Source organism: Cricetulus griseus, chromosome 3 (assembly GCF_003668045.3).
Source record: "Cricetulus griseus strain 17A/GY chromosome 3, alternate assembly CriGri-PICRH-1.0, whole genome shotgun sequence".
In the NCBI taxonomy this organism is placed as follows: Eukaryota; Metazoa; Chordata; class Mammalia; order Rodentia; family Cricetidae; genus Cricetulus; species Cricetulus griseus.
The window spans coordinates 126,330,134-126,402,222 of NC_048596.1; the positions used below are offsets into that span (position 1 = coordinate 126,330,134).

At 40.5% G+C, this 72,089-nt stretch overlaps 1 long non-coding RNA gene across 1 annotated transcript; it reads right to left on the reverse strand.

The window, feature by feature from the left end:
* Positions 1-13,928: 13,928 nt before the first annotated feature.
* Positions 13,929-38,099, reverse strand: LOC107978895. The gene is made up of 4 exons (XR_004768877.1): positions 37,911-38,099; positions 18,005-18,231; positions 16,141-16,330; positions 13,929-14,095 (listed from the first exon to the last, which is right to left on the reverse strand). It is a non-coding gene; the product is annotated as an uncharacterized LOC107978895 (long non-coding RNA).
* Between the last annotated feature and the right edge of the window lie 33,990 nt (positions 38,100-72,089).

Sequence of the window (72,089 nt, forward strand, 5' to 3'; positions counted from 1 at the left end):
GATGGAAGTTTCCACAACCTGCTCATTCCTATATCCTCTATGCATCCAAAAACAACACTGTATTGTACAATTGAAGCCTAGGGCTGTCTCCAGCTCAAGTTATACCAGGTCTTCTTAGACTGGCTGCAGTAGCCTCTAAGTTATGTAGATGAGAGAACCTAGTAAAATGTTTCCTTTGCCAGCCCTTGGTATGTAATCTATGCTAAAGCTCTTTTCTCAAAAACCAAGTCTTGATTAACCAAAACCTGTATATTCTGCATGTGTTTCAGATTTTTCTGTCTGCATTTTGCTCCAGATATTCAGTGTAAACCTTAGTCCAACCAGCTACCAACACCTATACTATTGCCTGCATGCTAGGTTGCCTTGAAATTTCCTCCAACACATTGACTAGTCTGTTTCTTTAAAATTCATCCTCATAAAACAATTTCTTTGCCAAAATATAGCACACATGGTCCTTTACCCAGTTCCTAATAGAACCCTACCTAAGACTCCATGAGCAAAGTCTCTACTGTCCATATTGTTTTTTACCATCATCATCATCTCTGATCTTGTCAGCTCACAGACAGTGCTTATGGCTGTCTAGGCTTCCATCATAGTCTGCGTCTTCCAGCTTATCTGGATTTCTTCCAGAAACCAGTTCCTACAGGCTTAAAAACAAGTGTTCAGATTCAGTTGCAGCAACAAATTTCCCTTTCTTTTCCTGACATTCTAGCTTAGTCAAACCTTTCAGAGTCATGACAAAACATCTCACATTAACCACTCTGTGGAGGAAGGATCGGGGCTCAGAGGTTTCTGTCTGTCACAGTGGGGGACTCGGGGCAAAATGGCTGTCTTCTGGGTATCCTGGAAGCTGAGAGAATTGCACCTGGAAGCAGGTGACTCCTTCAAAGCATACTACCAGTGACTGATTGAAGCCTCCAATTAGGCTCCATGTCCTAGTTTACTGAACCCCAGAAAGCAGCACCAACTACTAGGGACCAAATGCTTAAGACATTAGCCTATGGGAACATTTCACATTCAGCCCACACAGTAGAGTGACAGTATTTTCTCTGCTGGAAGTCACCATATGCAGTCTGAGATATATAGCCACAGGGAAATACAGCATCAATGAGTTGATTTCTGGACTACCTGGCAAATTCCAACATTTATAGCAATTTTAAAGGGCATAATCACTCCATAAGATACTGGGTAAATGCCTGTCTTGTATGAAGATACAGGCCAATGTTGCTGTAAAGTAAGGCCCGATATCCTTAAACAGATATAATGGAAATATAATTAACTGAGGCCAGAATTTGAAGTGCTTATCCAAACTCAAATTCAAACCTTGAAGTTTGTCTCCCTGCCATTGTTAATGGATATTTAACACCCTGCTAAGCCGGTCTCCCACCCTGCTGCTTTCTTAAAGTTGGTTGAGTAACTGGTATTCTTCCTGTTCATCTTGTTCACAATGTCTTTGTTAACGGGCACATTGCACAATCGCCTTAAGTCAACAGTGTGTGTCACCTGTACTGAAGGAAAGCAATGTTGGGATTAGTGCACAATAGCATGGGTTAGGCAGAAAAGTGAGTCACCGAAGTAGCTGGTTCAGAGGAATAAATAACTAAATCATTACCTTGATGCCTGGCTTAGAAAGCTTTACTTCTCAAAGGCCTAATGTCTGAAAAGTAAAGGCTTTTGTACAAAGGCCAAGCCCTAGTATAGGCTGCAGTTGGGTGCCTCTCAATGAAAGACTGTTTGCCCATATTTAGCAAAACATGGACCCAGACAAAAACAAGATGCTATTAGAAATGATGGGAACAGCATTTTTTGTTCTAAATAGATTGTACAGTGTCAATCATTGTAAGAAAAGAGAAATAGTAGTCAAGAATAAATTGTTTCTCTTATTTTCCATAGAGAAGTATGAACATATTTCCTTGTAAGTTTTTTTAAACTACTTAATTGTATCAATCCAGTGTATCTGATACATCTGTGTATTGGTCAGGAACAGATGTGCAAATAGACTTCATGTATGTGGCCATGCAGGTACCATTGGTACAGGATTGAGAGGTATGCTGACTCCCAAGAGAGTGTTTGACCAGGCTTGGCAGGGATAATGATGGATGGAATTATATCAAATTATGATGTGTTCAGCAATAAGAACATGGGCAAATATGCAAACACTTGTCTGCAAGGAAAAGCTAACATAGAAATGTACCTGGAGTGTTGTGAGGGCACAAAAGACTGGAGGATTTTCAGGGGAAGAGGACATCCGATTTGGGTGTCACCGGGTGATCATGTATACACCAGTTAGGCAATGATGTAAGAGCCTGTCCTGAGGAACCCAGGATCCCAGAAACATGATGTATGTGTGGGTGGGAAGGCTGAAGTACTCACAAATAGTGTGGCACACTTAGGCCTAGTTTCTCCCCTCTAGAAATGCAGAGTACCAGATTCTCACAGTTGCTCTCAACTGTGTCAATGAGGTCAAAGGAGACCTCGTCCCTACTTGCCTCTCTATGTCACTTAGGTATCTTGTAGCTCCTCCTTCTCTCTAGTCCAGCTAAAGGGCTCCCTTTCCATTCTTTAAACACAAGCCACTCCCACAGAAGAAGCTTTCAGATGCTGTGCCCCAGATTTCCTCCTCCTCATGGTTTGAATTTCTCTAAAGGCTCCTGTATTGGAATAGTTCATTGCCTGTTGATGATCCTGTTTGATAAGGTCATGGCATCTTTGAGACATAGTGCCTACCTGTGAACATGGGCCACTAGTACAAGCCTTGAGACCTATAGTCTGGCTTCATTTCTGACCTGATATCTCAGCCTCTTCATCCACCAAGATATTAACACCTCAAGAAGCAAGCCCCCCACCACCATAGTTGGAGCTGTCTCAACCACCATGCCTTCCTTCTCCAGCATGGTGGATTAGACCCTTTAAACTGAGTTCTCAGTCAGGTACTCTGTCATGAGTGTGAGCACCCACACACACACACACACACACACACACACACACACACACACACACACACACACACACCAAACAACAAAGAAACAAACAACACCTACCACCCTTACAACTTCTTTATGCATCCTTCAGATCTGATTGTTTTCTAATGTAAACCTTCTCAACTTCAGGAATAGGTCAAGTCTCTCATATTTTCATATTTTTTATCTTGAGTGAAAATTGTTCTTCCATTTATTTAATATCTGATTCCATCAACAGAATCTGGTCTTTTTAGAGGGAAAAAAACAATGTAAGTTTTATAGAGGAAAGACATAAAAAAGTTAGAAGCAGAAAGGTTTGCTAAGGAGACAGGCAAGGATGGAAGTCTACATTTCCTAGTCTGAGTGACTGTATAGAAACTCCAAAATAAAGAAACACTGAAATAATAATTATTGTACAGTTGAATTTGTGGCATTGGCTTTCATAAAGAATCTGGATTGTGTACAAAATGTCTGGGTCCATGATCCAGAAATTCATAGTCACCTAGAGAAAGTGTTGGACAACAAGCCCAGTCACAGACAAGAATAAACTGTTTTACATATTACCCACAGATAAATATGAACATATCTTCCCATAAAAAGTAAAAACACTGCCAAGCAATGCAGGGAGTCAAAGCAAAGGGGGATCTCAGTCAGACAGCAATCAATCCCCATCTTAGAGCTGCTCCTGGAAATAGGGACAAGTGAGATCCAGGGTCTGCAGAGGAAGAAAAGACATGGGTCAATAAGATTTTATCGATCAAATTGCTGGAGGTAGTGGCACAGGATGCTTTTGGAGTAATTTTCTGAGGATCAGTAAATGGTTGACTTTGGGCATGCCTAGATTGTGCTCAGATCATTGAGAATTAAAACAGGAGGGGGAAAAATGAAAAAGCAAGACTTAACTCTGCCCAAGTTTCTTCTGTCTTTCTCTCTTCCTTCCCCATCTGTTTTGACATCAAGTCTGGCTTGTTTTGTCAACTGTGCAGGAGACAGATAAGGATGGCAGGTATGCAGCTTAGTATTCATTAAGTCTCAGGCTGGCTTGACATCTGCCAATAGCTAAAACACTTTAATTTCAAAGTCTGAATTATCTGCGATTCACTTTTCCTTCTAGTCAGGTTTAGTGACACAGTCCCACATCACCACCACCAAGAGCTGCACGATGGGAAACAGCAAGCACGTTCCTTTACAAAAAACCAGGTGGCTTTTTGCTTTGTTCTTGTTTTCACATTTAAAAATGAGTTTTATTTTTTAATGGCCCTTACAAAAATGCTCATTAGGCTGAGTTTATTGTATTTGCATTTATTGCTATTCTTTTCTAAACTATGTCTCAGGAATTAAACCCTTACAAGCAAGGAGGTAAGAGTAAGTTTAGGGTGTATCCATGAGTATCGTAATAACCCAGTTCGGTTGATAATACTTTGATTTGGGAAAATATTTTTTTAATTTAAATTTAAAAGCTACTTCAACATAATGGGAACTGCTAGTTTACTTCATAGATGTACCACAAAAATCTCACAGGTAATATCTACTTATTTTCAGAGTGATAGAATAATTAAGTTGATAATGACATACAACATAAATTAGACAATTATTTTGAAATATCAATTTTTCAAATAAAAATATCTTCTTGTAACATGAATTCAAAGAACTGAATTTTGAAGCAAATAGTTTTGAAGAGTGTTTTTGAGGCAGAACTTAAAATTTCAGGTAACCATAAAATTGGAATTAGGTATCTTTCAACTAGAAAAGGAAATTCAAACTTATATATTTTTTAAAGTGGGGTGAATAGAACCAGGCAAAAGGATGTCTATATGTTTAGTCAAAGACCCAGCAATGATGAGAGAAGAGGTGTACTGGGGTAAAGAGTGTGTGTGCTGGAGCCAGACTACTTGTGTTAGAATCAGAGAGAGCATTCAAGACAACACCAATAGACATGCTGTCTGGAAGGGGGAATCCCATGGGACCTCACCCCTAGAAAAGGAACTACAGGCAGCTAAGGACTTCTGGTGAAAAGGAAAACTAGTTGTCCCCAGGCATAAATTCATAATTAGTTATCCAATTCCAAGTTGTCTGCAATGAAATCATATACATGCAAGCAACACTAGATGGATTCAGCAGGTTGTACTTATATGTGTATGCATTTATTCATATATGTAACAATAACAAAGAAATAGAGGCCATGAATTTGAAAGGGAGAAAAGGGGATAGGGGAAAGTGGGTTACATTCCTTCAAGTAAATACATAGGGGTGGTATAGATGTGCCGTATGGCGGTTCTCATTTTAGTTTGCTGAGAGGATCCCATACTCATTTCCATGGAGGCCTTACTAATTTACATTTGTTGTTTTAAAATAAACATATATCGTGATGAATAATTTACACAAGTCAAAATTATATGTCTCTATGCATTTCTTTTCTATATATATACATATATGTCTATTTGACTATGTGGATATACGTATGTTAGGTAGATAGATATATAAGTGATAGATAGATGGAGATAGGTGTGATCCATAGATAGTAGATGATAGATATGATTGATAGATAGATAGATAGATAGATAGATAGATAGATAGATAGATAGATAGATAAGATAGATGATATTCACTCACATTTTGTAACAATGGCATACAATTAGACCAGACTCTCTTCTGCAACTCATAACTTCCACTAAATAAGTACCATTGCAGCTACTGATGTCAACTGATTGAGATGGTCTTCATCTTCACTTTTACTATTTGAGTTATTTGAGCTAGCAGGGCTTTAAATGACTTCCATAGTATCTTTACTATGCTTGTTGGTCTTCGTTAGACAAATATTCACTCCCAGCTCTTTCCAATTCTCTTCTCTCATCCATGCTCTCACTCCAAAAATCACAAGCTATTCCATTGGTTTGAAAGCTTAGAAGAAAATGTAAATTGTTGCATCTACATGCATATTGAGGTGCAAGCTATCCAAGCCTTTCTTTAGCACTGTCTCATAACTGGGATTTTATATGTTATTTCTTCTGATTGCCTCATTGCCCTATTGCACTCCATAGTGACCACATTTTACCCACTTGCTGTGGAACTGGAGGCACAAACAGATACTTTCTCCAACTTTGCACAGCACAAGTAACTCAGAATGAGACACACATGGGCATATTTCTGAATGGACCTGAATGATATTTTTGATACTTAAACATAATAGCAGAATCACCTGTTTACTTGAGATAGATATATTCAAGTTATCCAAATAACCAGACAGTTTTCCAAAATGGCCACCATAGGCTGTATTTCTAACTGCTATGCTGCAGGGTGTCCCCACTCTTTGATGTCATTCATTCCTTAACTTGTAAAGACGTAGAGTTCCCCTTACATAAAATGTCCACTTTTATCTTCCTCTTGCTGCCTTGCAGGAGCTTGTGGAGAGAACAAGTGAAGTCCTGATTGGGTGTATGCTGTTGACACCAGCACAGTCATACAAAGAGCTAATGCCTCAACCCTGTGGAAGTATCAAACTCCTCCCTGTAAGGCACAGAAGGACAGAAAACCCTTCTTTGCCTCCAAATGTGCAAGTTGACACTGTTCGCAGAAAATGTCCACTATAGCTTTTCCCCTGACCTCTCCTCCTGGATGTCTATGGCCTGAAGGTTGTTCTCCTACAGAGTTGCTCCCATTGAGATGACTTAAACTGAGCCCCCACCCATTCAGCTGTATGCTGTAACCTGGCATCCTTATTTAACTGTATATAATAAGCATGCTGAGTTTCTGAATTGCATACAATAAACACACTGGGCTTCCAGGTTGCTATAGCTTTTCCATCAGAATTCCTAGCCCTCTAGACCCAGCTCCTCTGCACATTTGTCCATGTATATGTCCATTCTCCATTCCTATTGCCCCTGTTAGGTCAGTCCCTGCAGCCATGCCTAGTCCTTGTTTACTCAAAGCGCTCTTTTCCTGAAGATACCTTTTCTTATGCCTGCTGTTAACCATTCCTAGACTCGATCCAAATATATTAGCCTTTGGTGGCTATTCTCATTAAAACCCCAACAGACCAGGTATATTTTTTGATATCTTATTTAATATCATACATGTATAAAATGTGTGGACCAAACCCACCTCTCTCCGCTAGTTCTTTCCCTATATGTGTCACCAGATTCTTCTCTCATTTTCATATCTTCTCTGTTTTTGTCATTTTTTAAAATACCCACTGAGTCCACATAGTGCCAGTATGCAGATGGGTGTGGGACCACATACAGGAGCATGGGTATCATCGCAGGGCCTCTATCCCTGAAAAGAATGTGACTCTTCCTCCCTCAAAGGCCAAGCAGTTGCCCATGGCCCATCAGCCCCTTCTTCACCCATCCAGGGAATTTTTCTGGCTTGATCTTGTCCATGTTTTGTGCTTGCAGCCACAACTCCTTTGAGTTCATTTGCAACTGTGGTGTCATGTCAGGCAGATCCTGTTTTGCTAGCTAATATGACATTTTGACCAATCCAAATATTCAATTACAATATCCCACCACCTATGCTGATTGGATCTTTTAACTTGATATCTATACATTTTCTTAGTATTTCTTGAAACTCATTTTATAATGTTTTATATCGCTTTTCTCAAAATGATAATCCAAACTTATTAATTTTAAGCATCTTCAACTTTTTAAATTTAACACAGTTATTTTTTGTTTAACATGTGAAATTGTATCGCTATAACATATATGTGTTGCGGTTTTACCTTGCTCATATTCAACCCTGTTATTACCTTATCAAGTAGAATGATAATTATTACCAAATATTTTGAAGTCACTTGGCATCATTTTTGGCCCAAAACAAAATATTTCCTTAGTCCAGAAAGCATTTAGCAGTTTGTTTTATTCTGAAGGACAGATTTTTAACTATTTTATGGGGAAGAATACACTTGGCATATAAATATATCACTAACTCATTTTTAAACAAAATTAAACATTTTATTTCAGGAAAAGAAAATGTCTCCTGAGTGAATGAAATACTTAGTGGTTGAAGTAACAGAAGGCTGCTGGTATAATTCTATGTTAACAGAATGTTGGCTAGAAAATGAGGAGATAGCCCCTGTCATTCAGTGCTCTAGAGTCTATAAAATAACATGCCCACTCTCTGGAAAATAATTTGTCAATATAGCCAATACATTAATGGTATAGTGTTGGTTGAAAATCTACAAGGCACTAGCTCCAGCAACACATATATTAATAATTGGAATGATCAAATCAAATGATTATCATGGGTCCTGAACAAGTATGGCACTGATTGATTAAGTGTTCCAATGGCTGTTGGTGGGTGGGGAACTGGAGAGATTGTTCAGTGTGTTAAGTGTCCCTATGAAGACAGGAAGACCTGAATTCAAATCCATGGCACCTGCATTAAAAGGGCAGATGTAGTGGCGCATACTGCTGGAGACATGAAAACAGGTGGATCCCTGAGCATGCTGGCCATTCAGTCTAGCCATCACTAGTTCTGGATTCAATGAAAGACCCTAACTCAAAAACATCTGTGACAAGGGATAAAGTGCAGGGACACCCTTGTCACAGATGTTTTTGAGTATGTTTCACATACACAGAAAATGGCTGGGGGGTAAACAGGGTAGTGTATGCTACTACCAAAAAGAATATTTATACATATAGAAAAAAAATCATTACATAGCTAAAGAGAGTTCAGCCACTAAGAACATTTGTTGACCAATCATGGGGCCGGAGTTCAGATGCCAGTACCCACATAACATCCCTGGAAGTCTGCAAATACCTGTAATTCTGCCTCCACAAGAAAAGATACCTCGGGGGCTGGAGAGATGTCTCAGAGGTTAAAAGCACTGACTGGTCTTGCAGGGGTCCTGAGTTCAATTCCCAGCAACCACATGGTGGCTCACAAGCATCTGTAATGAGACCTGGTGCCCTCTTCCAGCCTGCAGGGATACATGCAGACAAAACATTGTATACATAATAAATAAAAATAGAAAAAAAACTTTAAAAAAATAAGAAAAGAAAAGATACCTCTTCTGCTATCTGTGCACATGCAAGCACGATGCACGCATCCCCCCACATGTGCTAACCCACAGACAATGCAGAAATGAATGATATAACTGTTTTTAAAAGGAAAACCATCACAACTGTTAACAGAAAAAGACTAGTTTTGTTTGTAGAACTTTTGCTCCCTTTTGTGCCCCATCATCACAAGGAGATTTTGTGTCTTCTGAATTTCCTTTCATCATCAGTCATTGTCATTAATTCTAAGTTGATTATTCCCTCTTCCTTTTATTTTTCTTCTTCCTCCTCTGTACTTTCAGTAAAGTCAGATCTGAAACCTACATTCATGATGATTTCTTTGTTGATGAATCTACCCTTACAAGAATTACTTTTGACATGCCAATTATATTCTTTAACTGTATTTAGCTATGCATGTTTGAAAAACCCTCCAATGCTACAGTTCCTGAGGATTACACATCTTTCTCTTCTTTTCCCTTTTATATTTATAGTATCTTCTCTTAGTTATTGAGCCTATTGTCTTGATTCATTTCACTTTTAATTGCAATAAGTCTTGAAATAATCCTTTCTCAGGAAGGTTTCAGAACAGTGTACATTCTGAGAACATCTCTTCACCTTCCACATTTGAGTGAGTTGTAGTTTCTCTTCATTGGGAAAGGTTGATTAACAGCTCTCCATCCACAGTATAGGCAAATGTGGTTTCCCTGTTGAAAAGGGAACATTTACGAGAGAGGGAAGTCTGCATCAAATCCATGTCTCCTTTTCTTTGTATTCTTCATTCTGTAAGTGATGATGTTAAAAATATTTTATTTTTCTTCACATCCAAAATTATTTTCAGAATAGCATTAAGCATAACACTTTTTCTCCTGTAGCTTGCATTACAAATGCCCTTCATATGTTTATGTGTTGGAGGCTTGGCCCTCAGCTCTTAGTGCTATTGGGAAGCAGGACAATGATATTGCAGAGGGCCTAGTGAAAGCTAGTTGGGCTTTTGAAAACCTGTGTTTTCGGGGGAAATTGGAGCAGGACATAGGCCCCTTGCCTCTGTCTCTCCACTTTCAGCCACCACAACTTCAACAGTCCTTCTCCACATGCTCACACCATGATCTCCACTGCCCCACATTCAGGCCGACAACCATAAAGCAAAACCTCTGAAACTGTAGATGACAAGAAACCTCTCCTATTAAGTTTCTTGGACAATTGGTCACAGTGAAAGACATCTCTCTAAAACATTTTCCTTCAGTAGTTTTCCTCCAAGTACTTGTTGAGTTTGGGTTTCTAGAGATATTTTCTTATTTTATTTTCTGTGTATGAGTGTGTTGGCTACATTTGTGTATATGCACCATATTGCCTGTCTTGTGTACATGTGTGGCATGCACTGCTAAGATAGCTCTCTAGCCTGAACTTGTTAGGGTTTCTTTTATTTAATAACAGAAAGATTGTCCTTGGCAGTCATGAGGGAAGGTACAGGAGCCTCCTGTGGAGGCCTCTGTTATACTGCAGAAATGAGAGGGCTTCAGTATCCCTGGCACAGTGGGACTTTGAGGGAGTGTAACAGGGAGAGAAGTAGCTCTGTTCAGCTACTGAGCACTTGGCAGGCATCCACACTGTCAGTGAGCAGGAGGCTTCCTGGCAGTCTGGGAAACATAAAAAGGAAAGGGCAGACTCGTCCAGGAAGAGCCTTCCGCTGCAGAGCAGTTCTCACCAAGGGCAACTGAGGCAACAGGAATGTCCAACAAGAAGAGTGGGCATTGGAGGGGTCCAAATCTAGTGTCTGTACCTTCCCCAGGCTTTGACTAGTTTAGAAACTTCATGTTGATTGCCGAGATGGCTCAGGTGGTAAAAGCCTTCAACACTCAATCTGGTGCTCTGAATTCAACCCCTAGAATCCAACAGTAGGAAGTGATTTTGGACAATTCAGTGTTGCTGTATTTAACAAATAAAAATGCAGGGTGTCCAGTTAAAATTCAATTCCATATTAGCAATAAACAACTTTTTTGGGGGGGTGAGATAGGGTTTCTCTGTAACAGTCCTGGCTATCCTGGAACTGACTTTGTAGACCAGGTTAACCTCAAACTCAATGAGATCCACTTGCCTCTGCCTCCCAAGTGTTGTAATTTAAAAAACAAAACAAAACAAAACGACACTGCAAAGAGAAGTCACCATACAACAGGACTCACAAAGGAGGTTTACTGAAAGAGGAGAGAGAAGGGGCAGAAAAAGGGGCAGAGACCAGTCCCTGGGGACAAGAGTGGTGGAAGAGAAAGAGAGAAAGTTTGAGGGAAAGAGGAAGAGAAAGAGAAGAGAGAGGGTAGGAGGTGGGCAGGGAAAAGAGTGAGGTGGCAATAGAATATATATATTCTATTATATATAAATATAATCAGGAAAGTGGGAGGGGCCATAGAGGTGGAAGGGGCCACTGAAGTGGGGAAAGTGGAAAGTGTAGGGATGGTGGGGAGGAAAAGCTAAAACTAAATTTATAGAAAACATGCCATATTCATCTTTCTATTTTGTAAGCTAACTCAAAAAAAAAATACAAAACTAAAAACCCTAAACAAATTCTCTACACTGTGCCTTGCTGGTAGCCAGTCAGGGTATCTTAGGTTATGGATAGTGACCAAGTGCAGACTCAGAATCATGGAGTTGCAAATGGCATGTTTTTATAACTGGAAAAGTCCAGAACAGGAAACATCAAAAATTTCATATGGAGAAATGTTCTAAGAAAATTTTGCTCCTGGTTTAGAACATGCGTGTGAATGTCTGAGTATGTGTTTGTGTGTGTATACACATATAAACATGTGTGTATTTGTGTGCTGAATACTACAAAGCTAGGTTCATTTAGAGCAAAATAATATTCTGAAATCTGTCACAGAAGTGCTGGTGATTTCACTTGGAAAAAAAAGAACTGTGTCAAGGGCAAGCACCATAAGAACCAGGCAGGCACTGTCTTCACACAGCATTCTGAGTATCTACAGTGGAGAAGAACAGGGCTTTATTTAAAGCTCAAAGATTTATGAGTATGTAAGTATAGATGGCTAAGGTCCTTAGACAGTGAGCCACGCATCCAGGAGCTTCAGGTAAGAACTTTGGACCACAGTGGTAAGAAAAATTCAGAACTGAGCTTGGTGATGGCATAACTAGGTCACATGTGGACCCAACCCTCCACATAAACCAACAAGTGTCTTTTTCTAATGTAAACATCTGATCAGTTCTTCTGAGCTACTTTGACCTGTAGTCTTTGGAATAGCTCCATTCAAAGTCCTGTGTTTTAAAATTGTTTCTCAGTTGAAACTTCCATCTGAAGTCTTGGTTCTCTTCCACCAACTAGCAAAACATGATATCTGGCTAATGCTATTTTAAAGGAGTGCTGATTATAAATGCTGATTTCCTCTTTCTTGCTAAAGTAAAATGGAAAAGAACAGTATTATCAATACAACATGGAAAATACCTGAGGGTCCCATACTGACCAGCGTGAACTGGGTGGCTCCATACCTGCCAGTGTGTGAGCTAACTCATAAGCACAACACTGCCCAGCCCTTGACAAGTGGAGGAGACATCTCTTTCTAGCTCAGTCAACATCTGGAATCCTGGTCAACATCTGGGACCTGAAAGGACTTCACACTTAATAGTCTGTAGCTTTTGTCTCTCAAATATATTCAAATTTTTAAAAAATAAAAATGGTTAGGCAACATGTTCCTCCCCAAATCTACACAACAAAATAATTCTATATAACAAACTAATTCTAAATTGCATGTATATGGGAACAGTGTCTCCTCTTTTCTTGTAGCTTTTCTTGTTGATACTAAGTTCTGCTTTTTTTTTCATCTCAGCATTGATGCCACAGAAAAGGAAAACATTTATCCTCCAAGTGTGCATGCACAACAAGCAATTGAAAAAAAAACAAGTTTTTAAAAATCTGTGCATTTGATATTATATTGAACAATTCATGAAACTGGATCATGCATACATTTTAATCAATTGACTTATACTGAAATCTCACAAAGGAGTAAAATTACATTATGAAAGGACAAAGGTGAGGTTACACTGCTGTCTGCACTTTAGAGTTGAAGAGTCAAAAAAAGGTGCTGTGAAAATGTGACTATGTGACTCTGCAGCAGTGATAACCTGGGGTGCTCCTACCCTCTTAGAATCATTTCTTTTAGGGGTAACTGCAGCTCAGCCAGCTACAGTGAGAAAAGAAAAAATGGCCTCCACATTCCTACATACATCTCCAGAGTGAAGCATTCGTAGAGGGCACTTCATACATGCTGAGGAAATAAAGTACCAAAAAATGAATGAGAAATAAATATCCTCTGATTAATGCTCTATAAATACATTTGCTATAGGTTTCATCCAATATTCATGGTATATACATGTCCGGGTCAAATTACCTTTAAATATTAAATTTCCTTCTCATCGTGGAGAATTTCAGTTATTTCCAGAATTTGTGAGGAGTAGAGAAGAAATCCCTGTGTTAGCTCCTGGGAGATGCTGCTTCTAGTTTAATACTTCTCCGAGGTGAGAGGGGGCGTCACTCTCGGAAATGTGAGGTAGCCCCACCCTTCTTCCCTGTGTCCCCTGGGTCACACTGGATCTTAAGGACATAAGCAGTGCCCCTGTGCTTCAAAGAAGAAATGGATGGTGTGGCAGCCCCTCGTTAGCAAGCCTGAGGCTCGAGGCACCCATCTCATTTATACACAGCTCAAAAGATAAAAGAAAGCTGCACAGAAATGCGGCCATGCACACCTGCTCCCAGGTAACAGCAGGTGCTAGGTGAAAGCCTGCTTTGACAGGGGCCTAAAATACAGGTTTGTCACTGGTCATGCAGGATAACTGTCACAGAGAACACTAAGAACTAGCGCTTTTGAAGCATTGACCAAATGAATGATGGGGCATTGGCCAACATTCCCTCGTGCATGACAGTGGGAAACTACTTTGAGTTCAAGTCTGGGTTTGCATCTGTTCTGCCTCTTACCATTGGGGTCAGGTTGAGAATCTGGCTTTTCTTAGATCTTTCTTCATCAAAGGTAAAGCTGGAACAATAGTAGATAGGTGCTTAGTGCTCACCTCACGGTAGTGTCAGAACTCCAGTTGAGATTCTTCAAGGTGAGGCTGAGAACACGGCTCAGTCAGTAAAGCCTGGCCATAAGATACAAGGAAGGAGTTTGTTTTGTTTGTTTGTTTGTTTTGTTTTTTGGTTTTTTGGTTTTTTCAGAAGCAACATGAAAATCAGGACACTTGTAAATCCAGAGGTATGGAGATGGAGGGAAAGACAGGAGGATTCCCGAACTCTAGCATAGCCTACTTGGTGAATAAATTTAGAGACCATTAAGAAAAGCTGTCTCACACAGAAAATGACAGGAGCTTAAGAGATGACATTCTAGGTTTTACTTTGCCCTCTTATGGACCTACACATCTCCACACATCCTTGATCAAGATTCTATATGGGGCTTCAGTACATAAAACACTAAGTTAAAAATACATAAGGTTGACAGTGCCATCCCTAAGAGAACCCAGGAACAGCTCTTCAGCCACACACAGCTTCAGGGCTGCTGTCTATGTTACCCACTACAATTCCCAAAACTCATTTCTTCAAACTGCCTGAGACTTTGATGCTTGGTTTTTATTTTGTTTTTTGTTTTGGGGGTTTTTATTTTGGTTTTTTTTTTGTTGTTGTTGTTGTTGCTCTTTTGAGTTTGCAGAGTTAAAGAGCCTATGGGTAAAGTTCCAGGCCATTGAGAGACCCAGTCACTAAAAGAGGAAGATGCCTGAGAAGTGACATTATGGTTTGTCCTCTGACCTCTTGCCTATTGCACAGCTAAGAAGTCAGCGAGCAGATTAGAGCTCTAATTGGGACAAACAGTTTAATACTGGAACTGAAACATGTTTTGAGGGCTGCAATAGTTGTGATGGGACTATAGGGGCAATCCAGGACCGTCCCAGGTAGAGAAAGAGAAGTAATCACTTGTATATTCCCTGTGCAGAACCCCATAGCCTAGTCCACTAGGCATAAATATAATTTAGGAATCTATTATAATTTGCAATAAAATTCCAGCTAATTGTTTCATATACTAAAAGATGTACTTTGATAAATTCAAGACATGCCACAGTTTTTAAAATTAGATTTGATAAATTTACTATACTGCAGAGTTTATGAACTTAATTCATAATTCATATTTTTGATATGACAACCACATAAAAAATATCTTGGAAATTATCCTGAGACTGTTTCCCATCTCTAGGCTTGACCACATTTCAGATTCTGTTTGTAATTCCAACTGGACATTTTTCTCAGTGTCACCTCAAAGTCATCAAACACTCACTGTGCTGGGAATACTAGGTGACTGACTGCCTTCCTTTACACTGTTTTGGGTGTGACAATTGTCTTAGGTGTCACTTGAAGTTGAATAGAGATGTAAACAGGATTGAGGGCCAGAATCTCAGTGTGGTACACCTGGGAGGACCTCTATTCCCTGTGATTTCTCATAATCCCCAGGGCAGGGGGCATAAGCAGCAATGTCAAAGAGAACTCCAGACAGAAGGCAGACAGCCAGGCACCTGATCCTCTGCTGGCGGCAGGGAGAAGCTTGGGCAAGTGGCTTCTTGGGAAGAAGAGGTGACAAGGACCCATGCTGGTTCCCCATCTGACACTTACCTACAGCACCATCTGTACCTATTACATGGAGCCTAGAAGTCCCATGGCCTCAGGGGAAACGGAAGCCCTCTCAGAAACCCTGTAAACCCTGGGTTGATAGATGGCTGCTCACACTGGTTCAGAAAACCATGCCCAGGTTCTGCAACCCTGATCCTGACGCCAGCTTTAGAGGCTTGCAAGCAGAAGCTTCCTTCCACCTGATTGAATGAATTCATACACTCACATGCACTCACTCATACACACACAGTCACACACACACACTCTTACACACACCCATGTGTGTGCACAAACACATACACAGTCACACATATTCACATGCTCACATGTACTCATTCGTATGCAACACACACACACACACACACACACACACACACACACACACACACACACACACTCATGATCCATGTGATATTCCTACAGCTTCAAAACCTGATTTTTCACAGTATTGTAACAACTTCCTTCTTCATAGAATCCACCATCAGGGGGGGAAATGACACTAACAAAGAACCATGAAAATTGTCATTATCACCTCCAGGAACATCCACTTAGTGTTTCTAAAGGCAGCAGGCGAAACATGGAGGTGAGCTGTATTCTTGGAGCCACTGTGTTTGAAGGTCCTTGTTGCAGGCCTTCGTCTCATCAATATTCTTGTTCAATCCTTGTGCCTCTGCTTCATCTTTGAAATGTGGTATTTATGGCACATGCTATGTAGAGGGAAACTAAAATGCAAAGGTTGTGGCACTTTTAAATCACATTAATGTTATTAAATAAAATAGTCCAGATTTATGGCAAACCCACATTTGTATGTTTTGCTTAAAAATAAGTATTTGTTGTTAACAATAAAATAAACATCTTCCAAGTATTAAACTCTGGTTTTTTTTTTGTTGTTTTTTTTTTAATGCAGAGAAAATAGGCCTGGAAGCAATGACTAACAAATTTCTTAATATCCATAAAATTAAGATTTTTTTAACCAGTTTTTTAATTGTTTTTATTCTGTTGTGTGTGTGTCTCTTTGTGTATGTGTGTGCATGCACATGTGCCGTGTGCCTCCGTGCCCATGCATGTGGAGACCAGGGACAAACTTGCAGGAGTCAGTATTCTCTACCATAGAAGTCTCAGGAACTGAACCCATGTCACCAGGCTTGGCAGCAAACACCCACTGAGCTATCTTGCCAGTCAAAGTTAGGAATAGTGTTTACCAAGCAGAATATTGTTCAATAAAATAAAAGTTCTAATATATTTAGAAAGGTTTGTGGCATATCTTAAATTAACTGCAACATCAGTATGTGACTGGGGCATGAGGGCTGAAGGTCCCAGAGAAGCCCAATATGCCCTTGTCTGTAAATAAATTACTAACTGAAAGTTTTGGCAGAATTCTATGATAAAATTTTTATCTTTTCAAGACCAAATTATTTTTGCCTCCTAGACTTTAACCTTCTTGGGTACAGAATCTCTGTGAGATTAGTCACTTTATCTATGAAGTCACACAGTTCTGTGCACAGCAGGGATTTTAGAATATGACTATTCGCTTCAATTATACAATATTCCAGTGGTCATTTTACTTCTTAAAAGTAAAGTGCATTTTCATGGTCTTTATAGTTACAAGTCATTTTTATATGTGGCACTAATTATAATTACTATTGTCTTCATTACAACTTATAGAAGTGAGAGTTGAAAAAAGTGCATCTGGATGCCAAGATTCTTTAAGTAAGATGGCCAACACATAAGGTTTCATTCAGGATTCCTCTGTGTGTGTGTGTGTGTGTGTGTGTGTGTGTGTGTGTGTGTGTGTGTGTGTGTTTGCACTCAAGGAAGCAGTACTTGCTGATGTGATACCACAAGCGCTGAACAAGCCCTGTCCAAGTGGTTCCTTGCTGGCAGTGGCCTTTGTCATAAGACTGGATTTTACTTCAGAAGTATTGCATGCCATCTGGCCCCAAAGAGCAAATCTATTTTTATAATATATAATATCAAATTTGCAACAAGGGAAAGCCACACACATGCTCGTCGTTGGATGAACTTCCATTTTTCACACGACTGACTTTCACTCTTCTTCCTGGGATCCCCCAAGCTGGGTGGGCTCTTTTCCTCAGCTTCAGGCCTTATCTCTGCTGAGTAGTAGGATTAGGATCCCAAAGTCACTGAACAAACAGGGTCTGATTCTTCACAGCAGACCTTTTGTTCGTATACATTTCCCTGGCTCTTGTTCGAGGAGGTAGAGAATGCCTACCATGCCCACACTAATAATATCCTTCAGTAAATGATAAAGTCAAGTCCAATGTAAACCGAGAAGCTTTATCGGTGTGTCAGAGCTATCCCATTACTGCTCTGCACTGGCCAACTGTGCACCCTTTCTGTAGACAAAGACTCCATGCACATTAAAGGGCACTTACCAGAGTGGGTGTTTGTTTGTCAAAGGAGAGCTGGTTGGCCCCTGACTCAAGTCGCCCTGGTTGTCACTGTCATCGGAGGAAAAAAGGTGTACTTTACAGCAAGACTCCTTCCTTAATGATCTCCTGAATGGAATCAGGGGAGAGCTGGGGCTTCCTGTCAACCTGTTCTTTCTCTTTCCCGTGTTAATATTAGCTGATGGGTCCTCAGAGCCAAAGCATGTTTCTTACTGTGAACAGAGAGAACTCTGCGGTTAACCAGTTACTCGTCCACCCTGTTGTCAAAGACGATGAGTCAAAAGGGATTTATACACTTGGTTCATTCCACCAGATGGCCCTTCTTCCCCTGTATATTGAGAGAAGTTCAAAAGCAATCCATGTTCCTCTACCGTTCTAAATTAGGCAAATGGTCACGCTCGTCTTGATTGTTGATAGGCTGGTTTAATAAAGCAAGCCTGTGCAATAGTGGAAACAGTTCGAAAGAACCTTTCAGAATTCTGAGCCTTTTTCAACATCAAATGATACTTGCCTACAGAACACTAAAACACTTCTTCCTCTCCTTTTACTTCCTTTGTGCGTGTTATCAGTGCAGTCCCAGGAAAGGTTGTTAAATGTATGCATATATGTTTGTATGGTCTGTGCAAAAGATTATGTACACATATAGAATGTGTACACTGTGCATGAATCCTACAATTTACACAGACCCAAATAGCATGTGACCTTATGTAAATATTCATGGGAACAGTGAGAGATGGCCTACATTGGTTACCAACAATATGCTCAGGTTTTCTTGGATGTTGGTTGTTGTTAGGTATTTTTGTGTTTGTTTTTATTTTTGTTTGTGATACTCAGGGAATGTGTGGGGATATTCATCCTTTTGATATGAAATCCCCATCTAAAAATCCTGTCAAGACTGATAGAGATTGAAGTATACATAACACTGTTGCTGTGTTGGTTTCATTCCAAGCTTCTGGATGGTCTGTCATTACATTCAGACCTGAAGAAAAGCCAAGTGTTAGCGACAGACCTCACTCATTGGTACCTATAGGCTGTTGGGGGAAGGGCGAAGTGACAGCTGCAAGACTCTGGGTATCAATAGGAAGAGGTGTTATGAAGTTCTCAAGTTTTCATTCACATTTACACTATCTATTCAAGTCCTGTGTGTGTGCATACCTATGTGTGAGCATACATGTGTACATGTGTACACTCAGAGGCCCACGTTTTCTTGTGGTTGTGGAGGCCAGAGGACAACCTCACTTGTCATTTCCCAGGTGCCATCTACCTTCTTTTTCAAGACAGGGCCTCTTATTGATCCCAGAGCTTCCCAAGAAGGCTGTGGCCCACAAGCCCCAGGGATACTCCCCAGTGCTGAGATTACAAGCACACGCCACACCTACCTTTCTCTCAGATGAGTTCATCAGATGGAATTCAGGTGCTGGTGATTGGATTTTACTAACTGGGATATGAGGAACATGCGGTGACAAGATAAGTAACATAAAGAAGAAATTCCATCTTACAGAGCATATGTTTTTGAGGACTGGAAATACAGATGCTGGGAAACAGGCACTTGATAGCTCAGGATGGACAGGTCTGAGAGAGGTGATATTTGAACCTGCCTCAGTGTTCTAAATGGTCAGTAAGAGTTTTCCAAGGAGAGGGAAGAGACTGCATTGTAGTTCAAGAGGCAGGACATCAGCAAATGGCGACAGAGAATGTGGCAGGTGTTGCCTAAACTATGGGAAGATATCTGTGTGTATAGAAGTTCACCTCCATTACTTCTCCGGTAAATAGGGCAGGGGTAGAGAGCTACTGTATTGGGCATTATCTGGCAAGCAGACCTAGGAATGCTTTGGCATTTGAGTTGGTGCTATCATCAAGACTGTTACTCTTCTGAACCCATGATAAAAGTTAATCAAGAAGTTACTGATTGTCTACTTGGAGCCCTGCATGGGTTAATCAGAAACTTGACTAACAAGTAAGAAAAAAAAAAAAAAAAAAAAAAGCAGGTTGAGAGAAACAAAGGTAATAAGTGAACCTATGTAATCATGGTCCAATCTCCAGCACTTTGCTGTCAATTGTTAATTTCTGTTAATGCAACCCCAGTGAAACTCCCATTCAACCAGCATTGGGTTCTCTTAAATGGGAAAGGGCAATGAGAAGGTACATTATTCTATGTTGTAATTAAGATATTTTGCGATGTCTGTCCACCTCATGCTTCTTTCTTCATCAGGAACAGCCTCTATGGAAACTGCTAGTTATCTAAGTTCATTTGAATTTACAAGTTTGGTCAAGGTGTGCCAAGAAATGTCAGCCAGCCATAAATTAGAACCACATAAGTAAGTAGCCTGAGATGAAGAACTGTCTTAACCACCTTGAGCGATGTGAGAAGACATACAAATTAGGGACAGAACCTCATGGTAGCCGTCCAGATAAAATGGGTGTGTCAGGAGGGAAGTCATCTTGCCTTTTCATCACTTGGCTTTCCCTCTTGCTGTTGAGTTGATTTACTCTGTTGTTTCTGCTGCTGGTGGTGATGGTGGTGGTGGTGGTGATGATAATGATGGTGATCATAGCTCCTTCTCTGATTTCATAACCAGCATTTTCAAACTTTCATTGTAGACTAGGGACCAGTGGCTCTCCGGGAACTCTCTGGGCTTCCGGCACCGTATTAGGACTGCTGTAGCACACACCCTTGTAGCTGAGAAACTATCAGGTTCTTGGTTTTCATGTGGGATTCTGTTGTTCTAGATTTAAGCTGGCTTGATAAATTCTTTTGTGTGAATCTGTGTGTGTGTGCAAATGTGGTTTTTTTTTTTTTTTCCTCATCAGTTCTGTTCCTCTAGAAAATCCTGACTAATACAAGATGCAAAGATACATAAGCCCAGGACTGATCTCCAGAACATTTCAGACTAAGAATATGAGCCAGAGGTCAAGTAAGTATTAAGACTGACATGGGAGTTGGGAAGGGGAGGCTCAGGAAAGTTATGGATTATCTGACTGTAAAGGTCTCTAGGAAGCTGGATAGTGAGTGATGAGTTTAAGGGGATCATTCCAACCTCAGTTTCAGCAAATCATTGCTATGTAGGAACTTTGGGCAGCTACACCAGATACTCTGGGGTTTTAAGAAACTGTTAAATCAATCCCTTGTGAAAGATTATAAACTATTTCAGGCTGATTCAACTTGTTATCCATGTCTTCCTAGATATGCCCTGTCCCAGATGATCTATAGCTTGTCCATCACTTGAGTAAGATCCCATTTGATTACTTCTGACTGGAAGGAGGAAGCTTATCAAGTCAATAAAAATGCATTTATTCCTCATCAATAGTCACACAAAGAAGGCTATCCAGTGGCCATGTGTGACTTTTGCAGTGCATTCCCTTAGGCACGATTTTCAGGCCAGTCAGAGCCTTCTTGCCTGGACTTCTTCACTTTAGCAGAAAGTTCTGCTGTATCTCAAAAGGAAAAGCACAGAACCAAATGTTCTTTGAGGTCCCAGGACTCACATTTCCATACTCTCTGAAGCCATATGACTCAATCTCTCCAGCACAGTGTCAACATCTTTCCAGTGAATAGCTTTTTTTTTTTCTTTTTTGGCTAAACTAGCTCAAGTTATTTTCTACTGCCTGCAAATCAAAGAACCCACTAATATAGTTCATTTTATTTTTATATTTTATTATTCTGAATTACTATAAATCTTCTTGGTGATTTTTTCTCCCTGATAGATAATGACAGCTTCCCAAGGGAAATGTTCTATTTATTTTCAGAGTAATAGTACAAGAGACTAGCAACCATCAATTCAATATTTTGGTCTTAAGTTCTGAAAGGAAGAATTGCATCTTGTATGTATGTTTGGGAGTGTTGTACTTGTACAATCCTCAGAATAGTAACTAACGTGAAGAGATGCTTTTTGTCATTCAAGTGTGCGTGTGTGTATGTTTGTGTGTGTGTGTGTGTCTGTGTGTGTGTTTCTTCTCTCTTTATTGAGCTGGTCTCTGGTCTCTGGTGCTTTGTGTGAACCAACCTGAGCCATAGAAACACGAGAGAACTGGATCTTCTTCTTTTCTTTCTGCTTCTCCTATGGCAGAGACTTGTGACCCCAAAGAGGGGCCAAAGTAGACAGCTACTTGGATTCCATGCAGGGAGCACCAGCCTATTCCAAGGCTGGTCAGTTGGCATACTCAGGGAGTAGAGTGCCCTTGGAGACAAATACTGTCCCTATTTCAGGAGAGTTTGTTTCCCAGATTTTAGGATGACCTTACAATTGTCTTTTGCTAGGCTTCCATAATCCATAAGGACTTAATTAGTGATAATGAAAAGCAGCAGAAGGAGGAGGAAGTCTACAATGTCTCTAACTTCTTGTACTGTGCTCATACCAGTAGAACCCACCCCCATCTTTTGCATCAGAAGACCCTCTGCCACAGTCCCAAATCTGGGTGCGTTCCTATAGCTCTCACTGGCCCTTGGTTTGTTGTTTTGTTTTGTTTTGTTTTTCAGGTACTAAAAAGCCATCTGCCTCATATGTGGATCATAAACATCAGATGTGGTTGGAAACAAGATCCAAACATGTCACTGGTGCCACAGAGCGTCTAAATAACAGACACTAAGTAGGTTGGTGCCATCACCAATCAGTATGATATATCCAACCTCACACTTGGGTTGAGCCTTCCATTTGCATTGGTGACCACCACAGTGTCTACACAGAGACACCAGAAATCCTCACTGGGAATATCACCTTCCCCATTGGGTACCCTTCATACCTGTTGAACTTGCCTTGCATAGCTATACATGCACTGCCACCTAGGAACACAAATGCTAGTCAAGTGGCATGAGTTGACAGACAGTGATCTTCATAGGTGAATCTATTCTACATTGTCTCACCTGTCTCTCCACAGTGGCCCTGCCCTTCTGATCTGCTCAGCTGAATTGAGCAGTTTTTCTGGATCTGGTCCATATAATCCAAAGGCTAAGATGGGTTTTGTTTGCTTGCTTGCTTGCTTGCTTGTTTGCTTGTTAAGACTCTATCACTTAGTAACCTATTGTAAGAAAAATCCTAATAAGAACGCATTTTATAACTAGAGAATTGGGCTGAGAGATGGCTCAGAGGCTAAGAACATAAGAAAGACAGGAAGAAAAAAGAAGGGAAGGGGAAAAAGAAAAGAAGGAAGGGAGGAAGGAGAGGGGGAGTGGAAAGTAGGTAGGTGGGGGATGGGAAAGGGAGGGACAGAAGAAAGAAAGGGAGTGAAAGATGAAGGGAGGGATGGAAAATTCTGAGCAGCTATTCTGATCATCACCAGTGTCTCTAAAAATTAGCCTTCCCTTGTTCGGGTCAGCTGTTCCTGTGGGTTTCACCAGCCTGGTCCCGACCTCTTTGCTCTTCACTCCCCCCTCTCTGCAACTGGGCTCCAGAGTTCAGTTCAGTGTATATCTGTGGGTGTCTGCCTCTGCTTCCATCAGCCACTGGATGAGGGCTCAAGGATATAAGGCATATAAAGCAGTCATCAGTCTCATTATAGGGGAAGGGCATTTAGGATAGCCTCTCCACCATTGTCCAGATTGTCAGTTGGTGTCATCCTTGAAGATCTCTGGAAATCTCCCTAGTGCTAGATCTCTCTCCTCAAACCTATGGCTCCCTCTGTTATTGTATCTCTCATCTTGCTCTCCTCTATTCTTCCCCCAACTCAACATTTCTGCTCCTCCATTTCCTCCTCTCCCCTCCTCTTCTCCCCGACTCATTCTAGCAGCTCCCTGTCACCTACCCTCAGGTTCCCAATTAGCTCAGGAGATCCTGCCCCTTCCCCTTTTCTGTGGTCCCTGCATTTTTCTCTTAGAGTACTTCTTGTTTCCTAGTTCCTTTGGTGATGAGGATTGTAGACTGGCAATCCTTTGCTCTATGTCTAAAATTCATATATGAGTGAGAACATACCATGTTTGTCTTTTCGTGACTGGGTTACCTCACTCAGGATGGTTTCTTCTAGTTCCATCTATTTGCCTGCAAATTTCAAGATTCTATTGCTTTTTTCCACTGAGTAGTACTCCATTGTGTGAATGTACCACATTTTCTCTATCCATTCTTCAGTTAAGGGGCATCTAGGTTGCTTCCAGGTTCTGGCTATTTCAAACAAAGCTGCTATGAACATAGTTGAACATATATCCTTGCTGTATGAATGTTCATTCTTTGGGTATATGCCCAAAAAAGGAATTGCTGGATCTTGTGGTAAACTGATTCCCATTTTCCTGAGAAGCTGCCATACTGATTTCCAAAGTGGTCTTACAAGTTTGCACTCCCACCAGCAATGGAGGAGTGTTCCTTTTACTCCACATCCTCTCCAGCATAGACTCTCATTGGTGTTTTTTTTTTTTTTTTAGCCATTCTGGTTGTGTAAGATGGTATCTCAGAGTTGTTTTGAGTTGCATTTCCCTGATGGTTAAGGATTTTCAGCACTTTCTTAAGTGTCTTTTAGCCATTTTAGATTCAATGTTGAGAATTCTCTATTTAGTTATGCACCCCACTTTCTAATTTCATTGTTTGGTGTTTTGGTGGCTAGCTTCTTGTCTGGGAGGCCAGCTTGTGGCTGATCCAGACCCCTGATCATGGATTTCAATGAGGAGGCCTTGGCACTCTATGGGGACCCTGGTATTGGATCAGTATTTATCCCTGGCATAAGAAGGGACACTGGGAGCCCATCCCACATGGAGGGATGCTCTCTCAGCCTGGACACATGGGGAGGGCCTAGGCCCTGCCCAGGATGATATGACAGACTCTTGGGAGCTGCCATGGGGAGCAGAAGGGTGATGAGGTAGGAGATCTGATGGGGGGGTTGGGGGAGGGGAGGGAGAGGGAGAAGGGCTTGACATGTGAAGCAGCCTTGTTTCTAATTTGAACTAATAAAAAAAAATCTCTTGGGAAAAAATTAGCCTTCCTATGAGAGAGAAGCTACTTATTGAGAATAGCACAATCAGATGAAACTTTTTGCCTATCAGCATGGTTTCATGACACTCCTGTCTTCTTCCTTCATGAGCCACCACCTGGATAGACACAGGAAGGTCTTACCCAAAATTGTTATAAAATATTTTAAAACATGTTCTTATTAGGATTTTCCTTATGATAGGTTACTAAGTGACAGAGGCTTCATAAGCAAAAAAGCAAACAAACAAACAAAACTCAACTATGAAACAATAGGTTTCACTAGGTGACAGCATCCATAAGTTAAGTTGTTATTTTAATGGAGATGCCAATCTCAAATCCAGGGACCCATAAATATTACATCCAGTGAAGATGGAAAAGTAGTGGTAGAGCTAGGAAGGCTTATATCCCAGCCAAACACATGGACCTATGTCCTAACCTCTGCTGACCAAGGAAGCCCTGGCCCAAGGACTAGTGCACTGTGAATATCTTACCAGTGTCCAGGTTCCTGAAATAAAACCTCTGGAAACCCTTTTTTCTGACAGGCAGCTGCAAAGCCCTACAAGCTAAAATTTCAGGCTTTGACTCTGTAATCTTGTGAAGGAATGAAGCATTACTGTGTTAACAACGGAGAACCATACCATCTCATCCTTGAAAGGGTTTTGGTTCTGCAGCCACATCCCCCATCAGGCAGGGTGTGAGATATGTTGAAAGGAGATGGTGAAAGCTGTAGAATTTCATCTGGGCATCTGAGTCACCCAGACAGCCCCAAGCACTCTCCTTGTTCCTGTATTATAATAAAACAAATTATTCTGGTGTCACAGACCTTGACTACCTACTAACCTTGATAAGCACTTACACCTAAACAAAAGGAGAATCAATTTGCATTTTCCTTTCTGCTGGCTAACATAATGCTTCATTTTACAGTCACCATTAAGGGTTATTGCTGTGTGCATGTACCACATTAGGCAGTTTGTGTCCATTGTTCATGCATAGCTCCATCAGAATGTTTCAGGTCCAAGGCATTTTCACAATGACTCTGCTTTTGTCTTGCCCCATGCTATTATCTTGGATGTGTTTATCCCAACAGGTCCCTTCAAGACCTAAACCCCATCCCCTGTGAAAACATGTCAGTCATCCCCTTTACTCACAATTGAAATGAACAATGCCTGGGATCTCAGGAGTTGTGTGTGCACCCACCTTCACACTCAGATTCATATGCAAAGCTCACCTGGGTGGCCAGATAAGTAAAGTTACTAGGCTTCTCGAATTATCCTTAATGGACTGCTAGCTGCATAAAGTAAAGAAGCTCCTTGAACAAGCCATAGATGCTGAGCTGACAGATGGTTCGAGCCATGCCGTGCCTGGCCATTGAATGATCATTTTCTCCTCTGATCTCTGGCCTCTTAATTTTCAGGGAGCAGAGGAAATAAACCACAGGCATTCCTTAAGCAGACATCTTTCCCTGGGCAGAAACAGGAACCCTCCCTACCAGGACCAGGAAACCACAAATGTAGGAGTTAGAATAATTGAGCAATGACTACTGAAGGTAGGGTAGCATAATTATTATAGATGTAACCTTTAAGAAGACAGAAACAGAAAGTCTTCACCCAGAAAGATGAATGCACTTGGCGAAAGAGGATGATCAAAACTATGATCAAGATTGAGAGCATAAAAGAAGCCAAACGCTATTCCTACACTAACAAATAGCTTGGTCAGAGATCAAAAATTAAAACATAAAATACTGATATTTTAAAATGAGGTTTTCCTAATTTAAAAATAAAATAGAAACAGAGAAGAACTGTTTTCTCCCAGTAGATTTGGCAATTCCATTTCAACATATACACAGCTACTCCTGATTCTGCATCAGCTCTGTGTGCCTTGCATGCCCTGGTTCCATTTCAAAACAAGGAAGAATATGTCTGGAATAGTACTTCATTTTGGGGAAAGACTGAATCTTGAATGCCAAAGCTTGGCCTCTTTATTCCCAATTGGGTCTGGAAGGTATACACTCTAAGATCTTAAGGAAAGGTAAAGTGTCGTTCAATTTTGTCCAGTGCCTTGTGTGAAGTAGACAAGGATGACAGACCAGAGGCTGATAAAGAAAAAGAGCAGTGATCTTTGCAATAAACATTCTATTCCAAAGTCTTAGACCAGTGGTTGTGCAACCTGTGGGTCAGGACCCCTTTGGAGATGGAACAGTCTTTTCACAGGGCTTACCTAAGGCCATCAGAAAACACAGATATTTACATTATGATTCATAACAGTAGCAGAATCCCAGTAATAGAGTGGCAAAAAAAAATAATTTTATGACTGGGAGTCACCATGACATGAGGAGCTGTGTTAAAGGGCCGCAGCATTAGGGAGGTTGAAAACCACTGTTGTAGACGGATACTGAAACATAGCCCATTAGAGGAGTACAAAACTCGTGTTTACAAGCAAGAACACTGGAGTCTTGCCCAGTGTCGAGAGTAAGCTATGCAGATGGAAGGATAAACCGGGCTTCCCGTGGTCTGAAAAAGCTACCAGCTTGGGATGGAATTGACAGAGAGCAATGAAATTTCATAATAGAATAAATGCTCCATTTCCTCACACAAAACTTAAAGCATCTCAAGTTTAGCCACCTTCCTATCCTTGTGGCTTTTCTAGGAACTGGGGTTATTCGTGAGCTTAACTCCTCTTTAGGACATCCCAGGACACTGGGAAATTAAGTATGAGTTGAGGCAGGAGGTCTCAGCATGGGACCCCATTTCCTTCTTCCGAACTCTCAAACATCAGGGAGGACTGAATCTCCAAAAGAGTACAGAGCCACAAGGTTTCTAGTTTCTTCCCCAGAATATGCAAGGCCTAGGCAAGAAGGCTTAACTCAGCTACACTTGTACTTTACCCACAAGCTCCATGCTAGGCCTATGAAGCCTGTGAAAAGACCAGAAGAAGATGGAATTCCATGCAAAATGACAAAGAAACCTGAAGACCAACTAAGCCTGTGACATTCGGAATCCCTCTCTCTCACACACACACACACACACACACACACACACACCAGAACAAAATCAATCATGTTGTAGAAAATGAAGGAACAGTTGTGATGGAAACAAACAACTTTTTCCTTCAGAAATAAAAGTCCTCTTTTGGAGACTAGTAGCTCTACCATAGTAACTTTACAGTAAAATTAATGGGAAATAAAAAAAAAAAATGTTCCAGGGTGAATATCTGTGTTAACCAAAGACTTTTCTTCTTTTTTTTTTTTTCCAGTAGAGTTCCCTATAGAATTCTTCTAAATGGTAAACTCCCCCGGTGCTTTTAAACGGTTGTTTACAGATCATTAACTACTCACAAAAAGGCTGGTGCAGAAAACCTGCCAAAGTATGGGAATTTCTCATTGATTAACCAAAAGGATGTTGAAGACAGAGAATTCAGTTGGCCAGAAATAAATTTTTCAGAAGCAATTTTGGAAAGAAAATTTGTATCTCACCCCAACAGAAGATTTCTTGCTTGTAGGCAAACAGGGCCTAAATGATAATAATAAGGCTGAACTATTATGGCAATGTGCAATGCTATTGGAATTTGACACTCGATCATCCGAGTATTGCTATCTTTTCAAGGTTTTGCAATACCCTGGTATACAGCGTTTAATCAGTGCTTCTATTTGACTCATAAGACTGATTTGTAAAAGAGGAATGAATAGATGAAATGTACCCGAGTGTTTGGATGCACATGCTCTTGGGGGATATTCCTTTCAATACACATTCCCTCTATTACAAAGTTCCCCGAGCAGCTGCTCACTAAATGTAAGCAGGGATAGCTTCACTGAAAAGACTCTGTTAGTTGTATTAAAATAATTTGGCCACAAAAAAAAAAATCGTGCACAGTTATTGTTTTGATCAGTCACTGGTATTCCTACCTGTACACGAATCATTGTGGCCCTTGCATCCCTATTGCTGATACTGAGCCTTCTGGAATTCCCCAGATATTGAGGATAGCTTATGAAAGACATTCCTCAAGTAAAGGTGAGGAAATATTCTTTTCCTTTTTAGTTTCATGTTCTTCTCTCCTCGGGTGTTGATATTTTAACTGTGCTTATGGAATTTGAAGATCTCTGATTTTACGTTTCATCACTTTGGGCTTAAAACTCGTTCCCCCCAAATTGCACAAAACCTCATCTATGATTTCTCCTCTGGGTTTCTGTAGTTGGATTAAGTACTTCAGAAAGCCCAGGGAATGAGGCCACTCTCAGGATCTCCATAATTATTTTTGCGGAGTTCTGGGAATCCGTGAAATGTTTGCAAGTTCTTTGTCCTCAGAAGTGATTAAAATGGAAGCTGAGTGATATTTATGATTATAGCAGACAGGATCTCATATGATAAAACGACAACAGTCTGGGATATCTTGACTGAGCAAAGCAAAAACAAAATGGATCATTAATGGCTCTGAACAACACAGAAGTTAATGTGCTTTGGCCAAATTGAAAATAGCTAAGTTTGAAGCTCTGCTTCCAACAAACTTTACGATGAACTTTTGCCCTTTTGTATTTGTTGCTTTTGTTTTTGTTTTTCTCGAAAACCTCCTGGAAGTAACATGCAATAAGAAGATAATGTGTCCCAGAGATGAACTAAATCTTCTGAACTCTTTGCAGTTATGATCTTGGGAAAAAATTTCTCCCCCAGAGCCCCTGGCCCCAATCCTATCTCACTGCCCAGTTTAATATGGCTGAGACAGGCTTCCCATATCCCCAGCGCCTATATGAATCATTTTCAGTATTGAGTTCTGATCATTATATACAAGGTCACTTTTTAATTAGAACAATATAGTAAAACATATGCTCGGAAGATGAATGAGGTACAGAGCTAGCTGTGCGACACTGAACCCTTTTATTGAAAAGCCCTTAAAAATAATAAGCGCCATGTATAGTCCAGGGGCCTTTGCAACATATTTCAGGGCAGCAAAGTGCCTGCCATGGAGAATGAATACCCTGTTACAGAGAACAATCATTTGGCAGCATAGGTTATTTTAATGGACACATCACTTTAAACGAAGCCTTCGCCATCTGTTCTGCCCTCTAATTACAGATGCAAAAGGAACATAATTCACAATTGCATCATAAAAAAGTAAGATATAAGTGATTTAAATGCATGTGTATCTTCTTTATTCAACCCAGCACGCAGCTGTTATGTTGTTTTCATGTTTCAAACACAAATGAGCAGAGAAATCGCTCTTCTCTGATGGAGTGAAACCTCCCGTTACAGGACATTTTGGGGTGTGGATAAATGTAGAAGTGTGGTCTCCTCTGACATAAGCTTTACAGAAAATGTGAGGCGAAGGTGCCCCCACAGCTGATGGAGGATCTTTTGTACCAAATCCTAATTTTCACTTGGTTCCTGAGCAGGCTTTGTCATTCCAATGACTGCACAGGTAACTACATTTTTCTCATAAACAGTGTAGATAAATCTTACTTCATTATAAGGTTAATACACAGATTATCCTTAGGCCAAAGAGGCCACTCTTTGCTTCAGCCCACATATGTGTAAATGAACCTTTTATCCCAAGAATGAGGCTGGTAGAGACCTTTCTTCTCTCCTCGTGTCTCAAAAATACTCCAGAACTTGGGTTGTGTATGTATAGCTTATCGGTGTTTTGCTTGTGGGAGAATGTCTTGCTATGAGAGCTTCAAGGTGAACTTACCTCCTCAGGGCAGTTCAGGGAGAGAGCTACTGTTACTTCAGACACAGCCATGAGGTCTCTGGAACACATTGTCAATTCTTAATGAAAAGTTTGTCAAGTTCATGGTATATATGCTCAATCTGCTTTCCAAGAAGGAAGTTGTGCAGCTAAACAGCATTTTAATAGAATAAAATACTAAGAAGGGCTCATTGCTTGGAAATGGTGTTCAAAATTCACTAGCTAGTGAGAAGTGCAAATAAATAGTTTTAAAAACCATGCAGACAGTTTAAAAGTCTGTCCTGTAACCCTGTTGGTAATAAAAAGATAACATCCAACAAAAGTTGCTCCTTATGCTAATTTTTGACTAAGAAGGGTGTATCCCTTGAACAGTTGGTAATAAACAGGTGCTTCAAATGTGTAGGTTAAATAGTTTAAAAACACAGCTTTCCACCAGCCAGATTAATTGGAAATAATAGTTGATATAGTCTCAATATCACAATTACAGTTATTGCATCCAAAGGTGCATAGATTTGTAAGATTTGACAAATAATAACATGTGTACACATGCTATTATTGCTATTAAATGTATACATACATTATATATAGAAATGCGGGCCAGAGAGATGGCTCAGAGGTTAAGAGCACCAACTGCTCTTCCAGAGGTCCTGAGTTCAATTCCCAACAACCACATGGTGGCTCACAAGCATCCGTTAAGAGATCAGGTGCCCTCTTCTGGTGTGCAGATATACATGGAAGTAGAATTTTGTATACATAATAAATAAAATCTTGAAAACAAGAAATGCATGTGGAGTGTATATGAATAACAAATGATATCCATCAGAGTGTGGTTCATACATATGTTCACCAGTAGAGGTGTTTCCCATTGGTCAATGCCCCTGCAGACAGTATTCATGTTGGCCCTACATACTATTTACAGATCACAACAGAGGGTAACCAAGGTTGCTTTGCATAATTATATTACACATAAACAATCTTTGCATGCTTTTCCCAAATTCTAACACTTTGTAATGAATACTGGTCATTCTTTTAAGTCAACACAACATTATATACAAAGCAACCCAAATCAGAAATAAATTTTAGTGTTGTTACTCTTATCTCTCTTCAAAACTTCTGCTGAGTTAATGTCCTTTTGAGACTCTGTTGTGTGAGACGCTGAAACTCCACTTCCATAGATATCTCTGTGGTTTCCCTTGATCACATATTGATTGAAATAAAACATCAGTCAATCCATGTATATCAGTTAAATGGTAAATACCTTGGTAGTAACTATTACTTACCAAAACAATCACCACTTAAGGATATAATTAGAAATTTACATCAAAATCATCTGGACATTCCTTGGTGTCAGAGAAACTCTAAAGGCTCAGAATGTCCTGATGGGATGATTCCCTAGTCCAGAGACCTTTGAGTTTTACCCAGTAGCAACATGAAAAAAGGAAGGATGGTATGTTAAAACATACCATGTAACTAATTATTATGAAGTATTCTGAAATTGTACTGCTTTTCTTTATTTATGGGTTAAAATAAAATTATAGTAAGTGATAGTCTTAGAAAACCCATGTCCTCCCCTACACTGATTGTTATTTTACATCTTTGATGTCTTTTGAAGTATGTTTAGTATCATTGAAACTGTAGCTTGACACTCGGTCATGTAAAATCTCTAGAAACACAAGGGAAGCTGTGCTATTTTTCTTTTTCTTTTCTTTCCTGGGGTTGGAGATACAATCTAGGGCCTCACCCATGGTAGCCAAGCACACTACTACTTAGCTATACCATCTGGACACAAAAATTTTACCTTTTCATTAAATTGAAAATGTAGCTACCATTTCTATAAGTGTATCACTTGCTTATTTATACTACATGTAATCCCGAGTAACCTTGTGGTGTGTGAAGCATTAAGACTGATCCAACATAAAACTAAGAAAACCTTTGTCATCAATCCAGAAATCTGTTTTACCAAAAAATGGCTTTTTAAATTCTTGATATTATAGACAATAACTTTTACAAAAAGAACGTAAGCTATAGAAAAGTGGAACTTCAGACCCAAAGTTCTCTCCTGCAGTAAAATTATGAACTTAGCTTGGTCCCTGGAACCCATGGTAAAAAGGAGAGAATTGATTCCACAAAAGTGTCTTCTGACCTCCATACACACACACACACACACACACACACACACACACACACACACACACACACACACGTAATAGGTAAAATAATAATTCTCATTAAAAAAAGAAAAGTATAATTTTAAAAACCATGCAGTGCTATAACTTAGTAACTTAAGTCAATGAATTATTAACTCTAACATTGATTAATTTTAAAGAGCAGAAGGATTTGTGAAGATGTTCCTGATCTTCAACAAATTAAACTTTAGCATAAGCATGTCAGGGGTGTCCATTGGTACTAATTTTAACATGAATTTGAGTGGCATGTGGGTGGAAGCCACTCTTGATTCAAGTGTGCTGTGCAGAGGAAGACGCTGAACAGAAAGGGGGGCTTATACAAGAACCACACATACTTTTTGTGAGAGGAAAACACTGTAGAATGCACATATGGTCCAGGAGAAACAAGGACACCCATTTCTGTGTTAATAAAGTACATTAGTTTGCTCTGGAAGATTAACTGAATTTGCTATTATAAATCCACTAGCAAGCCTACACAACTGTAGGGCTGTTACTATAAGAACTATGGCCATGGGGCTAGACATATGGCTCAGCAGTTATAAGGATTTGCTGTGTGGCCATGAGGACAGGAGTTTGGATACAAGTATCCACAAAACAAGCTGGAGTTCCCAACAGCTTGGAACTAAGGAATCTTTGTCTAAGGGATCCAACACTTTCCTTCAGCCTCTACATATGCACAGCTCTGTGCACTTGCACATACACATGGACACACACACTGCACGTTTACACATGGATACACACACATAGACACTAAGTCTTACAAAAGAACATGATCACCATTTTAGTCACTAATAGGCAATGGCATTTGGAGACCTACGGTCATGATTGAGGATGGTAAAAGGATGATGGTAGGAGAGGCGATGACAGTGGCATGTTTAACATTCTCACAGCATTTCAATGTGTCAGACTTTGCTGTGGTTGCTTTATGTTTTTAATTGTGATTAGCATTCCTTACAACCCTGTGAGAAAGTAACTGACCCAAGATCAAAGCCACACCACCAGAATGAAAACTTAGATAACAGCCACTTGGTTGGTCGAAGTTTTGGCAAATCCTATCAGCTCACCTAACTGCAAATCTAAATTCAGTTAGAAAGTCATCATGATTAGGATAAATGAACAGGAACAAGCAGAAAAGTAGTTCATAAAGAATTACAGCCAGAAAGTATTATGAGTATGCTTCTGTTGGATATACATGCCACATGCTCTAAGCAGCCACAACACTGAAGCATAGCCTTTCTGCCCACAGCCACAAAAGGCAATTCTAAAATAAACAAGTCCACTATATGAAACGCTGAAGGCAATGGAGATGGACAACAAATGCAGATCCATCCTCAGAGACCTTGGTGTCCGATTGAAGACAGAAACATGAACTCAGACAACAGGATAATGTGAAACAAAAAGTGTAGCATCCCTTATTGACCACAGGGAAAATACTGAAGTCACTCTTCTCTTCCTTCTTATTTTTCTTTTTCTTGTAGAATATTATTTAACTGGGCAAAAACTCCTTACATTTATTAATGCTGCAGAATATTAGTCAGTGTAAAGGTGTGTTACTTTGTTTATGTGGCATTTGTTTATGTAAAGATGTGTTTCACCTTGCCTGCCTAAGGCACCCGATTGATCTAATAAAGAGCTGAACAGCCAATAGCTGGGCAGGAGAAAGGATAGGCAGGGCTGGCAGACAGGAAGAATAAATAAGAGGAGAAATATAGGATCTAGAGAGCAAAGAAGAATGAGAGAAGAATGAGGGGAAGAGGATGGGGGACACACCCAGGGCCAGAAACCAGGCAGCTGCCAGCCAACCAGACAGAGAGAGACCCAGAAAGGAAGAAAATGTAAAAATTTCCCGAGGCAAAAGGTAGATACAGAGAATCAGGTTAATTTAAGTTAAAAGAGCTAGCAAGAAATGTGCCTAAGTTAGGCCATGCATTCAAAACTAATAAGTCTCTGTGTCGTGATTTGGGAGCTTGTTGGTAGACCTAAAGAAAAGGCCTGGTACATTTTAGGTTTTTGAGAGAGGGTTTCTCTGTGTAGTCCTGGCTGTCCTGCTCTGTAGATCAGGATGGACTTGAACTCACAGAGATCTGCCTGCCTCTGCCTCCCGAGTGCTGGGATTAAAGGCATGTGACACGACCACCCTGCTACTCTTCTTTTATGACCTTTCACACCTATGTCCCCCACTGGATGGTGGTCACCTCTCCTGTTGGATCTTCAAAATCTTTTGTGGGTCTTATTAAAAGGCATAACTTATTGCACTAAATCTGTCTATAACTCAGTAAAATGAAACCTCAGCACTGACCACTGAGAGAGCCAGTTGCAAAATGTATGAACACCAGCAATATTTCAGAAGAGTTCCTAGGACATGAATGACTCTTAGTCAAAGATAATTATTATCAGCATCTTAATTCTAAAAGCATCTACAAGGCGATATTAAATGTTTCATGCTTTCTTCAATCAGAAAAACTAAAGTACATGGTAACTGCCACTACTGGACATAGTATCAAAGGAAGACTGTGGGTGCTTAGACAGACCAAGGTAGGTTGGCTAAGGGCAGTGAGTTGAAATGTACAAAGAAATGAGAGGACTTGGACGGAAAAAGCAAGACTGATGCATAAGTAACGGAAACACATCTCAAAGAGTGCTGAAACAGAGAATTATATTAAGCATATACAAAAAAAGAATGGCACATGCGTATGTGCGTGTATGTGTGTGGGGGGGGAGAGCTCAGGTTGTTATTCCGATAGTTTGGGCTTGAAAATCTGAGAATCTCCAGTAAATAGGGCACCAGAAATAGAAATCATAGAATCAGGTCATAGGAAGAAGAAATTCCACAGATTTTGATCACTGCTAACATATAGAAAGCCAGAGGAAAAAAGAAGTCTATGTAGTGGTAAGGCTAATGTTTGTGTTCAGACCACAAAGATAACGATAATATTACAGATGGGATCTAAAAAGGAGCATGATAGAGAAGTAGTCCATTTTCCTAATCAGAGCTAGTGACTGGATTTGAGATAGGCCACTGGCTATTTAAATGTGGCCATAACAAAAATTTTTACTGATTTCATTATTATTGAAGGTAGAGTCATAGAGCAATGCAAAGTAGAGGATCAGAAACAGCTAACTTCCTACTTCATTTGGGCTTTGCCCCATGAATCTCCAATGAAGGAGCGTAAGTCACCACAGACTGTCCCTAGGAGTCTCTTCTTCTAAAGACTGAAGGCAAGAGCCAAGCCAACCCTTGGGTTTTCAATGATATACATTGGTTCTACTTGGTGTCTTTGCACAGAGGGAATTCTTCAGTCTTTGCATCCAAAACAGCATCTTTTCCTTTTATCTATGACAATAGTCTAGCTGAAGAAACAGAGTGAGAGACAAGGGAAGGCATTGCCAGCTCAGCACTACTCCCAACAAAACAGACCAAAGTCACAGTGAGTGTCCAAAGCCTCTATCAGTGTTCAAAGGATGGATTGGAACATCCATTTGACCTAAAAATAAAAGTTTTATATCATGCAAAGAGAAATAGAGTTTTGTCAGAAAATAAGATCTCCAGCAAGCTGGAACACAAATGTTTATTTAAAACAATTTTTAAACTCTGATTCAGAGGAAAGACACCAGGCAAATGGTAGAATCCCACAGGGACATCCACATGCCAAAGTTCTTGCCTGGAATAAAAAAGTTTTTTAATGGTGCGGTTTTAAAACTATGTGTCCTCAAGTAGAGCTAAGAAAACTTTAAAGGATATATCCATTCCAATTCCTTGACACCATCCTAAATATAAACTGGAGGAAATGCTTGGACATTTAGGTACGTTAGGCTTACCGCCTTGACTCAATGCAGCCCCAGAATACCTTCCTGAGATTACACCTTTCCATGGCCTGTTTTCTAAACCCCTCTATGTTGTTTCCCATGATTACTTGTGGTGCAGGTTACCATCGGAACGTAGACAACAAGAAAGAGACATTGTTTAGATATGTTCATCTTGCTCATTTTGCAAATAGAACAAGTGAGGAAGGTGACTTGCTTGCCCAGGCTCAATGAAAAGAGCATAGGTTAGGAATGAGGTCTTCAGAGTGAGCCCCTGAAATGTCCCTGTCTGGATGAAGGACATCAGAAGAATCCATTGAGAGAACTTCTCAAACTTAAAGCTTGCAGGACAGCCCACTGCAGAAGGTTTATATTGGGATTTGAGTCAGCGAACGGGAAATATAGGGTGGGATATACAAAAAAAGCTAAGGCAAGTACAGCCACTGCCCATGTGTAGTGAGATACCTAGAATCTGTCTTCTATATATATTTTTCTTTTTCTCCCCCACCTCTCTCCTTTTTCTTTCCATCTCTCCATCATAGGCATTCTTGGTCCTGAAAGCCTGTGGAACTGTGTGCCCTCTGGAAAAGTTTGGACTCCAAGGGACATATAGTCATGCACAAACATAGAAAGACATAACAAACTTTCAAGTTTCTCATGTGTCATCATCACATGGAAATGTCTTTCATGTTATCTTTACATTTCCCTCCAAAATAGAGTTACTATTTGCTTATCTTTAGTTATCGGCCCCACACACACACCAAAACAAGGACTGGTTTCTAGGGAAATAGTAATTTGGAAACAATGGTTTAAGTTCACCAGGAGACACACCTCCATCAGTTTTCTCTTACAGGGGTGGCATATGCCAGGATGAAGAAAAAGCTAGTGAGTCCATATCCAAGTCACTCAAAAGGCTCTCCAACTTGGGGAAAGCCATAGAAATTAGAATCCATATCTTAGAGCCAGATAATGTGTGGTAGGCCTGCGTTCCAGTACCGATGATTCAAGAGAAGTTTTTATTACCATGCATGGCTCAACTCTGACTTTTTGTCCAGTCTGAACACTTGAAGCCTGTAGGCATCAAAGCTTACACACTCATTTTCTTTTGTTCCCATCATACTTTTGAATAGATTTTTGGAGCCTGGATACTCTCAGGTTTAGGGATGCATACTGAAGGCCTGGCTGCAGACAAGTGCCCATGTCTGTGGCTGACTCAAACCTGATCTTCCATGATGAAATCTTGGTAACCACTTGCTGGCAATGGTGGCAGGGAAATGCAACAGACCACACAGCGACACACAAGGGCTTCAGCACACTGAGGTCTTGAACTCTTACCTTTGACTCAAGTTGCTAGTTTGAAAGTCCTATTACCAAAACGTTCCCGGGAAAGCGTTGTACTTGCTGGTCTTCTGATAATCGGCTTGATACCATGGTGGGTTTTCTTGCAAAATCTTTTAAATCATGTAATTGTACACGTTTTTAGTCTTGCTTCCTGCATTCATTATTTTTCCCCTCAAGGGCCATTTCCAGGGATCTCAAGAAAATGAAAGAAACCACTGTGACTAAGCTGGAATGCATGAAAACCACCCCACCTCCTCCTAGAGGGCAAGGAACAGATCTCATGAATCTTGTGTTTATCCCTCATCCATCCCCTCCAGCTACTTGTTCGCCCTGTCCCCTTGAAGCCATCCCAAGTCCACTGTGCCCTGGCTCCCTGACCAAAAGGAAGATGGTTCCATCTCCTGGGGCCATGATGCGGGGCTGGGGGAAATGTTGTTGTTTGTGAAATAGCAAAATTGTGTGACTACATTAAAGTCAACACTATTTATCTTCATTTCTTGTCCTGTGGGCTGAAAAAGGGACACCACTGTTAGGCCCGGCCCCCGTGCACAGCTGCAATAGAGAGTAGGCTGAGACTAGTACTTTCAAGTGTCAGCCCTTTTGTTCAGACTACTAGTTTATGGGACTGATGTGGAGCATGGCAGTCAATGAAGCCTTTGTCCTAGGTGTACAGGGTAGGACAGTGGAAAAACTGCCTTCTCTTATATCCCAGGCCCATCCATCTTCCCCTCACCCTGTTTCTCAACTTTTCTGTCTCTCAAGCAGACAGAGAGAGGATCCCTCCTGGGTTAATGTACTGGAAAATTGCTCTGCATGTTTATGAGGGGGTGCCTTCCAAATGAAAGAAGAAAGGGAAGGGGGACAAAACTGCGAAGAAGAGTCGTTTTTCCCACTGAACTCATTGGCCTTAAGCTTGTGGGTCTGACCCCAACTAAGAATTGCTCCATGTCCTGCTAGGAGGGGTATTGTGAAGTTTGGCAGAACGCACTTCCGATTGAATTTTTTAATTATTATTTATAATCACAAAGTCGTTTTAGACAGCTCCCATCAACCAAGGCACCACCAACACCCTGACTCCAAAGGCATGTACACTCATAAACATAGGCATCCCTTGGAAACAGCACCCACACACACATCAGTTCACCTTGAAATAATTTATTCTCCTCAGAGGAGGATCTGGCCCTTCCAGGCAATTCCCTATAAATAGAAAACATGTTTTCATACAGTTGCATGCAACATTGGACCATGTGAACTTTGCCATGGAAGGCCATGGAACCCAGAGGGTGCTGTGATATGTGATGTCACTCACTTATTTTAGCTTTTTTTTTTTTCTATCTAAAAATAATACTGTCTAACTTCAATATCCTTGGCCCATTTTTTTTTTGTTCCTCTGTGGGAGGTTTGGGGCTAGAATGTCATGTGTGTGGTTAACACATTAACTATATATGCTCATGAAATTCAGGCCTATGCCGACATCAAGAGATTAAGTAAAACTGGTCTGAAGGCTTACATAGCCTCCATTCAAAATATCACTGACATCAGGAACACAGAAGTCTGGTAATTATTACCAAAGGAAAATGTGCCCCACAGAGGACTTTTTCAGGTGGTGAAGGGAAAGTTAGCATCTTGGCACATTTTCTTCTTCCTTCAGCCAGTTTTACAGAAATTATCCAATGCTTTGGTCTATTACCAATTTCGTCAGAGCAGTAGGAAGGAATGACTCTTTTCATACAAAAGGTTCATTTCTCAGGTGACCTGAAAAATAACTAGGATGTTTGAAAGGGACATTTTAATTCAGAAGTTAAAAACAACTCAAACACAGCTAACAAAAGGAGACCAATATCCAATTTTCAGGATCCCTTGACTATGGGTTCTGTTTTCATTTCGTTTCCATTTCAAACTTTCACATGAAGTGATGAGTCCCCAACAGATGAATGAAGACATCTCTCACGTGAGGCGGCTTATCAAAGAATGTGATCAACTCAATTACAATCGTTCTTTTTGCTTTTGTTTATAATACGAACAGTTGAGCAATTCCCGAGAAATGTAAACTTTTTTAGCACATGAAGAATTTTTTGACCTCCCCCCACCTCTAAGATTTCTTTCCTATCTATACTTTCTGACACGATTTTTCACAATTAAAAACTAACTTTCTGTTTTGGAGCTAAAACTCTGCCCCACTGCCAGGCAAGGGATTAATTTAAATATGTAGCAAGATTATAAAAAGAAATGGGGTGAACCTGGCAGGAAATGCCCAAGAGAGTGGGGAGCAGCCTTCAAGTCAAGCACACAAGTTAATAGGGCTCCCCTAATCTCTTAGCCTGTCCCCTTTTGAGGAAAAAGGTCAGAAACATTAGGTCCTGTGGCCTGCTCCCTGAAGACCCTTAATAAGCAGACGTTACAGTAACGTGCTCCGGGAATCAAGCATAAATATGACCCCTGACCCTGCTTGTCAGCTGAACCACTGAGTCTCTTAGAAATATACTCCTCACTTTTCTAAACACCCACTCTTTCCCACCAGCCCCCCTCCAATCCACTGGGTCTCTGTGCCTGTGGCTTCTGCTCCAGAGCTCACACACTTGCTGTCACTGTGACCTTTCTCTTCACAGAGGTCAAAGGCCCAAGACCTCAGGCTGACCTCTTTTCTTGCTGGGGCCAGTTGATGTATCATTCCCAACTTGAAGGGAACAGAGGAAAGGGGCGGCCTCTGAAGGCCTTTTCAGAGAAACAACTGTGGCCTATACATCAGCATTTACACAGGCATGACACTTTGAAAACTCAGCCTCCTTTCTGACAACGACAGAAAGACGGGAACCGTGGCTGTGTTGTGAGGTCTCACTGTCCGGGTGGAAACGATAGAGGCATTCATGATTGTGTGATGGACAGTGCCCAGGAGGAAGTCAGGAATAGGGAGTCATGGAGAAACAGACTCGGTTCAATACATTTCAGATGCGTGATCTGAAATCAGTGCGGCTCCCCTGGATGAGCTTTTCCCCCTGTGCACTGGATGTCTGATCAAGAGGACTGTAATGAACTATTCAGAATTCCACTGTTTATCATTTAGGTGAATATGTGATTATATTTTTAAAAGAAATTCTAATGTGTGTCCTTTAAGACTCCCCAGAAGGAAAGGAAGAAGTTTAAAAAATCATGGAGGGGGGCGGCAGGTTGTTTCAGTTTTGTTTTTATCTAAAATTTTAAGAAATAGCCTCATAATTACTTTGGCCATCTTCATATTTCTTTTGGTTTTTAAGAAGTTTAAAAAGTTGGAATTATTTTTTCCGTCATTGCCCAGAAATGCTTGTTATTGGTTATTTTCTCTCTCCCTCTTATTTCTATTTAGTTATCTTTTTTGTGTGTGTGGGTGAGAAGGGATGGATAGAGGGCAATGACAAAGTGTTTAGAATATTGTTTGCTTTGAGAATATTGTTCATGTGTACAATGAGATATCATTATATCCACCCCCATTTCCTCTATCCACCACTCTCCATAGCCCCCTGACATGCTCTCTTCTCAACTTCATGTCTTTTTTTGAAAGAATGTAGGTTCAATTAGTTCTACCCATATACACACAGGTGTAGGGCCACCCACTGGAGCATGAGAGATCTACCATTGTCCAAACTCTCATAAAAGAAGAATTCTCCTGGCCCGTCTATTGACAGATAACAACTGGCAATAGATACTCAGTAAGTAGTAAGTAATGGGTCCTGGAGAGTACCTCCCTCATATATGTCAACACTTTAGTTGACTTGAAGTTATGCAGGTCTTGTGACAAATGTCCAGGAAATGATACATCACAGATTTTCCCCCACCCTGCAGCTCTTTCATTCATTCTGTCTCCTTCTATGAAGCAGACCTCAAAATCTGGGATATTGCTTTAGTGTGTTAGTATTTCTATGTCTGTGTATTTATGTTCCTGTGAATGTGCTGAGACATTATGGTAACCAGTTGTGCTTAGCAACTCCATCATGGGCCAGGCAGCCTCCATGTGACATGTCTTCCTGTTCCTATGTCTGTAACTTTCTCTTGCCACCATCTAGATGCTCAGAACTCACCTATAATCTCCAGACTAATAAAGATATATACTCTTGCTTCTCTGACAGCATCTAACTCCAGAGAAAATAAGTCAATCATCAGAAAAGTGTTGAATGTTCCTATACCATGAACATCTCTGATTAGATGCCACTTTCACCATATGTTAATATTTATCAAATTTTCTAGGGACAATATGTAGGTTTTGTTCTGATTCCGAGTCTCATGCTCATATTTATATTGACTAGGTGATTCTTCTTATAAGGAACAAATAATCAAGGGTATATATGCATTATATATAACAGAGTTTTTTTGTTTCAGAGTAGTCATTAATTCTACAAAAGTAGCATTTGCATTGGGCCATGCAGTGCTTTTGTGATAAGAATAGTTAAATTTATTCATCACTGTATTTTATTTGAAATATCTGTTTCCTCTTTTCTCCACTTAGACAAACAGTTTCCATGTTAGTGTCTTGACTCAGATCCAGTCCCCCATCAGGACAGGGCACTAGTTCTCCTCTCCCTATGATTCTTTCCCTTTCATCCCATCCATACTCATGATTTCCCTACAACCTGACTTCAGCACAACAATGATGTTACTGACCCAACCATAACCACAGAGAACTATGACATTTTAAATTCTAGATTTAAAACATCATGTAACTGTACATGAATTTTCAACCAACTAAGTATGAGGACTGGGGATGTAGCTTGGCTCTAGGGCAGAGTCCTGCCCTAGCTTGTGAGAGGCCCTGGGTCCATCCCGCTTTTGCTTCTCCACAAAAATTTATGCAAAGTCTACAAAGTGAAAACAAACTTTCTGCAGTAGATAGGGTGGTACACACAAAACACACAACAATAAGACAATAAATGTCGTGTGCCATAAACAATACTGCTCAGCTTCTATGAGAGCACAGATGTAGACCAAAGTTTCTGTCCCACCCAGTCCTGCAGCTGTTTCATCCCAAACACCCAGAGGCTTATGTTAATTATAAACTGCTTGGCCTATTGCTCAGGCTTCTTATTGGCTAGTTCTCTCTTAATTATTAACCCATTTCTATTCATCTATGTATCTCCACATTGTCTTGGCTTACCAGTGATGCCCAGACCTCTTGCTCCCTCAGCAGCTACATTGCATCTCTCCCCACAACTCACTCTCTGTGTTCCTTTTCCCAGTCTTCTCCTAGTCTGGTATCCCCAACTATACCTGAGGCCTGGCTACATCCTGCCTGTCGATTGGCTGAAACAGCTTTTTTCATCAACCAATAAGAGAAACATATATTTACAGCATACAGAAGGACATCTTCCATCTCACGTAAAATGCTATTTTAGTTCTGTCTTAAACAAAACTTAAGTATTGAACTTACAGAGATATGTCCCTAGCACCTAGTAGAACAAAGAGATGAAAGACAAAAAATGAAGACACAAAAGAAATCTCAGAAGGTCTTATTTTCCAGTTGCATCAAGGAGTCCAGAAAGAAGAAGCAAGTCAGGAAAGATTATGATGTAGAATATCACCCAGAATGAGGAAAGGTTCAAACAGAATATCTGGATAGATGGAGCAGGCTCCCCAAGCTCACAGTCCAAAGCCATCTAGCATGGCTTTCCAGGTGGACTCTAATCATTAAAATGAGTTTTGATCTTCAGACCCAAGAACCTTCCCCTTCTGAATAATAAGAGAGAAACTCAGTGGTTTCTCTCTTGATATCAGAATGACTGTTCATATAAAGCACCAGGCTATGTATCTGGGCTACAACTCCACATCTACACAGGCAACTTTGTCTCCTAAAACACCATCCTAAAGCCAGTACCATCTACCAAACTGCTTGATGGTTGTGATCTTCATTAACTAATATACCACCTCGAAGAGCATGATTAATGTTGTTCAAACCTTAGAAAATGAAATTAAGTCCAATGGATCAACATCTTTTTATGAAAATGTGTTAAGGTATCAATAATTAAAAAAACAGGCATAATATAATTATAAGACCACAATGAAATTGAAGTAAGCAATACAGAGCAAGTCTGGAAATTAAAGAAGAAAACAAATCCCGAGTTTAGAAACAAATGGTTAAAATGAATTCACAAGACAAACTTTAAAACACTTCTGAAACACATGAAAATAAAAACACTAGACCATCAGTGTGTGGAATGCAGTAAGGAGTGGATGGAGGGAATGTGATAGTGTTGACCATGTTAGGAAAACAGGTGTGAAAAACAAATGTTCTATGCTTTTAAAACATTAAAAGAAAGTGAAAAATTCAAGTAAGCAGGGGTGAAGGAATAAAGAAGTGAAATTGATAACGCAAAAAAAAAAAACCAAGAAAAATCTATACAATTCTCCTTTTACCCCCCAACAGCAAAACAAACAAAAACATTTAAAAACTCAATTAATAGAAGAAGAAAAGGGAAATAAAGAAGATACAAATGTAAGGGGAAAGTAAAGCTATATTTACTTTCAAATTAAGGAATCAGTTTCTCAGAGTCTGTTTCCAAAAATCCAAAACAAAACAAATCTCAACCTGTCAGAAGTAATGGACACAAATAGCAAGACCAATACACACAAACAAATTTTGCTTTTTATATTTCAACAATGAGTAAAATACTTTTTTAAAGTGACTTTTTAAAAGTGCTGCTTATAATAGCAATCAAACAAAAACCTCACTACAATAAAGTTTGTGTTAGGATCATACATGGAGAACCCCAAATTAATTTTTTTTTAAAAATGTCTAAAATAAGTGGTGAGATAAGACATAATTGTGGAGAGAGTCAAGGACACAATCCTGCTAAGATACCACATATTAAAAGAAAAGCAAAGCAAAAGAAAACACAACAGGAAAAGCAAGGGCCAGTAACTGAGCAATACTTCTGAGAAAACAAATGGGAAAATTTTAGAACTCAGATCTTCATAGTTAATATGTATTTTTATATCTTTTCTCTTGAACAGAAACCATCTTACATAGTACAAGTTTTAAAATATGTCTGAAATAGAAATTATTCTTTTAAAGACCACATTTAATCAAATGGAGGTGAGCTCTCCTACAGGGTTGTAAACCACAGTTATTTTGTTGATCCACAATGAGGAGGGTACAAAAAATGAGAACTAAGATTATAATTAATGTCCTGTTTTTCTTCTCTGTTGCTGTGATAAGACACTGACCAAAAGCAAGTTGGGAGAGGAAAGGGTTTATTTCGTCTTAGACTTTACAGTCCATTATTAAAGGAAGTCAAGACAGAAAGTCGATGCAAGAACCTCGAGGCAGGAATATAAGTCCTGGTTCCCAGACTTGCATTCGGGCACCTTTCTCATACATGTTATGTGCCCTGCCTAGGTGATGATACCATCCACAGTGGGCTGAGCCCTTCTACGTCTAGCAGTCAGAACAAAACAACACCAAAAAGACCCACAGACATTTGACCACAGGCCATTCTGATGGAGGCAGTTTTTCATTTAAGATTCCCTCTTCCCAGCTGTGTCAAGCTGACAAGTGAAGCTGTGACAACAGCAGCAGCAACAACAACAACAACAATAACAATAATGAGATAACACCTTCCTTTTGTGACCAGTATCTGCACCCCATCTTAAGGGTTGAGTTTGTCTTGAGGTTCAAAGTGATAAGCGTATTGGTTCTTCTGGTAAGTAAAATACTATTATAATTATCATCACTGTTGTTCCTCTCTCACAAAAAAAGTGCAGACCTTAATACAGTTCTCTGTGAAATTGTTCCCCAAGCAGGTGGCATGTTCATTATGCAGAGGAAGTTTCTTGCTCACTTTAATTTTCTTATATTTGGAGGGAACACTTTTTAAAAATGCAACCATGCTTTCATGCCACATTAGCTTTTTTGTTTTGAGTTTTGTTTCTCCACACAGGTTTTCTCTGTATAACAGCCCTGGCTGTCCTGGAACTCCCTCTGTACACCAGGCTGGCCTCAAACTCAGAGATCCACCTGCCTCTGCCTCCCGAGTGTTGGGATTAAAGGCGTGTGCCACCACTGCTTGGCCCCACATTAATTTTTTTTCTTTTTAAAGTTACAACACAGAATTCAGTGAGTGAAGAGGAAATGGCAAGTTTTTATTTTTGCCTATCTTTAGTCCTGACCAAGGCTTTCTGGAAAATGACTTGCCCTTTGGTCAGTCTTGCCTTCTTCAGCCTCACACTCAGGCTGACATTCAGGCAGTCTGGTTTGCACTTTCTGAACAAGATGCTATTAGAAATAAACACGAATGCCAAAATACTTGCCAGGGAAAAACAATCCCCAGAGCATGGAAACCTAACCAGCCAGCAAGGCTGTTGCTAATCAGAGGTCTTCAGGGAGGTAAAATGCCAAACTCTGACCCTCTGTGAAGAACTGGCCTTAAGGCAAATGGCCCCAGTCCATGGGAAAGACCTGGCTAACCTGTCATATCAGAAACAGTAATGGGAATGGAAACGTGGTTCATCACCCTTATTATATATGATGGCCTTTAGTAATTGGTCCTATCTTCCCAGCATGCACTCACACATGGGTGTTTATTTTACCTGCAAAATTTGACTTCTTTATATATTCCATTTGAGGTACACAACTTGAAAATGATGGGGATTAAACCCCGGTTAGTCTGACCCTCAGGATTTCCTGTGGAGACGGATTTCCTATTTAGAGAGTCAGAAATGTTGGTCTCTAGTTCTTGGTTCTTTGGGAAATTCCAGGCATATATAACTCGGTGGTAGATGGAAGGCAGGAAAAGGGAGATGATACAGCTGCATGTTTCCAGAGGATGCAGGCTATGAGGCAAGGTAAAGAAACCTCGGAAATCTACGGGACCTCCTGTAGTAGTTCAGTACTTATCCCTAGCATAGGTGTGGAATTTGGGAGTCCATTCCACATAGAGGAATACTCCCTGAGCCAAGACACACAGGGGTGGGCCTAGACCATATTCCAAAGGATACAATAGACTGATAACACCCTATGGAAGGTCTCACCATCCAGGAGGTGCAGAAAGGATATGTGATAGCTAGTGTTTTAGTTGGGGAGGGTGGTAGGGGAGGATGGGAGGGAGAAGGGAACTGGGATTGTCATGTAAAACAATCTTGTTTCTAATCCAAATAAAAAAATCTGCAAAAAAAAAAAAAAAAAAAAAAAGAACTCATGGTCTGTTGGGCACGGTGGTTCGATTCTAACATTTAGAGAAAGGAGTCAGGCATTTAATGCTTAGATGGCCACACCGGAGGACAAATGTGTCTCATATTAAACATAAAAGAAAAGAAAAGAGATTTCAATTTTTATTATTTATATTATGAATTCTGAGGGCTTTTTCTAGTTGTGCCTGGGAAAATGAGACTATATAGGAAGCTGTGTGCAGAATTGCTTTTAAAGAAACTGTAAGGCTTGAGTCAATGGAATGATTAGGCTGAGAATGAGAGGGATCCTGTGGATATGAACCTGAGCCCTCTGGGTGGAGAGGAAATTAATATGACATACACACACATTAACAAGTGTACCGATAGGAATCAAGGACAAAGCAAACACAGAAGTTGAGAGATAGGTAGGAAACAACGAGAATGTCTGAGAGTGAACACCCATGAGACTAAAATAGTAGTGAAAAACACCAGGAGATAAGAGCAGGAGGCTGGGGTGGAGGGGTCAGAATTCTATTTTGGATTGTAATCACTTGCTTTGAAAAATTATACACAAGACAATCTTGCAAAGATCACTGAGTTGTAAAAACCCACTTATATAATTTTGGTCACATGTTGGAATGATGCTGATTCACAGGGGAAAAAAAAAATCTAAAATCAGCCATTGGAAGAAAGTCTGATTGTGGTTAAGAATAGCCCTTGGCTCGTGATAGAACTCTGTGTACTTAGACGTTAGATATAGCTTCATGGGAAATGACAAATACTTGGGAAAAGACACAGAAAAGCAAGCCCTCAGGGATGCGAATAGGATCAATGGAATTCCTTGGTTCTACATTTCTTTAACCCCAAGAGGAAAGGGGATAGGCAGATGGTTCTTTGAAGAATAAGGTGAAGTTTTTCTTGTTAAGAAAGAAAAACTTAAACCAGCACTTAACCTAACCTCACAAAGTCCATAAATGGAGCCACACATGCCATTTAGGAGAATATAATTGTCAATAAGCATGCTAACATTTACGTTTCTCTTCTTGATTATCATTGAAATGCAAAGAACCTATCAGTCTCCTTGGCGGCTTTCACAAGTGATTTCAACAAAGAATATAAGGAAATTGGTTCATTTGCTGAGTTTTTCAGTTGTAAGAAAGTATGTTCATTTAATGGTTCTGTATGCATGCATTTTTTTAAAGCAACATTATAGAAACACATAAAACTTTGCAGTCGTTCAATGTGATTGGGAAGTTTCCTTGTACATGTGGTGCTGTGTACATCAAATGTATGCCATTGTCTCTCTCCCATACATGTTAATTCATGAAACTGAAGTTTGTAACTGAAAACACACAAACAAAAAATCTTTTCTCTCTTTATTAGGCCCCATAGTTCAAATCAATGACAAATTCATAAGTTAGTAAAAACTTGAACACAAATCAAGATCTGCCAAAGTGCTGCACATACTTCAGAAATGGTGGCAGGCTCCAGTTTCCCTATTCCACATTCCTGTAGTGCTAAGTCATCACATGCCATGCTTATGCTTGGGTATTGTTTTGAAGACTTCTTATACAGCTGGATGACAAGCCAGCTCTTTCTTCTCGGGTCCTTTGTAATACTTAGAAACACCAATTTATGCAAATTCACTAACTCAATGAAAATGCTAACTCAGCAAATGTTTACTGGGTGCACATTTTCTTCAACACGTCTCTGAGGTGACTTACTTTGGTTATTTAATCAAGCTCACTAGAGATATTCACGAAGATGGCTAAGCTAATTCTACGTGTAAATATAGCAAGGTGATCAATATCAGAAGAGACCTAGATGTTTAATGTCAGCAAACATAGTGATCAGATATCTTAACACAGATGATCAAACAACTTGCAGATTGTTCCTCACCCCAAAGACAACTTCTAAGATGTGTTAATAAACCAGCTGTGAAACGGGAGCCTGGAAAGGGCCATCTGCTCTCACCCATGCCATTGGTGACTCTCATTTATAGCTCCTCTAAGCATACTCTTAAGAGATTACCTTGTCATATCACAGACAGAACTTACTATTAACACAGAACATATGCGTGCGTGCGTGCGTGCGTGCGTGCGTGTGTGTGTGTGTGTGTGTGTGTGTGTGTGTGTGTAACAAAACTTAGGAGTTAAAGTGCTTTGCCACAGAAGCCCGATATCTATCCCCTGAATCCACACAAAGGTAGAAGGAGACAACCAATCCCACAGAGTTGTCCTCTAACCTCACACACATACTATAGTGTGCATGCACACAAAACATGCACGTGCACACACATTCACACAAAATAATTCCAAATAATTTTTAAGATTTCAAAAACTTCACAAAACTAAGTAATATTGAAATCACTGTCAGATTCATACTGCCTTTATTCTGAGTCCTTTTCTGCTGTCTTGTTATTTTCATCCAATTATTCAAATACATTTGGGCACATGCTATGTCCAAGGGATAGTTAGAGACAGAAGAAGTGACACCTAGACAGACAGGTAGCCCGTTGAGCTTCCTGCTACTATGTAGGTTTACACATAGCAGGGTGGGAAAGTGAGGGTGACAGCACAGTGTCACCCCTAGCTTCATGCTTTCCATGAGCCTTTGAGAGTGAAGGCTGGATGAAGATAGAATATATCTTTAGTAGGGGAGGCAGCAAAGAAGATTGATTGTAAGCATCTCACAGAACTGAAGTCGAGAGAACAGTAGTACTAAATCCCAGATCCTGACTTCAGATGTCAAGTAAAAACTGCCAAGAAACCACACACCTCCCAATCTATAAAGATAGCCTGTGGTCAACATTCCTTATTTTCCATTTAACCAGAGATTTCAGTGCCTTAATCCAACATTCTATGCAGGAAAAGACCTTGAGTTTCTATCATCTGCTTCTCAGAGGGTCAGTTACACACTAAAAATGTCTTTGACTGGATCAATAAGTGAATGGACTGATTAACATGTTTACAAAGTACATCTGTGAGAATCTGGTTCACAGACATAGACAAAGTTTGATGAATGACGGAAAGATGTAGACATAAACACCAGTATTTAGGGAGATTGGACGTGCAAGTTCATATGTAGCCTCACTGTCCTGGGGGGATGGCCTCAAATTTGTGGCTAATTTGAGGTACACAGTGAGTCTCATCTTAGAAGAGGAAAAAACGTAAAGAAAAACAAGTGTATAATATTCGATTTGTCAAATGATTCCAGAAATTCACCTCTGAAGTCACCTCTGGCCTGCTAGAGGTGTTATGATATTTGCTTTTATTACTTCCATTCAAGATTATGATACACGGGTGGATTCTAAACCTTATTACCAATCCCATTGCCCAACTGAAAAGTTAGGAGCATCTCTCTTCTCATCTCTGTATTGAACTTTAGAAACTGAGAACTAATAGAAAAAAGCCTTCGCGAAAAACCCTGTCACTGAAGAAAGGCCACAGATCTGTAAAGTGCAGAAGTGTGACTGAATGAGCCATTTGTAGATGATGGTGTTGGTGACTGTGGGCAATTGTCCTAAATTTTGCATCTGTAATGATATTTTGAAGTAGTCAAAACAACTAGCCCTGGCCTCTTTTAATGTCACTGGGAAGGTGTCACGGATACCACCAGCATTTAATTTTGTTGAGGATGTCTAAAGAGATACAGAAAGAACTCCGAACTAAGGACAACAAAGCAAGGAGAACTTGGTGGGTGTAAAGTTTCAAACCTGGGGCAAATGGCTGAATTGCCTATTTAGCATATCAAAGCCACCAGATTCTCTCCTGACTTCCCTCTATCCCTACCGATCCTGGAGATCTCCTGGCTGCCATGCCCCACCACCTACCCTAAACTTCTCCAGCCCAGTCACTGGGCTGCCCTTCCCTATATCATCCACTATTCTGGTTACCTGATCACTTTTCATATATTCTTTGGGCCTTCTGGCTGCTTCACCTAGTTTCCCTACTCCCCCTCCCTTCTCTCCTCCCTCTCTTCACATAGTTCAGGGTCATGTCCACTCTGGATTCTCCCAGACGTCCCTGCCTCTGGCAATATCTCCCATTTATCTACTATAAACATTCTCTGCTGTCATACATAGGAGCAGTATTTGTCTATTTATTTATTTATTTATTTATTTATTTATTTTCATTCATCTGGTGCCAAAACCTGGGACCAGTCATGTTCCTTTCTTTTTTACTTGTTTATTTTTTTCATTCAGTGGCTATCTTGGATCTTCCTAGTTTATAGTGTCACAGGTTGAAATGTAATATCACTCAAAGAGTTGTAATTCTTAGGATTGGAATAACTGGAAGTACATCCTAATTCAATTAAACTTTGGCTCCTTGTGTCAAGGTACTTGTTTTGGTGTTACTTAAAAAAATAATCAGCTGCTAAATGAAATATTTGTGTTCACTCTTTACCCCTACTCACCATGGACAATATTCTTCTTTCCTTTTTTCTGGACTTAAAAAAAAATACTCCACATTTGCAATGTTCCAGAGACACAAGGTATTTTTCGCTTCCCTTGCTCCTGGGAGGAACAATGTTTGGATCTTCCAGGTAGTTTCCTTACCTAACTGAAAAGAATGTCACCTTCTCAACATCCTCACATGTTTTTCAGATTCCCAGATCCTTTTGCTGTGATGCTGAGCAAAGAACTGTGATTCAGGGTTCAGCCCTAGGGACCTCTTAGGAGAAAGGTTGAGTCACCATTATAAGAAAGAGGTTTAATGGGTTCGGGACCTCTGGTGGCCTGCAAGCACTGGTTCTTTTGCTTTCTTCCCTCCACCCTTGTCACTAAGGAGTTAACTTTTCAGCGTCTGGGGATGTGAGCTTTCTCCTCCTTCCATTTACTTATTAACTTGGTGGAGACTTGCTTCAGAGCCAGACAAGATTTCAGACTTTTTTATGAATCAGCTAGCCTTAGGGAAAAGATATAGTTGAGTTTGTACCCTAAATCTGTTCTCATATTTATAACCAAATTACTTCTGTAAACATGATTCTTAAGACACATTCATTCAAGTTAAAACAGATGTTACTCACCTCCCTATACATAAAGAAAAAATACTGAATCTTTTGTGTGTGCGGCCGTTGACTCAGAAAAGGCGAACAAACCAAACACGACATGGATCAGTCAAACCACAGGCAGATATCAAGAGTTTTGCCATCATGTTTAGAGCCATTGTCTTCTTCTCTTCCTTGTAGACTTGAAAAGCAGGCAAAAGAAATTATTTAGAGTCATTGTCTTCCTCTCTTTCTTGTAGACTTGAAAAGGAGGCAAAAGAAAATATTTGTTCCATCTGTTTCTGATGATGAGATAGTCTGCCCAAGATCTGAATAAAAATAACTGGCTAGTATTTTAGGAGAGAGTCACCGAATAAATAGAGATTGGAAGAGTTGATAGGTTCTTGTAGAAAGATGAAGGGAGGGGAATGAAAATCTAGTGCCAGTAAATCCATTCACATGTCTATTCAATGACTGGTGAGGGGCCTCCAAATGAGTAAGCCAGGTGCAATGTACCTTATATAAGCATTTAAGAAAGAACATTGAAGGATGAAAGGATGGATGCAAGATGATGTATGCCAAATAAGTGACTGCAAACCAGCCCACCAGTTAAGTGGAGGATATTTTTTAGGCTATTAGAAAATAGTATAAAAATATTAAACTAGCAAAATACCCTAACAGGTAAAGGCTCTTGTTGCCCTATTCTAACAGGATATCTGAGTTCAGTCCCTGGGACCCATATGATAGAAGGAGAAAATCAAACCCTGAAAGCTGTGCTCTGGCCTACTTGTGCCATGATGTGCATACATGTGCACACATGTACACACACATACATACACATGTATACAGAAAATAAAGTGTAATTTAACCATTTTTTTAAAGAAAGTATTGTTAGACTATCACAGAGCTTAAAAAGATATTGATGGGGATAGCCCAGGTAAAACTGGTTTGGCTATAACATACTTCTTGTTATCCCCAAAATGTTTACTATCTATGCCAGTGTCTGCCTGTGATTGGATTAAGGGCATCCAAGATGTCTTCTGCACCATGCAACTCTCTACATAGGCATAGCTATCAGGAATTTGAACTCAGGTCTTCATGGTTCAGTAGAAAGCACCTTATCCATATCCTCAGTCTCAGCTGTATTCTTTTCAAATAGCCTTACCTAGAACCAGACAGCGGGGAGGTGGGGCCAGAAAGGAGGTATCTGTTGTTAGTGGCTCCATCAGAGTGCCCAGGGCTGACCTGAAAACCCATCAGCAGCTGGTCTCCAGGAATCCCATTCTGTGCGTAAATCTCCATTGCTGCAAGGGAAGGGGTGTGCTATCATTAAATTTACAAGCAGTCCTTGTGTTTCTCATGAATTATGTTCCTAGGGAAGACTTTGCAATTCCAGATGATGTGAGAAGAATCTGATTTTCCCATTGAAGCCACATTATAGCCAGGGATCTTGCGTTTGCCCCCTGGGTCTGTTGCCTGATGAGTCACAGGAACAGCAGCCAGCACTGTGTTCTGCACACCAGGCCTGAGTACTTTTAGGTGTTAAGCTCCCCAAGGTGTGTGGAAAGCAATTCAGCTTAGAGGAGAAGGGCAAACTCTTTAACTGTGAACAAAGTGTGGGTTTTGAAGAAAATGCCTTCCAGGAAAGGTGGAACTTAACAGTCCATATTGACACTGGGAGAGATAATGTGTAAAACAAACAGAGGGCAAGTTGTGTCTTGATGCAAGGACACCTTGCAATCCACCAGGCACACCGCCTGCCACCAGAGCTGTGTAGAAGAAGGGTGAGGAGGTGGCTGAGCTTAGAGGTCACAAGTGAGTCATGTCTTAAGCCAAAGTTAATAGAAATGAAGGCATGGAACTATTAAGCAGAGATCTGGGGCATATTCAGTCCATAATACACATGCTGTAAACATGATGGCCTGTGTTCAAATCCAGGTAAGACCAAATATGGAGCATATGTGTGTATTACCACTGCTCTTAGGGCAAGATGGAAGGTGGAGACAGGAGAATAAGCTGGCAGGTTGGACAGCCTGAAATACATAATGGCAACACAAAAGGAGATCCTGCAAAGGCTATATGGTCTGACTGCCACTAGGGCACCATGGCATGCATGCACCTCCAATCCCTCATATGAATACATACACAAGTACACACTGACACACACATATACACACAGAAACTTATTCATACCCCACTAACTAAACCAGATCATACAGCATTTTTTTTCTGTGCTCAGCTTCATTAACTTGGCATATTTTTCATAGAATCCTTAGTACTAAGGTTCCTGAGAAAAATTAGAGTTTCCACACTCAATTCCAGGTGTATATTTCAAGAAGTTGAGATCTTATATCTAAGAGATATCTGTGCTTGCATGTTTGCTGAAGCATGTATTTTACCAGCCAAGAGTAAAAAAAGCAAGATGTCCAACATTAGATGAATGGAAGGAAAATGTGTGCAAAGACAGTATGTAGGGAGACACCCTAGTCCCGCCCAATAGTCATGGGACAGGTGCCAGGTAGACCCGGGACTCGCCCATAAGGGCATGGTGAAGGAAAGCCGGTGTGACGTAAGGGAGCTTCTTAAGGGCTGCACCGGAAGACCCTAGCCCTCTTTTCTGGCCTCGCTTGCTGGGTTCCTGTAACTTCGCTCTGGCCTGCGTTTTGCCCTGGTGTTTTCTTGAATAAAGAGACTTTACCATCCCAGATCACAGTTCATCTTTTGGCACACGCTCCAACCTTTATTTATCAACAGTGGAATACTGTATGGTCTTTAAAAGGAAATTTTAAATGAAATCAGTAAAGGAAAGGAATTAAATAGGTATTTCACTTAAATTCCAGTTAGAATAAGAGTCTAGAAAGCCAGTAAGATAAGATTATTTTTTCATGTTGTATAGAAACCAATATTCATCAAATTTCTCTTAAATAAATCAATTGTTCCACTTAGTGGGTTGAATTACAAATTGTAAACTATATGAGTGAGTAAACATTAAAAACTAGGTAAACTACCATAGTCTCAAAATATTTAGCATTTTTAAATGAAATTTTCCACTCAGGTTTGTAATGTGTGATATTTCCATCTCTGTTAATGGCTTTGTTCAAGACTTCCGGGTGGAATGACAATTCCCATAAGACATGAGTTCAAGTCTGAAGTTCTGACATAGTTTTCTACCACCATAGAAGATGATGGTTGGGTGGCTTGGCCCTTCCCTCTTAGTCACACAGCCACACTGCATCTCTGTGTCTTGTAGACATGAGGTTTGCAGCATCAGTTTAAAAGAAATTAGAGTTCTGAGCACAGCTAGGTATAGCCAAAGGGCTCAACTCAGTAACCCTCCAAACTCTCTCACCCCCTACAGAAACCTAGACAGTCATGAGGTATTGAACACCTGGCTCTGGACACTCTCTGGGGATATCACCCAAAGTGCTCATGTGGCACTTGTATGCTACATAAATAATATGTGTTGTATGAAGCTGCTTATGTGTGGAAACATTATTCCCATAACTGAGTGAGTCACCATCCTGTACCTCAGGCCTTTTCTAGCTGCTAGACTTCCAAGAGATGTAGGTCTCAGAGCTATGAAAAGCACAGAGCCTCAGTGTCACAGCTATGACAGGGCAATGCCTGTCACCTAGGCACCAACATGAAGGCAAATGACTTGAAGATCTCTTTGAACACTCTTTGAACAGGAAACAGTTGGGCAAGCTGCAGATCTCCCCCATTCCTCAGATGTTCCAAGTCAAATTCACCATCTCATGCTCTGCTCTGTAGCACACAACCTGCTGTGACCTCCTCCATCCCATACTGCCATCTCCAGTGGATCAGAGTCAGGGCTTCCCTCCTAACTTCCTGCCCCCTCTTATTGCTTGATCTCAGTTCCCAACTCCAGCAGTCACTCCCTGGGAAACCACAGGCTACTCTGGCCAGAGAAGCAGGTAGGCTTACTGCAGATCTTTACTTTGCCCTCCGGTCCTCCAACTCCATTCCACCTAGCTCAACTCCAGCTCTGTAGAAGGCCACCATCTATGGTCTCTTCTCACTCTCTGCTCCCAATTCTAGGGGACTAAGCAGATATTGGTGAAACATCCTGCTTTCCTCCCTCCTGTGAAGCCTCTCAACTTACCCACATCCCTCTGAGCTCATTTAATGTCAACTCAAATACCTAGAAACACATTTTACCTGGAACCACCCAGTAGCCACACACACCTAGCAGGATCCCAGAACAAGTACAAAACACCCGCTCAATAAAGACAAGATGAGAATTAGAATCAGAATTACAAGCTCCTATACTTACAATCATCCAAAATCCAGATGCCTAGATCCATATAAAAGCACGATCAATAATAGCCAAGACAGTCCATCCTCATTAGAGCCTAGCAGCCCTACCACAAAAGGTCCTGAGTATTGCAACATAGCTGTAACACACACAAACACACACACACACACACACACACACACACACCTTGAAAACTCTTTCAAAGAAGAAATTAATAAACCCCTTAAAATAATTTATGAAAACACAAAAAAAAATAGCAGAAAGAAACTAATAAAACAGTACAAGACCTGAAAATGAAAGTAGAATCAATAAAGAAAACACAAAACTAAGGGAACTCTGGAAATGAGAAATTTAGGGACTTGCATAGGAACCTCAAAGGCAAGCCTCACCAATGAAACACAAGAAATGGAAGACAGGATCTTGGTCACTGAAGAAATAGATAGAAGAGATGGATACCTTGGTCAAAGAAAATTTAATTTCTAAAAAAAAAAAATGGTACAAAAATATCCAGGGATCTAGAACACTATGAAAAGACCAAATCTAAGAACAAATCTAAGAATAACAGGAGTAGAGGAAGAAGAAAACCAGGTCAAAGGCACAGAAAATGTTCTCTCCCTCTCTCTCTCTCTCTCTCTCTCTATATATATATATATATATATATATATATATATGTATATATGTATGTATGTATGTCTCTCTCTCCTTTTGTTTTGCTTTTTGTTTTTTTGTTTTTTTGTTTTTTGTTTTTTTTGAGACAGGGATTCTCTGTGTAGCCTTGGTTGTCCTGTAACTCACTCTGTAGAGCAGGCTGGTCTCCAACTCAGAGATCTACCTGCCTCTGACTCCTGAGTGCTGAGGTTAAAGGCATATACCACCACCACCTAACCCCAGAAAATATTTTCAACAAAATCCTAGAAGATAATTTCCCTAACCTGAAAAAGGAGATGGTACAAGAAGCATGTGGAATACCAAATAGACTGTACCAGAAGATAAATTCCCCTCAGCACATAATAATCCAAACACTAAGTCTACAGAATGAAGAAAGAATATTAAAAGCAGCAAGGGAACAAGACCAAGTAACATATGAAGGCAGATCTATTTGATTAACACCTGACTTCTCAATGGAGTCCCTAAAAGGCAGAAGGGACTGGACAGATGTTCTTCAGATTGAAAGAGGCCAAAGATGTGAGCCCAGACAACTATACCTAGCAAGACTTTCAATTAAAATACATGGAAAAATTCCACAATAAATACAAATTTAAACAATATATATCTACAGAAGGCTCTAGAAGGAAAGCTTCAACCTAAGTAAGTTAACCACACACCCCAAAACAAAGCAAACAAAACAAAAATACCTAGGGAATAAATAAACTAGCCCAGCAAGTCAACAAATAACAGGAATCAACAAATCCTACTCACTAATTTCTCACAGCATCACTAGTCTCAATTCCCCCAATAAAAAGAGAATGGATGAGAAAAAAAAGATCCATCCTTCCATGGAACATACAAAAACACACCTTAGCATCAAGAATAGACATCATCTCATGGTAAAAGAATAGAAAAAGATATTCCTTTCTAATTTGTATTCCCTTTATCCCCTTTTGCTGTCTTATTGCCCTAGCTAGAATTTAGAGTACTATATTGAACAGATAGGGAGAGAGTGGACAGTCTTGTTTCTGATTTTGTTGGAATTGATTTGAGTTTCTCTCCATTTAGTGTGATATTGGCTGTTGGCTTGATATATATTGCCTTTGTTATGTTTAGGTATGTTCTTCATACCTCTGATCTCACCAAGGCCTTTATCATGAAGGGGTGTTGGATTTTTGTCAAAGGCTTTTTCAGCATCTAAGGAGATGATCATGTTGTGTTTTTTCTTTCAGTTTATTTATATGGTGGATTACATTGTCAGATTTTCTTATGTTGAACCATCCTTGAGTCTCTGGGATGAAACCTAGTCCAAGAAAATGGACCGAAGAAGCAAGATGCTATAATGATTTTAATATCTGACAAAATAGACTTCAAACCAAAGGTAATCAGTAAAGATAGAGGACACTAACTTGCTCATCAAAAGAAAAACCCACCAAGAGAGCATTATAATTCTTTATGCACCAAATGTAAGGGTACCGAAGTTCATAAAAAAAAACACTACTACAGCTTAAATCAGAAATTAGCCCTCACACACTGATGAAATCAATATCCCACTCTTACCAATAGACAGGTCATCCAGGAAAAAAAAAAACTAAACAAAAAATTGCATGAGCTAACTGATGAAAGAAACCAAGTGAACCTAACTGATATTTACAGAACATTTCAGCCAAACAAAATAATATACCTTCTTCTCAGAACCTCATGGAATTTTCTCCAAAATTGACTACATACTTGGACACAAATCAAGTCTCAACAGATACAAGAAATTTGAAATAACCTCCTGCATCCTATCTCACAACAATAAATTAAATCTGGATGTCATGGCCCCATCTCCAAACATAGGCAAGGGAGAACAGACTCTGATGGCATAAGCATTGGGGGGCTGGCTCTGTCCTCCCTTAAGAGGGGCAGTCCCAGTGGTTTGGACTGACCAGCTCAGCTATCACCCAGGCCCACATTCAGGGCTTTGAGCTGGCCCCCCCTAACATCTACTCCATCTATGTCCTGGTGGAGGGTATAAAGGCACTGATCCTGTGGAACAATACCTGAAGGATCTCCATGACGAGATATCCCAGAAGAGTTACAGTGAGGATCCCGTGATGACGGTGCACTAGAAATCAAAAGCCTTGAAAAAATTTTTACAAACTACACATCTTATAGAGGACTAGTATCCAAAATATATGAAGAACTCAAGAAACTAGCTATCAAGAAAACAAATGACTCGATTTAAAGATGGGGTATAGATATAAACAGAGAATTCTCAAAAGAAGAGTCTCAAATAATTAAAATGTTCAAATCCTTAGTCATCAGAGAAATGCATAGCAAACTACTTTGATAGTTCATCTTACAGCTGTCAAAATGACAAAGTAAACAATAAAACAAGTGGCAGCACATGTTGGCAAGGATGTAGAGTAAGGGGAACACTTCCATTGCTGGTGGGAGTACAAACTCCTACTGCCCCTATGGAAATTATTGTAGTGGTTTCTAAGGAAAATTGGAATCCCCCTAGTTTAAGATACAACTGTACCACTCTTGGGAGTATATTCAAAGGATGTTGCATCCTCCTATAGAGTCACCTGTCCAACTGTGTTTATTATTGCTCTATTCATAATAGTCAGGAACTGGAAGCACTTAGATGTTCATCAACAGATGAATGGAGTTTTAAAATGTGGTACACTTACACAATGGAATATCACTCAACCACTCCTGGGGAGTGAATATGAGCAAAGTACATGATATACATTTCCCAGAATGGCATCATTTGTACAATTAATTCAACATTTTCAGAAGAATAATCACTATATGTTTAAAGCTCTTACATGCACATTTCTCTTTCCTTCAGTCATATGAGACAGATGCAATCTATTATTTTTCAGGAAACAAAAGTGAGGCCTACATTATACCCTTCATTTTGTATTTTAAAGGGATTTCTGAGTGTCTGAGTGAGTGGGTCTCTGGTTTGTGTGACTTCTCTTAGGCTCTTTCCCTTCTGTTGGTTTGTTTTATTCAATTTCAATGTGTTCATTTTTGTTTTATCTTATTTAAAGTTTATTATATTTTATTGCTATATCTTGGAAGCCTGTTTGTTTTCTAATGAGAGACAGAAAAGAAGCAGATCCAGATGTAAGGGAAGTAGGTAGAGGGATGGGAAACCCTTAATCAGGATATTTTATGGGAGAAAAATACTTATTTTCAATAAAATGGAAAAATACAGGTCTCTTTGAAGAATATTTACTGTACCTCATTACCTTCAGGATACCATGTTAAGACTCCCAACAAAGAGATAAAAATATGACCTGTGTGCACAACAGATCTCTAGAAGGCAGAATTTGCAGATTCTCACCTACTCTGTGTGATCTGAATCTGCCATATGCCATGGCATCAGAAAGTCAATTGACAGGTAATGCAACAGTAAAGCTGTCTCCCCTGAGACATCTTTGCAATTGTGCAATGTTGACTTCCTCTCAACCTTTCTCTGCATTTTCTTCCCTGGCATGGTCTCAGACACTGAGAAGTTACAACCTCATTATGAACTACAGGGTACAGCTTTGTTCAGTCTACTTACAAGTATGTTTTCAGTGTCATTTTAAAGCCTGTAACTTTAGTCATGGATGTAGCTCAGGGGTAGAGTACATGTCTGGAGTCTCTGAGGCTCTGAGTTCTGCTTCTAATGTGCATATTCGCATGAGTGTACACACACACACATATGTAACTTCCCAGAAAATGGCGGTTCCCAATTTTATGTTTCTCTAAAGCAGAGATACAATTAGAATGTTTACTAATGTCACTGACAACTTAGATCTGCCATGGAGACTGTGGACCAACCATGAAGAATTCTAGACAGAAAAAAAAAAAAAAAAACAGATCAAAATTGTTTTCGTTTGTCTCCTGAAGTCCTAAGGCAGCCAACTGATAGTTCACATGAACAGACCTGGTCCATTGCAAAGGTTCCCATAATGTTTCCTGTAGTCATAGCTACTATTAAGCCATCTCTATTGTCAACTCCTATACACACTGAGAGATGAAAGGGGAGGGAAAATCCACACACATATGAAATAAAATCTGTCCCCTTGACTTTTTTAGGGTACTGCAAAGATTTTACACATTCCAACAAAAGGTGTGTGGTTCTAATATTTTTTTTTATTGCAGTGTTTACAAAGGTGTGGTTTAATGGATCCATGATAAGTGAAAAGAATCAAGAGTGGTAAACATTCTCAGAAAGGATCTTCATGATGGCCTTCATGGTGCCTTGGAAGCCACAGAGTAATGGCTGTGGAGACAATCTCTGGGGCTAGGCATGGCTGTGGGAGATGACTGAAAAATAGGTGAGCTCCTTAGAAATCATCAGAGAGAAGGAAATTTGTCTCCAAGGCATCCAGTAGCCAAAGACTATTCTAAATCTAGTAATCAAAGGGGAAAGTGAGCACATGAGAAACACAGAGTAACTTTTATTTATAGGTGATAAGATATCATGTACAGTTCCTATGCCATAGTGTTAAGCAAGGAAAGTACTGGGCCATCTACTTTTCCCCCACACTATTAACTGACTAAATCACTCCCGTTTATTGAACACTTATTGAGTGCCATACATTACACTGACCACTCGATTGAATATCCATCAGACCATGTTTACTGACAACCTACTGTGAGTGAGGTAGCTAATAGAGAAATGATGGAAGAGAGTATGATCAAGCTGTGTAGTAAGGTCAGATGAGGCCCTGCATACAAGTTCCTCCACATTGTGCGGAAAAAGGTTTTTCAGGCCAGGCCCTGCCCTCAGAGACTCTGTTTTATGAGAAGCTCTAGGCTCTGGTTTGAGACTGAAGGATGACTCTGCACCTTAGTGGAACAACTCCCTCTGCCCAGCACCACTCACAAGACACAAACTGATGCACAACTTAGTCCTCAAAATAAGAAGGACGACATTCTTTTTAAGTTCATCAAAGGAAATGGGACCATATGAGCAGTGAACATATTAAAATTGCATCAGAAAAAGCAGGCCTGAGAAGTTATCCAGCATATTAGGACTGAGGAAAGAGTGTAATTCCCTTACTTGGACCCCATAAAGAAGACACCTAACATTGTGATGTCAATGTGATCTCTCTACTGTCCCTGGGGCTTCGGCTCAGCTTAGTTTCTACTGCTCTCACAGCCTACTGGAACACTGTCAGGCTAGCTGAACCTCCCTTCTGTTCATCCACTCACTTATTCATCTGCAACAGGTCCTGTCCTTTGTCTCTCTGGTTTCCATAGTGCCATGACTCACTTCTGCATCTCAACTCAACTCTGACTCTCCAGTTAGACTCTGTCCAGCAGACCTCCAACCAGGATTTTCTGTCTGGAAGACTTCCAACCAAGGTTAATTTCTGAGTCCAACACAGATCCCCAGTGAATTCCTTACCTGTTTTCTAATATAGACTGTTTATGCTATTAGCTTCCCTAACACCAGAAAGTCTAATTAGGTAAAAATAAATCATATAAACATATGTGCGTGTGGGGAAATTCACATAATGTGTGACAGAGTGATAAAGATTAGCAGGAAACAGTTGAAGAGAGCTGATGAACAGTTTGGTCAATATATACCATTCTAAATTGAGACCCTTGAAAAGAGCACTGGTAATGTTGGGACATGTGTCCAGCTGGGAGACTCCCCTCAGGAATAGCTATGGAAGGTTTTAAACACATGGAATGTCCTGAATCCATCATTGGATGTATAACTTCCCACATAATCACCTAAGTATGTCAAGGCTGAGTTATCAGTTGCATCTTTTTACGGTTCCCATCTTTCCACAGACAATCCACCATTTCAATGAATGGCCTTTCGGTGATGCATAAACTCACACACATACGTTTTTGTAGTGTTTTTTTTTATTAAATTATTAATATTTTCACATATACTTTCCCTCTCCCTCTCCCTCCCCACCCCCATTCCTTCTCCCCCACCTCCAACCTACCCCCCACCCCATCCACCCGCCACTCCCCAGGCAGGGTAGGGCCCCCAACCAGGGTTCCACCAAGTCCACCAAATCTTCCTGTGCTGGGCCTAGGCCCCTCCCCATGTGTTCAGAGACAGAGCGAATCCCTTCAAGTGGGATGGGCTCTCGAAGTCCCTCCCACCCACCAGGGCAAAACGCCAGTCCACCTCCCTCTGGAGTCATTCATGATTTCTAGTTTCCTTGGGGTAGAGGATTATAGGCTGGTAAACCTTTGCTCTATGTCTAAAAATCCCAGGAGTGCAGGGGCCTCCCCATTGGCATCCATGATCAGGGGGCTGGATTAGTCCTGTACTGTCCTCCCAAAGAGCATCTGGGGTCGATATGCTTTCCCTTTTTCAGGCCAACTGTTTCTGTGGGTTTCTCCAACCAGGTACAGACCCCTTCGTTCTTCATTCCTCCCTCTCTTCAACTGAGTTCCAGATTTCAGCTCAGTGTATTTCTGTGGATGTCTGTCTCTGCTCTCATCAGCCACTGGATGAGGACTCTAGAATAGCATAGAGAGTATTCATCAATCTCATTCTAGGGGAAGGGTTTCTAGGCCAACTTCTCCTCCACTGCCCAGACTGTCAGATCGTGTTTTGTAGTGTTTTGACATGACCAGTTGAGGGCCCACATGGAAACCTTTTCTTTGTGTGAGACCATAAGTGTTTTTCTTTTACTTAAAGGATCATGGGAAACTGGGGTGTGGCTGAGAGTCCTCACATAGCAATGTGAGTGGTGGCCATACTTAGTGCCTACCTACACTAATAAGACACATTGTGTGGTTTGACTGAATCTCTGGTTTGTTGTATGAAAATTAATCTCCCGCCTTGAAGGATAATTCATACCATTTCCCTGTAAGAACAAAATGCAGGGAGCTGGAGAGATGGTTCAGAGTTTAAGAGCACTGGTTGCTCTTCCAGAGGTCCTGAGTTCAGTTCCCAGCAACCACATGGTGGTTTACAACCATCTACAATGAGATCTGGTGCTGTCTTCTGGCTTGTAAGCAGACATGCAGGCAGAAGACTGTACACATAATAAATAATTTTTTTTTAAAAACTAGAATATTCTCTTTAAAAAAAAAAGAACAAAATGCCAGCATGTAGTGTACCTCAGGGAACAAATATGCATCCCTCTTTCATGACATTTGTACACAGTGTGGGTCATGGGGTTGATGAAGCTCTAACCTCCACTATGTCTGAAGGCCCAGACCTTACCTAGGCAGCAGGAAAGTGTATTGCTGAAAGCCACCCTTGGAAGACACATTCATAGCTGGCTCTTTGTAACTAATCATATAACCTTTGTGAAAAGAATTTAATGCTGCCTTCAAGAAGATACTGAGAATGAAGGTAGAAGGAGAAAGAAGATTTAAAAAAAAAAAAAAAAAGTCTCATGAATGAAGTTGAAGGCTAAGGTGGTTATTAAGTCCCAAGCTGTTTTTCCTTCGATTTCCTCACCACAGAAATAAAAACAATTATTGCCGGAATGTACTAAAATTAGAACACATTTGTCGTTTTTAAAGGCAGCTACAAGCATGTGTGAGCTCAGTAGTAAATGCAGAGGCAAAGAAAACAGTGGTGCCCTGGGGCTGCCCTCTCTGGGAGTGACATCAGAGGAGGGAACAGAAAAAGCAGTGACAGTTAGTGCAGAAACTTGCTTGGTGCAAGAGACACTGTCTAAATGATCCGAGAAGAACTGGAAAGTGTCCCACAGCAACTATTGTGTGCAGAGCACCTGTGAGGGACTGGACGACCCATTTTGTGGATGGGGTGGAGAACTTTCTGGAAGTCAGGGGTGTGCTCACCAAGGGTGTCAAGCAAGGGTATTCCCTGCCCTGCTCTACAGTTGAGCCTTGGAAGATGTGCCTAAATGATCAGTTATTATTGGCCTGAAGCACCTTGGATGAAGAGAGGGTGGGAGGGGGAGAGTCAAATATAGGATATTGGTTAGAGTATCAGAGCCAACCGGCCAAAGGAAGCATTTATTTCATTTTCCTCAGCTTCATTGGACATTTAAGGCAGGAAATGTCTGACCAATCTTCTTAATTACTGTGATAATTGCATTAATTCTTACTTTTTGTTGCTAATGTAGTTTGGGCTTTGAATCTTATGCTTCATCCATTAGATCTTTGTAATTGAAAACCAAGAAACAACAAACTCGGTTATGACCCAATGAATTCTAACCATTTTAAACAATGTTGTGAAAAGCCAGAAGTAAGCTATGGGTGTGCATACTCAAACATATGTGTGTACAGTACAAAGTTTAAAAACATATTACAAATTATATAATATTTATATGTATTCAATCACGTACTTGAAGTAAAAATAGAATTCCAAGGGAGAAACATTTTCACACATTTCCAAGCACAAGTTTTAGGAGTGCTCAAATAAGGAAATTAGTTTCCTGTCATGTAAATATTTGACTGCATTTCAAATAATTCAAAATTCCAATGTGAATGTGTGTTGTATTCTCTCCTCTCACCCCCTAAAATTCTTATGCAGAGGGATGTGGGCTGTGAGAATTGAGATGTCTTGAAGGTTTTACATAGGCCTGAGTTTTGCATCTATGAAAGGTGAGATCCAGCCACAAGTACTGGGGGATGAGTCTATTCTGAAGTAACCACCCTTTGCAGGATGAAGTCCAACCACTCACTTTCAGTATGGCCCCTGTGGCATAGCTGAGAAAGGAACTGACTTTTTTTAACATTACTGTAAAATGTCTAGAGCTGCTTAGCTATAAGGCACTATAAAAATTTAAGATATTATTGTTCAAAGACCACTGCAAGACCATTTGTGGCAAAAGTTGAGCCAAGTGTGGAGTCACAGCTGCTGAAGGAGGCTCCATCCATGAGGGTTTTAGCTGTCATCTGTCAACAGTGTTAGAGTCCATGGCTGCGGGGCACTCTAAATGAGAACTTTACTTCTGCTTTGCTTTGGACCAGGAAAGTAGGAGTTTGAACTGAGATGCATCAAAGCATCCATCATCCTCAGAATGGCTAAAGATGACAGGATGAATTTATTAACTCAGCAACAGAACACTGTGTTCCTAATCCGTGTGGGTAATTCTCAGGAACTGTGCTTTCATCCTTAGAAATGCTTTCCAGTGGGAAGGCAAATGGTCCTGTGAATGTGTCTTTATGAACAACTATAGGGTGTGTCTATACATGGAAACCAAACCACATCCACGTTTTGTCTGACTCAGAATCAAAACACTAAGGAGATTGAAGTCTGTGTTTGAATTTTCAGCATCTTTCCACTCCTACATTAAATACATATGAACATCTTCTCTCTGTGGCCTTGGGCTGCCTTCCAGAGATAAAACTGTTCATGGAACAAACATGGTGCCTGCTTGAGAAGTCTGCATAAAATTAGCACGCTGAAAAAATATAAAGTTCTGGTTGACCCAAGAAGCTATGAGTGCCTAATGCAAAGATTTGGCCTAAGAAAGATTTCTTCTTTTTTTTCTGTAGTTTTTTTTTTTTATTTGAATTAGAAACAAAATTGTTTTGTGTGTCAATCCCAGTTCCCTTCTCCCTCCCATCCTCCCCCACCACCCCCCCCAACTAAAACACTAGCTATCACATATCCTTTCTGCTCCCCTTGGATGGTGAGGCCTTCCATAGGGTGTCATCAGAGTCTATCATATCCTTTGAGATAGGGCCCAGGCCCACCCCCGTGTGTCTTGGCTCAAGGAGTATTCCTCTATATGGAATGGGTCCCAAATTCCACACCTATGCTAGGAATAAGTACTGAACTACTACAGGAGGTCCTTTAGATTTCTGAGGTTTCCTCAATGAAACCCATGTTCCTGGGGTCTGGATCAGTCCCATGCTGGTATCCCAACTATCAGTCTGGGGACCAAGAGCTCCCCATGTTCAGGTAAGCTGTTTCTGTGGGTTTCACCAGCCTGGTCTGGACCCCTTTGCTCTTCACTCATCCTTCTCTGCATTTGGATTCCAGTTCAGTTCAGTGATTAGTTGTGGGTATCTGCTTCTACTTTCATCAGGTGCTGGATAAGGGCTATCAGATGGCATATAAGTCAGTCATCAATCTCCTTATCAGGGGAGGGCATTTAAGGTAGCCTCTCCTCTGTTGCTTAGATTGTTGGCTGGTGTCATCTTTGAAGATCTCTGGACATTTCCCTAGTGCCTGATTTCTCTGTAAACCTAAAATGTCTCCCTCTATTTAGGAAAGATTTCTTAAGCAGTACTAATGCATTATATAAGAGCAGGTCCTGAGGAGAGCAAAGTTCATGATACACATTTCCCAGTATGGCATCATTTGTATAATTAATTAAACATTTTAAGAAAAATAATCACTACATACAATGTCTTGTTCTAAGCACATTTCTCTTTCATTCAATCATGTAAGACAGATGCATTCTATTATTTTTCATTTTTCAGGAGAGAAAGGGGAGGCAGGGAGAGTATAAGGGACCCTCAAGGTGAGGTCGAGCTTTCAGTGAATTAAGCCAAGATCAGCTTCCCTAAACTCTGCTGTGCTTCCAAATATCCTAGAACATAAAAGTATATATTCATCAGACAGAAGCAACATGTGGCTATTCCAGAACATTTTTCAGGGCAGCTGTTGTCCCTGTATTGCTTTAGCATCCCATGACATTTCACCTGTCCCCAAATCTCATCTTCACACAGGGTTTGCTCCCAATTGGGGGTGTAAGTCAGAGGAGGTCCGAGAAGGCTGGTTCTTAGCTTCTTTTCCTTTCCCATAAGTCATTGCTTCCCTAGGGGCTCATTAGTCAAAGCAACTCACACAGCCATGGCTGACTCATGAGTTGAAATCTTCACATGGTTCATGAGGGGAAGAGTACTGAACACATTGTGAGGCACCTATGATATCTTCTACTGGTGGCCAGAGTGGAGAGAAGAGCAATCCAAATATGAGGGTTATATGCACAGGTGGCGAGTATGACCAGGATCTTTGAAGCAAGACAGAAAGTAAGTTTGGAGTGATGGGAAGTGTCAGATGCCACAGTGTTCATTTTAGTATGTTCAGGACTTCTAGTAGATTCTATGAATCCACACAGTGTGTCTGGCCCCACCCTAGTTCCTTTTTGGATATAGCACCCAATCCTTGCCAAAGTGTCTGTATATCTTGTAAATCTAAGACCTCATGAACTGGAAGTCAAATATTTGGCTTAACTTATCATTCAGAAGAAAAGCAAAGAGGGGGGGAAGGCACTGCCAAAGAAACTGACTACACTGTCAAACCTGGGTATAGCAACTGTCTACTCACTACATTTATGTGTGCATATATGTGTATGTATGTGCACACAGACACAGATGCAAATAAAATGTAGGTATCTAGTACTCTTTTTTCTTTTCTTTCTTTTTGTTTTGTTTTGTTTTGTTTTTTGGTTTTTCGAGACAGGAATTCTCTGTAGCTTTGGAGGCTGTCCTGGAACCAGCGCTTGTAGACCAGGGTGGTCTTGAACTCACAGAGATTCACTTGCTTCTGCCTCCCAAGTGCTGGGATTAAAGGTGTGCGCCACCAACACTCGGCCTCTAGTACTCATTTTTACATTTATAAAATTTTACTTAGTCACTTTGTTCCCTCTAAATTACTAATGTCAAAGGCTTTCATTTCAAGTACTGGACCAAGAGATGTTATTGAAATCTAAAATAGCCCGAAGGCTGTTCAGTCATAGGCACTTGCCATGCTAAAAAGGGGAAAGAACTGCAAACTATTTCACTGGACTCCTCAGCCTGCTCCAAAGTTGTAAAAAGCTAGCCTACTCCTGACTAGACTAGAGGAATGTTGCTCATCATTTCTGATTTGTCATCTCGATCGCCCCTCCTCACCTGTTTGGTTCCTAATGATTAAAGCATGCTTGCTTTCTCACTTTTTTTTTAAGACATTAACAACCTCCCTGACTATTTTGATGCTGGAGGTCCTGATGTGTACACAGGTGCAGGGAATGACAGTTGTCCCACCACTGCCACCTGGAAAACAGGGCTCATCCTGCACCTTCTATTGCAGATGGAGCCTGGTTTCAGGAAGGCTGGAATGTGAAGATGCCTTGGGACTGCCTCAGTCCAGTGTTCTTTAAGTGCTTGCATTGGGTACTGCTTCCTATACCACATGCTCAACGCATTTCATCTTTGTTACAAGCCAAGTAGATGCATCTCTGTCTCTACTTTGCAGAAGATATAATTGCCCCTATCGTGAATCTTGGTACAAACTTTTCATGTGACCTCTGATACGGTCAGGTATCAAGCAATACAATACAGAGCTGAGGGTAGGGAGCAATTACGAGCAATGTATAGGTGAAAAGTGAAAATCAAAGCTACTGAGCAATGTGCTCTAAACAGTACAACTGAGATTATCAGTCAACATTATGTCACCCAGGATGTTGTAGATACACCAGACCTATGTTTACACATAATTGCCACTCCATATATCGGGACTGGATTTTAAAGTCTTCCAGGTGGGACAAATGAACTGGCCAATTGTGATTGACTGACCCAGTGGAAACCATTGCTGATGTTGAGAGTGGAGTGCTAGAAATTGAGTTCTTTCTGAAAACTCCATGAACTTGATAAAACCATGATCCTCAGGAAGGCTCTATGCTTAGAGATACATAATCAGATTTTACCCCAGTGTGGGCTCCCTCCCTTTCACCTGTGTTGTGCCTTCTTAGCAAGCCGTCCTTTGCCTCAGTAGATGTGCCCCTATCTCCAGTCCAAGTGAAGAGATGCTACAGGGTTGTTGGCTGCAGGGTTCCCTCCCAAAGTCCATTAGCAGCTTCTGATACCACCCAACTGCAGCTCAACATTCTTCCTATGAAATAAATACTTACCTGGTCGTTAATCTGTGTTTTTGCTGGAGACCCTTGCATGAAATTGCCCATTAAGCCCAGACAGGTAGAAAAATACAGTAGATGTGCTTTTTCTCTTTCTCTTTCAGACTCCCACATGAGTCTGAGAAGTTCAATCTCAAATCCAAACGAAAACTTCCCGGTTCAAATTCCATTTCCTTTCAAGTCAAACGTGAGGTTTTTATGCCAATAAAATAAGGGCTTAGAGATTATTCAGAAAGGATTTATTGAATAATTTGGACACCAAGCACACTTTCTAGAAAACAGAGGTCAATGAGTTAAGTGTAAATGAATCCTGAACATATGGCTCGCATTTTCCTTAATATACACGTGGCCTTCAAATGAAAGGACATGATGAGGAAGAAGCTTTCTCAGGCTGTGCCATGACAAGAACACCAGGAAACAAAGTGGCCAGTGCACCATAAAGCCAAAGTATAGCCAAGTTTGCCCATCTTTTGGTGACAAAAATCCTACAGACTATAAAGTCAGTTTTACAGTTGGGGCTGAGTGTCTTGACTGAAGACATTATAGAAACGAATTTCCTAGAAGCCTTTTTCTTCCGGGAGACTGAACTTTTCATAAGCAGTACAATTATTTCGTTCTACTTAAAAAGTGGGGGAGGGGATTTTTCTCAGAATGTCCTGACTCGGTTTCCCATGGAATATTAAAAGCACACTGTAGGTACAGACTTCAAGTTTTGCAAGTTTAACCTCAGGGAGAGAAAATTACGGTTCCCTCCATTTATCCATGAACCCTGCAGCTGGCAAAGGCTGCGCTCTGTTAGTAATTACACCAAACAGATGAGGGACTTTTTAATTTTTTTTTTATTTTGACCTGCAGTTAAACAAAATTTGCTTATTTTATTTTTGGTTAAAAATGATGAGGCAGCAGCGACCCTGGTTTCACCCCAGAGCTGTTGATTTTTCCCCCTCCTTCATAATTTGTTTCAGACTACGAGTGCATGGAGTTTCATTTTAGTGGGAAACATTTGCTGCCAAGACCTTCAGGGGTTTTATCTGCAGTTTATTTTGTTAACTACGAGCTTAAGATTGTTGTGAGCTTCCCTCCTCTTCTTCTTCTTCCTCCTCCTCTTCTGTTTTTCTTCCAACTTTTCAGACAAGAAAGTTTGTCTTTGGCTTTGAGAAAACATATCTAAGGTAGAAGAGAAGGAAGGATGAGCTTTGGAGAACCCAAAAATTAATGAAGGACTGAAACTTCAGTGCCACTGACGGAGAGAATGAATAAAACTCAATCCGAGGCCGTAAAGGTTTAGTGTGTGCCGTGCTCCCTCCACTCCCACCCTCCCCTTGTAATTCAGATTTAACACTAATAAAAGAGGGGAACTAAAGATAATTGGCTAGAATCAAGCATTGAATATCAGGCATTTCACTGGATGACCCAGCTAGGCAACTGCAGCTGAGTGCATTTTAACTTACGAGTCCAGAACAAAAAACAATGGTTCATGATGTGGAAAGAATGTGCTACAACACCCTGTTGCCCTCACTGGTATTTATAAAGTTTTGGCAAAATTTCATAACAAATTTCAAAATAATGTGAAAGTGGCCTGTTTCCGGTTTCTGCCATGCACCATGCCTGTCATGGGGATGTTGCGGTCAGGGAAAGTGGCCAAGGATTTGCCTGGCAACAGAAATGGAACAGGCCGGCTGCTACTAATCCTCACGTTTGTACAGTTCTTTTTCTATTTTGTGTTTCAAAGAACTTACGCATAGAACCTAGCCTTCAATCCCTACAGCAAGCCCGGGAGAGCAGGCTGATTCGCTTTTGCAGATGATGAAGCCAAACTCGGGAGAGGTGATGGATTTGATCAAGGGCACGGAGTGAATAAGAATTACCGTAGAAAATTAAACCCACTTTTCTGACTTAAACCAAAGAACTGTACATTAGCAGTCTATTGTGGGATAAGGACACTAAAGCCTTTTATTGGATCTGTTTCCCCTCCTCTTCCATTCTCTATAGGGCTTCTACTGTCCATATCTACAATTGTCCAGGAACCCGAGGCTTCTCTTGAAAGGACAGCAGTGGGGTATGGAACTCTACTGGGTACACACACCTGATCCACCTTCCCATAGAAATGCTAGCTCTCTTATATCACTCATCCAGATATTTAAGTAACTTAGGCCAGTGTGAAATACTCAATGTGATGGCACCATTGCTGTCTCTGAAATAGAAAGTAAGCCAGTTTAACTATAAGATTTAGGCAAACATGCATCTTGCCATCCATGCTATGTGTTTTTGCTGGGTTGAAAGTATTCTCTGCCCTTTGGGCACTGTACCGAAAGGGTACACAGCCTATTGTAA